The sequence below is a fragment of the Diospyros lotus genome, chromosome 3 (assembly GCF_014633365.1).
Source record: "Diospyros lotus cultivar Yz01 chromosome 3, ASM1463336v1, whole genome shotgun sequence".
Classification (NCBI taxonomy): domain Eukaryota; kingdom Viridiplantae; phylum Streptophyta; class Magnoliopsida; order Ericales; family Ebenaceae; genus Diospyros; species Diospyros lotus.
In genome coordinates, this window is record NC_068340.1 from 659,363 (window position 1) to 731,451 (window position 72,089).

A 72,089-nucleotide genomic window follows, 5' to 3' on the forward strand; every position below is an offset into this window, starting at 1 on the left:
TAATAGTAGAATACAAGCTGGAATTATAGAATACGAACAGATATGTAGAATATAAGTTGTTTTATTATATTAAAATTTATTATAATATAGACTAATATGTAGAATACAGACTGGTACTTTTTTTCTTTTTATTATAAAACGTTAACAAGTATACAATAACTTTAATTTCTATTTTTTGTTCAGTGTTTATAATTTTTTTTTACTTACTCTTATATTTTGATTTGTAATATTGGTAAACATTATAAATCGTATATGTTTGTGTTATTATTTGAGTTTTGTAGAGTCTTATTATATAGAAAATCAAGTATTGATATAGGTTTTTGTGTAGGAAGAATGGTGTTGTGGTAATTAGTACATAGTTGGATTTTAGCGTGCATATGACATGATTTGATTATGATTGTGAAATATATAAGTTTTACAGACAAGTTGATATATTTGTTGTATCATATTTTCGAAGGATACCCAACCAAATTTTTGACAGAGTATCTACATTTTGACCTTTTTTATTTCACTAAAGTCATGACATTAAAAATGATCAAACGATTTTCAGTTTAATGCATGTTTATATTCATTGTTTGATTATTTTGTATTTAAGAACAATATACATTGTCTTCAGACACATGATTTATGTCAAGTTTAGGCTTTCAATTTAGTACGTATCCGAGTTCAGTGTTTGATTATTTCGCATTCAAATTCAATGTTCGATTTTTTTTAGTTGCACCGCACCTTTAGGCATGAGTTATCCCTAGTATACATATATTATGTAACGGCACCAAAATTTTTGACAATTTAAATTCCTCCATCATAATATAAATCAACACACTGGGAATTTCAATCCTCAAAACACAATTAAATAGCTCTTATACCTTAATAAAATGTTTGACCTTTCATTCCTAATAAATTTCAGAAGTCTCCATTGCAATGCAATATCATTATTTTTTTTTCAATGGTGGAAGCAAAATATAAAATAAATACAAATGCCTACACACCTACACCACCCCTAAGGTCTTTTAGGTCGGGAGGATCTCATACATGTAGCTACCAAAAGAATTTTAGTCGAGTTCACACATTTCTAGAATGATGTTAAAGTAATGTGAGTCACAAGATTCAGCAAGTATAATAAAAAGGATATGAGTTGAATAACAATATTGAATCAACTAGAGAATTAACCACAATTAATCATATGAAGACCACCCATATACGTACCCACAACATATTTTACATTATTTTTTCTTAGTGAAAAGGTAAATATGAATAAAATGATCAAAAACTGTACATGAATACACTAAGCATACCCAGGCAAAACATGGCATGAAGTCAATTGCATGGACCCCAAAACAAGAGACTCATAATAGACTAAAACATAGGGATACATGCTAAACATTACTTCATATACATATATTTTAATTAGGGGTGTGCAATTTTTCGGTCTAACCGAACCGACCGGTTCGGTTCGGTTATTTAGGTAAGCGCTTTGCGGTTCGGTTTTTAGATTGGTTTATGGCCGGTTCGGTTTTACAGTTCGGTTTGTTCGACTGCTTAGCCGAAGAAACCGAACCGACCGATTTATAAACGACGTCGTTTTGTATTTCTTAAAACGACGTCGTTTCGCGCTTAGAACCCATATACCCAACCCGACCTTAGTCTTTCCATTCGATCGAGAAGCTTACCGAGTTCACAGAGAGAGAGAAGAGAGGCGAAATCGGAAACCCTAACCCCCCATTTCAAACCGAACCCCGACGGTCGCTGTTGCCGTCGTTCGTCGCCTCCGCCTTCTGTCGCCTTCGATTCCTTCGTTGCCTTCGCCATCCGCTGCCCCTTTCCCTTTGCTGTTAGACATCGACTAGTCACATAGGTGACAGGTGAGTCTCATGACTCTCATCGCGTCTCTCCCTCTCTCTCTTTATCTCTCTCTCTCTCTGAGTCTCTGGTATTTAACTTGTTTGTTGATTTTGCAAATTTTAGCATCGAATCATCGATCGTCACCACCATCTGTTTTCTTTCCATCTTCCGTCCACTCCTAGGTATTTTTTGATTTATTTGTTTTTGTGTTTTTGTTTTGTGGTTTTGGTTTTGATATGCTACTTGCTACATATTGCTACTCAACAGAGTCACAGATGACAGTTGGAGTTGGTTTGGTTTTGTTGTTTTGTAACTTGATTTTGTTTTGTGGTTTTGAGTCTTTAAGTCTTAACTTTGTGTACACAGTACACTGTTGCGAGTCACTTCACTTATGCTGATCGACCGATTAATTAAAATGTATAGATAGTTGTGGAATTTTTGTGTTTGGTTTGGTTGGGTAGAATTAAATATTTATTTCTTTATTTTGTGTTGTCTTGAGGTTCATTATTAATTTATTGATGAGAAAAGACTACATTCCTAATTTGTTAATCAACTGATAAATATGCATGATTTATGTTAATCTATGTAAAACTGAAAGAACTCACTAGAACTAGAATATATTTAATTAATAGAATACATTTAATTGAAAGAAAAAAACTCACTAGAATTAGAAACTAGGGTTTTCTCTTCTGCTTTATGTTTTTTTTTTTTTTGGTTCTCTCTCTCTAGGTTATAATAACATAATACATTTAATTAATAACACTATTTAATTAAGTTATTAATAGTAGAATACATTTAATTAACAATACATTTAATTAAGTTATTAATAGCAGTAATGGAATGGCTATTTTATTCTTTTGGTATCACCAGTAATAGAATGGCCTTGAAAGGATAACCCCACTAAGATTATCCTTCCAATTCCATTCAAATAATAGTAATGACAACATTACTATTATTTGAAAAAGACTAATTTTGATAATATTATTGTAATGTAACAGGGAGTATAAGTGTTATTACACTGGTATTTCATTCGAAATGGCAACCTCAACGTCCTCATCTTGCAATGTACGTAAAGTTATACTCCTATATGATATTTTTGTAATTGATCCTTGTTTTCATGTGTTAGGTTTCCTAATTTATGGACCTAGATGCCCTTTCCAACTATAATCTTTAGTCTTAAAAAATATTTAAATTAAATTAAAATTACTCTTTAGTCTTTAGTCTTTACTCTTTACTCTTTGTCTTTAGTCTTTAAATACATTTTAATTAAAATTACAATTGTCAATTGTATTAATTTAATTTTAGATGGCAAGAGAAGAAGACATGACTCACACCACAAATATCCCTAGTGTGGATGATAGTTCAAGGCCTGCACCAATAGCACCAACCCAAGATAGCCAACTAGAAAATGATAGAGGTGCAACATCACTTGGGAAGGCAAAGAGAAAACCAATAAGAGCTAGGTCAGAGGTTTGGGATCATTTTACCAAGTTTACAAATTCAGATGGTGAGATTAAAGGGAGATGTAACTATTGTTCTAAGGAGTTCCACTGTGATCCCAAAAAAAATGGGACTACAGCTTTAAGGAATCATATGGGAAATTGTAAGAAACACCCTCATGCATTAGAATCTCGTCAAATGGAATTACATTTTCAATCAACTGCAACAGGGGGTGGGAGAGAGGGTGGTGATAATGTTGCTTCAGTGTTAATTGGAAATTTGATCAAATGCTCACAAGAAAGGCTTTAGGTCGTATGTTGATGGTAGATGAGTTACCTTTCAAGTTTGTTGAGCGTGAGGGGTTTAGACACTTTGTGAATGTTATTTGTCCAAAATTTCGGTTTCCTTCACGTTTGACTATGACACGTGATTGTTTTGAGTTATTCAAAGAAGAGAGGTTGAACATGATGAATGAGTTAAAAAATTCTTGTCAAAGAGTTTGCTTAACCACTGACACTTGGACTTCAATTCAAAGGATTAATTATATGTGTTTGATAGCGCACTATATTGACAATACTTGGATTTTGAAGAAAAAAATCTTAAACTTTTGTCCAATAACAAGTCATAAGGGTGATGCCATTGCTATGGCAATTGAGAAATATCTCATGGGATGGGAACTTGATAGAGTTTTTACTTTGACAATAGATAATGCTAGTTCAAATGATGTTGTTGTGGCTAATTTCAAGAAAAAAAAGGCAAAATGGGACACTAGCATTATGAATGGGCAATATTTGCATATGAGGTGTGTGGCTCACATTATAAATCTAGTTGTACAAAATGGGTTGAAAGACTTAAATGAATCGGTAACAAGAGTTAGGGATGCAGTGAGATATGTTAGACAATCCCCAGCGAGATTGAGAAAATTCAAACAATGTGCTGAAATGGAAAAAATTGAATGTAAAGGCTTGTTATCGTTAGACGTTGCAACTAGATGGAACTCCACCTACTTGATGTTAGAGACCGCTCAAAAGTTTGAGAGGGCTTTTGAGAGATTTGATGAAGAAGATCCTTGTTTTAAACTTGATCTCAGTACAAGTAATTGGAATACTGACTTGAACCAAGTTATTACTATTGATGGGAGACCGAAGTCAGAGGATTGGAATAAGGTCAGACTTTTTGTCAAAGTGTTGAAACATTTTTATGAGCTAACTTTGCGAGTATCGGGTTCATCATATGTCACCTCAAACACATTTTTTCATGAGCTTGGTAAGATGCATTGTCTCTTACAAGGGTGGTTGGAGAGTGACGATTTTGAAATGGTGGAAATGGCAATAAAAATGAAAGAAAAGTTTGATAAATATTGGGGAAATCCATACAAAACAAATAACTTAATTTATATTGTTGTGGTGCTTGATCCGAGATACAAGTTAGAATATATGGAATATGTACTGAAAGAGATGCATCAAGGTGAGAGAGGAGTTGGTGTAGTTTTGTTGTTAAAAAATTCCCTACATACTTTATATGAGGATTATAAGAAAAAGTTGGGACCTCGAGGTGATGTTGGAGAGCCATCTGAAATGTCTACTCCAATTGTTGTGGCGGATGACGAAAATGATTCTGAAAATCTATTTTTTTTCTCGCTTTAAAAAACATAAGTGTGGCGGTGGTAGTGGACCTACAATTGTGCCTTCAGAATTGGATAAATATTTCAATGAAGTATGTGAGCCTCCAGCTAAAGAATTCAACATTTTGAAATGGTGGAAAGCAAATTGTCATAGGTTTCCTATTCTGTCTTCGATGGCTCGAGATGTATTGGCAATTCCAATTTCTACTGTTGCGTTTGAGTCTGCATTCAGCACTGGGGGTCGAGTACTTGATCCATTTAGGAGCTCTTTATCTCCTAAAGTGGTTGAAAGTTTGATTTGTACCCAAGATTGGCTTCGGTCATCTACCACCCCAATAAGTGTTGAAGAAGACTTGGAGCATGTTGAACAACTTGAAGAAGGTAAACCTCAGTGTTACTCTTTTTAAAATTTATTTAAGAGTTAGTTCAATACATGTTATTTTGATATTAACTAATTCATTTTGCTTAATGATTTTAGAATTGTCAAAGGTTATCATAAACGGCAGCAGCTCAACGTCCAATATGGAAATTTAAATTTTTGATTTTGAAGATTGGTCGCATTTGTAAGTATATATGTTTTTTATTTTCTAGTTATATATATTTTAGTTTTTGTAAATCAGTATATATGTTCGTCCATTATAGTTTCATGTGGCAACAGCAATAACAACCCATGACTACAGTAGCATGGAATTCTGTTCTGTTTTACAAACATAAATAATTGAATATCTTGCTACCTAAAATCAATTAGGCATGGCAATTGTTGAGGTCAATTACTGTTGGACATCCAATGGAGTGCTCTCTGTCTCTGATCTAATTATTTCCTCATAGAACTAATGCCTAGTGATGTATGTGCTATGGGGACTATCTAAATAAGGTATTTAAATTCAAGGATTCAGGGATTTGATTGCAAGTTTCCTGAGAATGCCAGATTCTCAGGAAAGTTATTTTTTATGATGCCATATGAGTTATCAAGGAGTGCAATTTTCAACTTACACTTTGGCATTAATATTTTCACTTCTTCTTCTTCCTCATTTGAGCTTTTCCATTCTTAGATATCTTATATTGCTATCTTCATTTGGTTAATCTTTTCATATTTCCTGTTATAATGCATGTATGTTGTTACACAACAAACTTTCTTTTCATTTTACAAAACCAATTTAAGAGTTTGAAATTGATGAAATCATAAAAATATTTCAATAGCTTTTTATTAACTTTATCTTTCCAATTCAGCGAGAGGCCAAGAAAGGAGAGCAATGCTGACTCAGCAATTTGACAAATTGTTGAGTCTTCAAGGGAGACTACAAGTATTGGAAGCAACAAATCATGGAGTCAACAAAACCTCATGCACACCACTACCGAGCAAAATAAACAAAGTCTCACTAAACTTATCCAGTAATGAGGCAAAAATTTCCAATTCAGGTGAGATGCTCATATTTGAATATTTGAAAAGAGACTTGCCATTTGTTTGCACGCCCCTAATTGATAAGGCATGTTCGCTTCATTTAGGTCAATTTTTAATTTTTTTTGTTGGTCCAACATGGAATAACTTTGGGTTCTTTCCCTTGTCATCCCAATAGATTTTCACTCTGTAGACTCAATTTTCAGAGCTTGCGACGTTTAACAAGGAACTAAGTATGATAATGCAATGTTCATGTTGTCTGAATGCAGTTTGGCCCTTTGGAGTATGATAAATTGATAATGTAGTTCGTGATTGGCTTTCTGTTGTTTTAGAGGGCGTTGCACCTAGGAATTATTATTGTCTAGTCCAACTATCACAAGGTAGGTACAAAACAAACTTGTAAATTGTACTAAAAGAACAATAGCACTGATTACTGTGCTGGCCTTATTGACAATAGCACTGATTTATATTTTTATGTTTATAATTTAACTCTTTTCTCTTTTGTTTAGTTTTGTTCGGTTTGGTTTTGGGTGGGTTTTCGGTTCGGGTATCTCAGTTTTTGTTTAATTCGGTTCAGTTAGCTCGGTTTTCGTTTTAATTCGGTTCGGTTCAATTCGGTTTTAGGTAGATTTTTTCAGTTCGATTGTCGGTTCGGTTAGCCGAAGTTTAAAATCGGTTTGGTCGGTTTCGGTTATTTCGGTTAGCTTAGGGTTCGGTTCGGTTCGGGTATATACTTAGAGCCGGTTCGGTTCGGTTTACCGAAAATCGGCCGGTTCGGTTCAGTTAAACCGATTGCACACCCCTAATTTTAATCCTTCAAATGATGACTCTTCAATGGGCCTAATGTCTTCGAAAATGAGCTCGTTACGAACATCCCAAATGAAATAAGTCATGGCTGCAAAGGCAATTCTTTTAGCCTTACTCGGCCAAGATGTACCCCGAGCTTCTTTCTTGAGCCATTTGAGGGCACTCACTTGGAATCGTAGACATGGATCTTGAAAGACCGAGCCAGTCCCTAATGCTGCCCCAAACAACAGAACTAAAGGGACACTGGAAGAAAATGTGTCAGATAGATTCTTCAACTTCATTGCAAATAGGACATGTCCAATCAATATCAATGAAAGTAATCTTATCCCTTGTCAAGTGAGAAGATTTGGCACATAGCCAAAGAATGAACGCTTGCTCAGGCACTAAACAGGAGCTCCATACCAACGAAGCCCATGGCTTTACTTATCCCCTCGGCCTGAAAAAATCATACTCTGTTGGTAAGTGCACATCCGTCCCATGAACCCAGCTAGCGAGCAAGGAAATGATAGTATCATCTGTCACTTGACGATGGCAAATCATGTCCCTAATGTCCAGCAACCTTTTAAAGAGGGTAGAGTCATTCTTTTTTGTCGGCCGCTCCCATATGTTAGATGAGGAGAGATAATGATAGCTTCTTTTTTGTCCATGTTTTGATTATGTAAATCTGAACATAAAATTTTAATAAGCGTTGCTTTAATGATATTACAAGAATTGAAATAAGTGAGTGAATTTTCAGTCAATATTCGTTATGAAACATTTCCCACAATCTTATATAACTCATCATCACTAAACATAACTTATAAACTATTCATCAATTCATAGAAATACAATTTTTTCTTCCCTTTTTATCATTATCAAACTAGAAAGGATACAAAACATGACAAGTGACAACAGGTGGATAAATCATGACTTGTGATTGCCAAATGAATGACCAAAATCAAGCATAGTCACATTAATACAACGAATAGTTAAAAAACGTATAGAGAGCTCATGGTAACACCCCATCTCTAGCCCATGGTAGTATAGAGAGCTCCAACTCTTTTACTTGGAAAAAACACCCAAATTAATAGAAGTTATCAGATTCTCCAGAGTCTTTGTTTTGACGATCCGATCTTAAATTTAAAAAAAAAAAAAAAAAGTTACCTTATATAACCAACACACCATGTAAGACTTAGACTTATGAAATCAAACATTATAATTTGGGGGCAGGCCATTGATGAAATTGTTTTCAAAATAAATAGTTATAAATCAAATTATAATGGATGGAGACTCCAATGGTTGATACAAGAGAATACTTATAATTTCTAAAGAAATTATGGCTGGCTATTTGTTTCATAATTAGTTATGATTCAAACAGATTTGTTAAACTTAAACAAATTGAAGCCATCAATTACTTCTAAAAAACTCTACCAAGAACTTTAATATACCACTGCATTAATTATTATTCATTACAAACAATTCTCAAATGGATCAAGAATTTATTTTAAAAGCGCCACAAAGCAAGCACCTTGCAATAAAATTATTAATAAATATAATCTCATTATTAACATTAGAGATATATTTTTTGTGTTTATAATGATTATTTTAAAAAATAAAAGGAATAATTAAAATTAAAAATAACAGAAAAATAAAACCAAAAAAAAATCTCATAACAGATCTGACAGTAACGAAGGTGTCTGGTTTGAGTTGGTGAGTGACGCCGGCAACAGCGACGGGTGAAAGAGACAATGGCGGCAACAAAGAGGGGAGAAGTCGGCGGTGGCAACAAATAGGGTAGGAGAAAGATAGTAGCGACAGATCTAGACTCAGGAGGCTGAGAAGTCGACGACAGTATATCCAGAAGCTGGATAAGAGGCATGACGACGACGTCAGATCTAGGAGGTGGAAGAACAATAGTGGCGATAGCAGCAAATGGGGGGAACGATGCCGGAGAGAGAGAGTGTGGGGTTGTGTAAAGACGCAGAAAATTTTAAATTTTGCAGAGAAAGAGAGATAAAGAAAGAAGGTGAGAAAGATGCCTAAATTTGAGCTAAAAATCTAGGCAGGCATCAAGGGTATTTTTGTCATTCTGTCCGTTACATCAAGTAATTCTGTCAACCCTTTATGTACGTACAGGTAGCCAGAGTTTAAAAAATAGGAAAATTCTATTCACAGCGAAGGTTTTACTCTTCACAGCTATAATTTAATATATCTAAAATACCCTATTTTGAAAACTCATTTTTACCCTTATATTTACTTTCTTCCTCAATCAATTACTCGCCAGCCATTCCTTTCAAAACCGCCATCCATCCCTTCCAAAACAAAGACAATATAACAAAAAATAATCATATCTAATGTATATAATACAACAAAAAAATATCAATACAACAAAAAATACACACATATATATACCTATATACATTAACACAGCAAACATATATATATATACGCACACAGAAGTAAGGACACAAATATATATATAGCTATATATATAGATATATATATATAGGAAGGAAGCTCGGCGACCATGGCCGTCGAGCTTCCTTTCTCTCTCCATATATATATCTATATGTATGTGTGCATATATATATATATATTTGTGTGTCTGTGTGTGCGTGTATATATATGTATGTGTGTCTTTGTATATATATATATATAGTGTGATTATTTATTTTCATCTATTTTTTGTGTCTTGTGAAACTTGTATTTGTGAATCGAAATTGTTGAGATTTGAAGATGTTAAAAAGATGAATGTTTGTGAATGGTTACCTGTCATTTGGGAACGCTAGTCTTCCCCGAATGCTGGAGTTCGGGGAATTCCAAATTCCCCGAACCTTGGAGTTCGAGAAACATAGTGTTTCCTGAATTCTGGAGTTCGGTAATATGATATTAAATAAAATTTAGGAAAAAATATGTATTTATTTTTTAAAAAAATTAAATTATTCAAGTCCAATACTTATATAAAAAAATTAAGTATAAAAAAATATGTTAATATAATGTTAATATAAAATATATTATATTAAAAAAAATATGTTAATATAATTTCATAAAATATAAAATATAAAAAAATAAAAGATGTGTTCCCCGAACCCATGAGTTCGGGGAATTATGGATTTTCTGAACCCACGTGTTCGAGAAATCATAGTTAGATAAAAAAAAAAAAATTAAACAAAAAATTATATATTTGTTTTTTTTAAAAATTAAATTATTCGAATCCAATTCTTAAATAAAAAATTAATTATAAAAAATATGTTATATAAAAAATATGTTAATACAATTATATAAAATATAAAATATTAAAAAATAAAAAATATGTTCCCGAACATTGGAGTTCGGGGAACTACGGATTTTCCGAATCCACGGGTTCGAAAAATCCATTATTAGATTAAAAATTTAAGTAAAAAATATGTATTTGTTTGTATTAAAAATTAAATTATTCTACTGCAATACTTAAATAAAAACTTAAGTATAAAAAAATATTAATTAGCACTATTTAATTAAAAATTAAGTTTTTTTAAATATTTGTATAAAAAATAAAATATAAAAAAATTAAAGCCGCCTCTGGCCACCTCTGAACTCCAGGGTTCAGAGGCAACGCATGTCTCCGAAACCCAAATTTCAGAGGCGTGGAACGCCTCCAAAACTCAGGCGACCACTACCTTCGCCCATCCAATCTCTCCCCTTCTAGCCAGTTCAAATCTTCCAACCCAAAAAATCAAAAAATGTAAGTAAAAGTAGGGAAGGCGACGGCGACAAGTGAAGGTTGCAGAGAAGTAACAAATGTTATAGAGAACGATGGCGAGTCGCAGGTGATAGAGATGTATAGATATATGAGGGTAATTTTAGAATATAGATGGCTACAATAAGTAATAATTTTAGCTGTGAAGAATAATTATTAAATTTATTTTAATTATAATTATGAAGAGTAAAAAGATTGCTCCAAATAGAGTTTCTCTCTAAAAAATAAGAGTTATGTTACTTGTACGGACAAAATTGACGCACAACAAGGAAAGGACAAAAATACACTCTGAAATACCACTTAAACATTGTTGCTTCTCCTTCACAACTCTCTCTCTCTCTATTTTCTCCCGCCCAAATTCTTATCATTCCGTCCAAGATTTCTCAAGTCATCAATTTTATTCATTCAACTGATAAGAATTTGTATTGAGGATTTGTATTTCCAGAGCTATAATTTAATTTTTTTTTTTAAATATATAATATCCATTTTGCCTTATTAAAATTTTTGTTTACTTTTCTTCTGTTTGCCTCGTTTGTGAATGATACACTGTTATAATTAAAAATAAAAATATTTAAGATTAAATTATTTATAAATATATAAAATATACCTCTTAAAAAACATAAAAACAATGCATCATCATGCCATCATCCATAAGAAACAGTGAAATAGAGCCATCCAAATTATTTCCTACCTCAAAAACCTTAATCAATCCCCTGATTTCTAAGCTGTTATGAGATCTACGAACTTCTACAAACAGTGTCTGAGTAGTGAAGGGATGAGATACAACAAGTGCGCACTACCAATTACACCTTACTGTCCAAACAAAAACAATTCAAATCGTTATCATCTTCTTAATCAAAATCCATAATTAAATTAAATTTTCTAATCCAAAGAAAGTAATTAACACCACTCTCTCTCCACTCTCCTCTCTAAAGAGCAGCTGGTTTTTACCCAACATATATAATAAAGCCACATAAAAAAAATTATTTGTGCCAGTAGAGAAGCAGCACAAGACTGAGAATGAAACATCAAAACATTGTGTGTTATAAATCCATCAAACAATTATACATCCGGCGGCGAGAGATCTCTTTCCTCTTTTTTAGATCTGGATCTTGTCCCAACCCGTTGAAGGCAACGCGGCAGCGGCAGTTGCTGGAGAGAGAAGGCGACGCAGCGGCGCGGGGGGAGAGGAAGACGGCGGTTGCTGGAGAAGGCGAGGCAGATGCGGAGGCAAGAGGGATCCGGCGGTTGCTGGAGAAGGCAACTCGGCGGCGGCGGCTGCTGGTGCGCGGTGGCGGAGGCGAGAAGGATCCGGCGGCTGGTTGCTGGAGACGGTGGAGAGAGAGCATGTGAGGGGAAAATAGTTAGGGGGAGAAATTATCATCCTTCAAATGAAAATATCACGATATTTTAATTGTCAATTTATCACGAATTCTCTGTTGCGCGTCAACTTCGTGCGTAGCATAACTCAAAAAATAAAAGTATTGTTGGAAAGCCAAGGCTTGTGGCTTTTCAGGCTGTAATGCAATAATTCTATTCCCCTTCAAAGGTTGGTAGCTTCCCCCCATTTACGTTACAACATCTGCCTCTTTTCCTCAAATTTAGGGCTTTCCCACTTTCTATAATGCAATAATTGTATTCCCCTTCAAAGGTTGGTAGCTTCCCCTACTTACGTTGCAACATCCTTCCCTTTTCCTTCTCACTTTCTATAATGCAATAATTCTATTCCCCTTCAGAGGTTGGTAGCTTCTCCCCATTCACGTTGCAACATCCGTCTCTTTTCCTCAAATTTCAACGCTTTCCCACTTTCTGAGTATTTTTCTTGATTAAAAATATTAAAGAGCATATTATTGCAGATGACATTTTAGTAGTAGAAGAATTTTAAAATATTATTTATAAGTCTTTAAATGTTATAAATTTAATTTTATCTTTAATGTGATTTTAAGTAGCTTTACGACAATAATTAGAATTGATTATCTCTAATGTGACTCAAAAAAAAAAAAAAAAGAAATCAAAGAGAAAATAATACCCTTTATCTAGAACTCATGTTTGGGTTTAGAAAAAGAGAAAGAAAGAGACAGAAATGATAAAGAAAAAGTCAAAGAGAGAGAGAAAGAGTAAGAAAGAAAGTGAGAACATGCTTTTACCTTCATTGTTGCTATTATTATCATAAAAATATATTGTCATTGTTGTTATTTGTGCTCATCATCGTTTCTATCTTAATTTTAGTTATTATCATTGTTCTTCCGCTTCAAATAGACAGACAAAGAAAATAATATAGGATATATACAAGAGAGAGTAAAGATGATATAATAATAATTTTTAATAAAATATAATAATAATTAATCAACATCATGGAAAAAATTATAACATAATATTAAATCTTAAATACATTTTTTTTACATCTTTTCAAATGCAAAAAATATTTTTTTATAACTACGCTCGACCTCATAACCGGCCACATGTAATTCTTTATTCTTGTTTTTATGGAATAGTTTATATATTTTTAAAATATTTTTTGAATTAAAAATATATATTTATTTTATATTCTAAGTTCATTACGTTTTAAATAAAAAATAAAAAGTGAGTTTTTAAATTTAAAAAATTCAACAACAATAGTTAATTTTAACTTATTGACAGTGATATATTTAATTTATATATTTTTTAAAATTGAATAAAAATTAATATAATATATATATATGCGCTTATTCACAGTGTGTTGCTGTTTGGTAAAAGGATTATGATTGTAATTTGGATTTTATAACTTTTTCTATTTACATAAATTAATATTATTTATCAATTTAAATATTTTTTAATGAATCGAAATCTCCACTATGGAAATTTTACGCGTACATTTCACGCAACGGAGAATGAACGGAAATATATCCTCGAAATTTCCGAGATACTTCGCCGTCCTCTCTCTCTCTCAAATCATTTCTATATATATGCTGCAGTTCCGTTCCTCAATATCCTGTCTTCACTTTGTATTTCGCCATCCGCCATTGAAGCTCAGCTGCTATAGCTTCCTATAACATCAAGACCCGCAACGGAGAACAATGGGTTCCACCAGCACCCAATTGCATGTCGGAGCTTCTCTCTCTTCTGGGTCTAGTTCCTGGAAATTCGACGTCTTCTTGAGTTTCGCAGGCAGAGACACCCGCGGAGGCTTCGTTGACCATCTCTTTTCTGCTCTGCTTCAGAAGGGCATTTTCATGTTCAAGGATGACGTGACGCTCGAGAGAGGCGAATACATTCGAGATACGCTTCTGAAAGCCATCGAAGAGTCGAGGTTTGCCATCGTTATTTTCTCCGAGAACTATGCTTCTTCCAAGTGGTGCTTGCTTGAACTCGTTAAGATCCTCGACTGCAAGAAGACAAGGGGACTCACCGTTTTTCCTGTGTTTTATAAATTAAATCCCTCAAACTTACGGAAACAAACAGGAAGCGTTAGAGAAGCATTCGCCAGACACGAGCGAGATTACAGCGAAGAGGAGGTGCAGACATGGAGAAACGCTGTAATGGAAGTGGCCGGTATTTCTGGGTGGGATTCAGAAAATGGCACAACCCATGGGTAACTCTTCTTCTATTTGTTTGGTTAGCAAAAAACACGAATTTGATGTGATTGTTTTTTCAAGATACTTAAGTTATTTTTGGGGCATCGTAGGTTTGGCTTCAATTCCTCGACAGGACTATGTCCTGCTTTATCATTTCTTCAGTGCTTCTTTCCTAATTGCTGATATTTGGACATTTTCCTAATTTATTTCATGTTAGCTTTGAAATGGGAAAAGAAATAAGAGCATAAATAAAGACAAAATTGATAAAATAATTGAATATCTTGTTGGGCTGGGGCGTACACATACACACATACAAAATATCCCAACCACCTCTAACACAGGAAGAAAAATAACAGTTTGTTCCCACAAGATAAATCGTAGCAACACAAGCATAAAAACAGTAAAAGAAGAGGCACAAGGTTTTACCGTGGTTCACCCTAAAATAGGGCTACATCCACGTTGAGTTCCGGTTTAAGGGAGCTCACTGCACTATAATAATGATGATAGATATACACCCTCAACTCCTCAACACTCAATACAAAGTACAGCAAGATAAATATGTAAATCAGTGACAGAAATAGCTTACAACCATAAACGAGCCAACACACAAGATCTGTAGGACTCAAACAGCACCAAAGGTAAGGTTGACAGCAGTAGATGGAAGAGATCTGAGAGCGCCAGTGTATCTCCATGAGTCGCAGCTAGGGTTTTAAATAGCCAAGAGAGAAGATCGGTTTTGAGAGAAAATCGGCAGATTTAGGGCTAAGGGCGAATGCTGTTGTAACAAACGAAGACCGAGCTTTATATATGGGAGGGCATTGGATGGGCCATCGAGTTAACGGTTCGCAGGAGGTTGCTGAATGGGCCAAGCCCAATTGCCATCCATCCTTTAAGAGGTTGCTGGAGGTTGCTAAGTGGGTCAAGCCCACTAGCCTTCCGTCCAGCAGCCTTGAGTTGGGGCTTCACTATCAACATTCTCCACCTTGAAGACTCAACACAAACCTGTCTAATAGTGCAGCATGCTTCAACCTCTTACCTTCATCACTCTAGTTGGTTTTGGGTCAACCAACATCAATATGCAGCAAATCCAAACAGTGTTTGAATTTTGCTGTTGACACCACCTTAGTCCCCATGTCGGCTGGATTTTCTTCAGTAGGAATTTTCTGGATGCTTACCTTTCTTGTTGCAACCTGATCTCTGACATAATGGTATTTTATGTCTATATGTTTTGATCGCTCATGGTACACCGGATTTTTACACAAGTGTATAGCACTCTGATTGTCACAAAATATGTCAGCATTTCTTACCAGTAAGTGGATTTCAGATAGTATACCTTGAAGCCAGATGGCTTCTTTGAATGCATCAGTCAAAGCCACGTATTCAGCCTCAGTGGAAGACAGTGCAACCAATGGCTGCAGCTGTGCTTTCCAGCTGATGCAATTACCTCCAAGAGAAAACATATAGGCTGTTGTGGATTTTCTAGTGTCACGATCACCTGCAAAATCAGAGTCTACATATCCAACAAGATCTAGATTTTCACCTCTCTTCATATAACTTAACCCTACTCCGGTTGTACCTTTAATATATCTCAGAACATATTTCAGTGCATCCCAATGTGATTTTCCCGGATTAGACATAAAACGGCTAAGTAGTGAAATAGAATATGCAAGGTCAGGTCTAGTGCTTATCATTGAATACATGATAGTCCCTATTACATTAGCATAAGGAATATCTTCCATTTTAATATGTTCAGCATCAGTTTTAGGGCATTGAGATTTTGATAAAATAAAATGTCCAGCTAGGGGGGTGTTTACAGGTTTACAGCCAGCCATACCAAACTTAATTATTGTTTTTTCCAAATAATCATGCTGATGAATTTTCATAAAATATTTGCTTCTATTCCTTTCAATTTTCATACCAAGAATTTTATTTGCAGGACCTAAGTCTTTCATATCAAAATTGTCATTTAATTGAGACTTTAGGTTTTTAATTTTAACCTTAGATTTGCTAATCAGTAGAATGTCATCAACATAAAGAAGCAAGTAAACAGGTTCATCAGATATTATAAAGTAAAAACAGGCATCATAGTTGCTCCTAATGAAACCAGCTTTCAATGCAAAATCATCAAACTTTTTATACCATTGTCGTGGGGATTGTTTTAATCCATATAGAGATTTTTTAAGTAAGCAAGCATGTTCTGGATGAGAAGGATCTACATATCCAACAGGTTGATCCATATATATAAGTTCTTCTAGGTCCCCATGTAAGAAAGCTGTTTTAACATCTAATTGCTCTAGTTCTAGGTCAAAATGAGCAACAATAGCTAGCATCAATCGAATTGTTTTAAACCTTACAACTGGTGAAAAAATTTCAGTATAATCTATCCCTTCCCTTTGGGTAAACCCCTTAGCAACTAGGCGAGCCTTATACCTAATAGGATCATATTTGTTCATTCCCTCTTTCAGTTTATATAGCCACTTACACTTTACCAACTTATGGTTTTTAGGCTTTGCAACCAGCTTCCATGTTCCATTTAATTTTAAAGATGCCATTTCCTCATCCATGGCTTGTTTCCATTTTTGGTGTTCATGTGATTTAATGGCCTCTTCATAACAAGAAGGTTCAGTAGATTTCATTTCAGCTCCTGCTATAAGAGCACAGTAGATTAAATCAGCATAGCCAAACCTAGCAGGTGGTCTTACTTCTCTACGACTTCTATCTCTAGCAAGCTGATAGTTGCTGAGATCTGATTGAGGGGTGTCTTCAGCCACCTCTTCAACTTCAATTTCACTATGGTTAGACTCAGGATTTTCTTCTAAGTGCTCAAAATTTCCTCCTAAGTTACTGTCTGATACTGGATCAGACTCCTGAGGATCAGGTACTGTCAGCTGGTCATGGGTTCCAGTTCGGTGCTCCACCTCAATATAATTTCCACCTCTATGTTCATGATGTTCTGAAGTTTCTTCTATTTTATTTGAGGATTTGCAAGGGAAGTTATCTTCATTGAATACGACATCCCTACTTATTATAATTTTTACTCCACCTGAAGTCCTATCCCATAGCCGGTATCCCTTAGTCCCTTCTTGGTATCCTAAGAATATACACTTCTTAGATCTAGGGTCCAACTTACCCTCAGACTGGTGAGCAAAGGCCTCACACCCAAAAACTTTAAGGTGATTGTAGTTTAGCTTTCTCTTGGTCCATTTTTCTTCTGGGCAAACAAGTTTTAATGCGGTTGAAGGACTCCTATTTACTATATATGCAGCTGTGTTTAGTGCTTCCCCCCATAAAGATTTAGGCAAGTTAGCAGTAAGTAATAAACATCTGACTTTTTCTAATAAAGTTCTATTCATTCTCTCAGCTACCCCATTTTGTTGGGGTGTATATCTTACTGTTCTATGCCTAAGTATGCCTTGGGAATTACAATATTCGTTAAATTCTTTGCTGCAAAACTCTAACCCATTATCTGTTCTTAAAATTTTAATTTTTCTTTCTGATTGATTTTCTACTAGAGTTTTCCATGACTTAAATTTGTCTAATGTCTGATCTTTAGATTTAAGTAAGAAAACCCAGACCTTCCTAGTATAATCATCAATAATAGAGAGAAAATACCTGTTTCCACCTTGAGTAGGTGTTTGAGATGGACCCCAAAGATCTGCATGTAAGTATTCTAGGCATGCCTTCGCAAGGTGAGTTCCTTTAGGGAAGCTCAACCTGCGTTGCTTGCCAAGGATACATGACTCACAGAAATTTATAGAGTCAGGTGTTAGAGAACCTAGGTAGCCTTGGCTCGATAAAGCCTGCATACCTTTCAAGCTCATATGACCAAGCCTCAAGTGCCATAGATCTGTTCCCTCAGATTTAACAGTGCATGCAGCAGGCAGGTATGAAGAACAACAACCATTCAAAACATATAAACCATTTTTCTTGGTACCAGAAAGAACTAACTTATCATTCTTAAATACAAACAATGAACCTCTTTCAGCTTTATAAGATAATCCTTGTTCATCTAAAGTACCAAGTGATATTAGGTTTCTTTTTAAATTTGGCACATATCTTACCCCTGTGAGAATTATTAAGTTGTTGTCATGAAGTTTAAGTGATATGTCCCCTATGCCTTCTACTTTGCATGAATGATTGTTTCCCATATAAACTGTTCCCTTTTCATTATCATCAAAGTTATGAAACCATTCTAGGTTAGGACTCATATGAAAAGAACATCCTGAATCCATAATCCATTCACTAGAGGAAGTTTCAGAAACAGTTAAGACTTCTGCTAAACAATTTGAGGTTCCTACAGGATCAGTTGGGTTTGCCTTTTGATTTTGTCTCTTTAAGTCATAGCAGTATTTTTTAATATGGCCTTCCTTACCGCAATGATAACATTTCCATTTAGGTTTTTGTTTTCCTTTGTTATCCTTTTTCTTGCCCTTAGAGTTAAATCCAGTAGATGGTTCAGAATTAAATTGCTTCTTATGAAATTTCCCTTTTGTGAATAGAGCATTACCATGTTTCTTAGAGGCATTTAATTCTAGTTCTCTAGCCTTTAGCCCTGAAATAACTAATTCAAGTGTTGGGACTATACCAGTGTATTGGAGAGCATGTTTTACCACATTATAATCATCAGGCAAAGAATTTAGTAAGATCATTGCTTCACTAGTGTCTCCTAATGCTTGATCAGTCCCCCTTAGAAGAAGAGACAACCTAGTAAACTCATCTATGTTTTCATCCATAGACTTAGACGTGTCCATTTTGAAATTAAATAACAGACCTTTGAGATAAACTAAATTAGGGGCAGCCATAACAGCGTATAAAGATTCTAGTTTATTCCAAAGGTCAAGAGGTGAGGTTATTCCATCTACTTTTCGAATAACAGTGTCACCTAGATGTAGAAAAATAAGGTTATAAGCCTCTTCCCTAATCTCAGCTGTCTGAGCTAATTGTTCCCTAGTCCATTTCCTATCATCTGGTTCTAGGGCAATTACCAGTTTATGATGTGAGAGCAGAACCCTCATCTTTTTCTTCCAACTCCCAAAATCCCCTTTACCATCGAAAACCCCAATATCAAACCTAGTGGTAGTCATCTTGCAATCGGATACCCTAACCCCTGGTCACTACTAGAGATTTTCTCAGTAAACCCTCACTGACTAAATCTCTCATAAAAAACCTTAGAGGACAGTTACCCAAACATGAACAGAAAACAAAACAGCAAGATAAACCAGGTAATCGATTTAGGGCTCTGATACCACTGTTGGGCTGGGGCGTACACATACACACATACAAAATATCCCAACCACCTCTAACACAGGAAGAAAAATAACAGTTTGTTCCCACAAGATAAATCGTAGCAACACAAGCATAAAAACAGTAAAAGAAGAGGCACAAGGTTTTACCGTGGTTCACCCTAAAATAGGGCTACATCCACGTTGAGTTCCGGTTTAAGGGAGCTCACTGCACTATAATAATGATGATAGATATACACCCTCAACTCCTCAACACTCAATACAAAGTACAGCAAGATAAATATGTAAATCAGTGACAGAAATAGCTTACAACCATAAACGAGCCAACACACAAGATCTGTAGGACTCAAACAGCACCAAAGGTAAGGTTGACAGCAGTAGATGGAAGAGATCTGAGAGCGCCAGTGTATCTCCATGAGTCGCAGCTAGGGTTTTAAATAGCCAAGAGAGAAGATCGGTTTTGAGAGAAAATCGGCAGATTTAGGGCTAAGGGCGAATGCTGTTGTAACAAACGAAGACCGAGCTTTATATATGGGAGGGCATTGGATGGGCCATCGAGTTAACGGTTCGCAGGAGGTTGCTGAATGGGCCAAGCCCAATTGCCATCCATCCTTTAAGAGGTTGCTGGAGGTTGCTAAGTGGGTCAAGCCCACTAGCCTTCCGTCCAGCAGCCTTGAGTTGGGGCTTCACTATCAACATATCTAAGTATATATAATATATTTGCTCAGTTAATATGTTTTCACTGTCACCTGCAACGCTTCTTGTATGTTTGTGATGAAAAAGTGATCTTTTATTTTCTAGTTAATGCCGTTATAAAGCTTGTTTTTCCTCGTCAAAACATCCCATGCATATGCTGCTAGAGAAGACCAAGATCACTTCTTCATCACGTAGCTATATTCTTATAAGACGTGGTTGGGTTCTTAAAACTTATCTTGAATTTTTATTTTTTTCATCTAACGGACAGGCTTGAAGCAAAACTTGTCCAAGAAATCGTCAAAGTCCTGCAAAGTAAACTGGAGGATGAGGATTCAAGCATTCTTGATTATGTTGTTGGATTAGATACTCGTGTAGAAGAAGTGAAATCACTGTTGGGTATAGGATTGAATGATTCACGTATAGTGGGGATACATGGAATAGGTGGTATAGGAAAAACTACTGTTGCCAAGGCTGTTTATAACCAAATTCGTTCTCAGTTTGATGCTAGCAGCTACGTTAAAAATGTTAGAGAAGCTCATCGTGAGGAAAACCATTGTGCTTCATTGCAAAAATTGCTCATCTCTGATATCTTCTCACATAATGTTGATATAAAAAATAATGTTGATCGAGGGCGTAGTATAATAATGAGGAGGGCACGGCATATGAGGGTTCTTGTAGTCTTTGACGATGTGGACGATGCAGAGGATCTCAAAGCACTTATTGGTAACCCTGAATATTGTTTGGGTTTAGGAAGCAGAATTATAATAATAACAAGATACCCTCGTGTACTTGATTTGCTTGAAGTGAAGCATAAGTATGATGTCAAGGAACTAGAGTACGAAGAAGCTTTAGAGCTATTTTGTCAGAAAGTATTTGGGAAAAACCAACCAACACAGGGTTATGAGGGGCTCACAAACAGTTTTCTTCATCGCGCTGGAGGAGTTCCATTAGTTCTCAAAGTTTTGGTCCCGATTCTCCGTGGTCTAAGCATAAATGAATGGCAAAGTGCATTTGATAGATTAAGGCAACAGCCCCATGAAAAAATTCATTCAGTGCTCAAATTAAGCTATGAAAGTTTGGAGCCAAAGGATAAGGAGATTTTTCTTGACATTGCGTGCTTCTTCGAATGGAATAGCAAAGATTTTGTAATAGAAATACTGAATGCTTGTGATTTCAACGCTGATTATGGAATAAGGAATCTACAAAGCAAGGCACTTGTAAAGATAAGTGACAATAGAATAGAAATGCATGATCTGATACGAGAGATGGGACGACATATTATTTATGAAGAACACCGAAAAGAGCCTGGTAAAAGAAGCAGGTTGTGGAAATACGAAGACGTCTATGATGTACTCACACAAAAAAAAGTAAGTGCAAGGGCTCTCAATTGAGAATGTGTTGAATTTGTTAATTATCTTATAATCTAAGAGCCTAGGTTTGTCTATTGAGGTGTATTTTTATTTTTTATATTTTTATTTTTACTCTCAAGAGTAACCTCTCATGCATGCTTGGCTAAATTTCATTATGTTAGTTGGATCAACAAAAATTATGAATCATGATATCATAGCAGAACTTAAAACTTATATAATATTCTTTTTTACTCCCAATAAGATAGAACATATTTAAATAGATTATTTAACAAAACATTCACTTTGTTTGTTTAAGGATAAAAGCTACGCTTCTCTTTCATTAAGATTTGATTTTTTATTTTGACTGCTTGTTTGTTAGGGGACAGAACTACCAGTGGAGGCCATAGTTATGGATTCTTGTGAAACAAAAAAGATATCCTTGCGTCGTGATGCATTTTCAAACATGAGCAACTTGCGACTGCTTAGCCTCCAAGGTGTTGTTGAGCTTCTTGATGGTGCCGTCGACAACCTCTCCAATAAATTACGCCTTCTTGAATGGCCCCAATACCCTTTAAAATTCCTACCAGCAAATTTTCAAGCGGACAGGCTTGTCAAACTAAAAATGTCACATAGTGGCTTAAAACAACCTTGGAATGGAACAATGGTATGAGTAAAATAAATCCGGTTGCTTTTTATTTTTTTTAAATTCTACATGCTCGTATTACTAAATTTCTATTTATCTTATATTAACTTTGTTTATTGATATTTATGACAGTGCCTAGACAAGTTAAAATACGTTGACCTCAATTATTCGTCAGGCATAACCAAGATCTCATGTTTTACTCCGGTAACAAATCTTAAAGAATTGATTCTTGATGGTTGTACGCGCTTGGTTAAGATTGACCCGTCCATTGAAGCCATCAAAAGTCTTACGATCTTAAATTTGGGGGGCTGCAAATATCTTGAGTTTCTTCCTACAGGCAGTTGGCTTGAATCCCTTCAAATACTTGTTCTTTCTGGTTGCTCAAAACTTAAAAATGTTTATGAAGTTTTAGAGTTTACGAAATGCTTAATTGCACTTTATTTGGATGAGACTTGTGTAAAGGAATTGCCAGTTGAACATTTGAGCAATCTTCAACTTATTTTCCTAAGTGATTGCAAAAAACTTACAAGTCTTCCAAGTGGCATTTGTGGGTTGAAACGACTTGCATATTTGATTGTTAATGGCTGCTCAAAACTTAGCGAGTTGCCCGAGGGCATTGGAGAATTGGAAAGCTTGGTGGAACTTCGCGCTGATTTTACTGCTATTGAGCAACTACCGTCCTCGATTATACACTTGAAGAAACTTCGGTTTTTATCATTACGGGGATGCGGGGGAAGAGTAACATCAACACCAAGGAATTCATTGCTCCCACCATGTCTATTTCCAAAAAAAGGTCAAGATCCCATGGGTCTTGATCTACCTCCTCTATCAGGCTTATTGTCTTTGGAGAAACTAAATCTCCTTGACTGCACCCTCTTGCAAGGAGGTCTTCCAAATGACCTAGGCTCTTTATCCTCGTTGAAGTTTTTATACCTTAGTGGTAGCAACATTATTAGTTTGCCAGATAGCATTAGAGGTCTTGAAAAGCTTACATTTCTTAATTTGAGAGATTGCAAGATGCTTAAGACGATGCTCAATCTCCCGACAAATATCGATTGCATTGTGGCAAGTGGATGCACATCATTAGAAACATTACCGGATCCCCTGCCTCGAAAGCTTACAATAGTTGATTTAACTAATTGTCCTTCACTAGAGAAGAATAGACCCAGTCTCCCCGTTGAACTTTTGAGAAATTGTCTTAAGGCCCATCTCTCTCAGGTCCATCTCTCTCTCTCTCTTTGAAAAATTTATCTAAATATTATCTGAAGGTCCATCTCTCTCTATCTCACATGTGTTTATTTGTTGTAGAATAATAATGTTGAACCGGAATTCACGGCTTTTCTTCCTGGAAGAAAGATTCAAAATATTAAGGGGCCTTGTGTTCGAATGCAGTTGATGCCAGATTGGCATAAGAACCTCAAGGGTTTTGCTGCATGTGTTGTTTTTGAAGCAAAGGCTACTTCGGAGGCTTTTTCACCTTACCTTTCACTTGACCTTCTCCGTCGTCGTGAGAATTATGTTCGTGTGGAATGTTACGGGATGCGCAATGATGTAGTCTATGCCACGGATTTCGCCTTTTCTTTTCGTCGTCGAATTCAGTCTGATCACTTACTTTTGGATTACATGGCACTTGATGATATTGTTCCAGAGGTGGGTGTGAATGATTGGAAAACTTGGACCGATATCATCTTTTATGTTAGCTATAATCCTGAAATGTTTGCCTCAGTAAAAACCACTGTTCATATGGCATATGAGAATGGTGAAGAACGGGCAAATCCAGATGAAAGTATCCAACAAAGTGATCGTGTTGAGTTTGGGTTAATTGAATGGATCCGAGGTGTTGTATTGAGAAAAAGACGGCCCTATACCTGTGGCTATGGCTATTGCTTTGAGCACAAGGCAGGCAGAGGAGAACCCCTGGACATCATCTACCGTGGTCCAAAAGACAGATTCTTTTCTGACCTATGTGCATTTCCACAGTCATTTTGTGGTGGGCATACCCACTGTCCTGACGGAAGGACGTGGGCACGCGAAGGACCTCCAAGGGGTTAACTTAAAGAAACAAATCAATAAAAATCAGAATGATGCGAAGTGGTGGGTAGGAGGAGGGAGGTGGGCATGTAGTGGATTAGTTAATTGTTGAGATTAATTAGAATGTTTGGACGTTGTGTTGTTAGTTCCTGCTTTTCTTTCTGCTGCAATTCCGTTCATCAGGTTAGTGTTTAATTAATTAGCCTGCCTTATTTAAAGGCTTTGTTAGGATTGTAAATTAAAGGATCCATATATGGATTAACAAGGAAATTACTTCCCCACTAAATTATTTAAGACTATAATATAATTATTAAAGTAAAATTAATAATTAATTAATCACTACATTTGATTTAAAGCAATTTTTGAGAAAAAGAATTCACCACTTGACAAAATATTTTGTCTGACTATCCTTTTTAATATTATACATATATAGAATAAAGATATAAAAATAAAATTTTAAATAAATGAACAATTTTTTATGATTTAATTAATAATTTAAGTTATTTATTAATATTTTTAAGAAAATTTATGCAAATTTAATATAAATTTTAAAGGCAAAAACCAGCTTAATAAATTTTTTGAGGGAAAAATAATCTACAAACTATTCTACTTAAATATAATATACATATACTATATTATATATTATTATATTATATAAATATAAAATTTTATTTAATGAGCAATTTTATGTGACTTAATTAATAGTTTAAGTACCTATTCATTTTTCTCATAAATAGTGTTTTTTTTATTTATTGATGAATTAATTAAATATTTAATATTTACTTAATAATGTATTGAAAAACTTATGATTAATATTGAAAAATTCATGTATTTAAAATTTATTATTAATTTTATAATAATTAATACTTATTATTTTAAAGAAATTAAAAATTTTAAATTATTAATACAAATTAAAAAATATAAATTATTAATGCAATAAGTACTAAAGACAAATTATTAATACAAGTTTTGAGGGAAATTTTTTTTCAGATTATCCTACTTTAATATATATAAAGATATTATATTATATATTATTATATTATATAAAGATAAAATTTTATTTAATGAATAATTTTATGTGACTTAATTAATAGTTTAAATGTTTATTCATATTTTTTATAAATAGTATTTATTTTTGATTAATTGATAGATTAATTAAATATTTAATATTCACATAATAATGTATTAAAAATTAATTATTAGTATTAAAAAATTCATGTATTTAAAATTTATTATTAATTTTATAATAATTAGTGCTTATTATTTCAAAGTAATTGAAAATTTTAAATTATTAATGAAAATTACAAAATACAAATTATTAATACAATAAATACTAAATGTAAATTATTAATATAAATTTTTTATTTACAAATTTTTATTTAAATATATAAAAAATAATCATACGTGAAGAGCATATTAAAAACTAATTAAGAATTATGTACTTTCTCTAGACATTACTTTTAAATCATATGCATCTATCTTAACTCTTAAATCAAAAGGTAAAACATTTTAGAAATGAGATTTGTAAAATGCAAAAAAATAAATAAAAAAATAAATTCAACTCCCTCCCTTCCATGATTATAGATTTGGAAAGTGCACTTTAACTTAAGTGAAATAAAGATTCAAAATATTTTGCAATTATTTTTTCTCTTATTTCTAATCGTTAACAATTTTTTAACTGACCCTTGTTTAGAATTGAGACGATTCATTCAACAACTTTATATTTAATTTAATAAAAATTTATTCATTAAGATAAATAAGTTAAAATTAAGCTTAATTTTAAAAAAAAATTGTAAATAAAATGAACTTAAATTAAAAAATTTTAACTTGTGAACTGAATCAATTAAAAACTAATAAATAGGTCTAATTAAAAGTTCAAGACTAATTTATTTATAAATATATTAATAAATTTATTCATATTTTTAAAAATATATTATTAAATATATACTTCGACCACTTTTAACCTTAATTATAATAATAATATTATTATTTTCATAATATATATAATATACATATATTATGGAACGGCAGCAAAATTTTTAAAAATTTAAAGTCCTCCATCATAATATAAATCAACACACTGGGAATTTCAATCCTCAAAACATAATTAATTAACTCTGATACCTTAATAAAATGATTGACCTTTCATTCCCAATAAATTTCACAAGTCTCCATTGCAATGCAATATCACTATTTTTTTTTCAACAGTAAAAACAAAATATAAAATAAATACAAATGCCTACACACCTACAACACCCCTAAGATCTTTTAGGTTGGGAGCATCTTGTATATGCAAGTACCAAAAGAATTTCAGCCAAGCTCACACATTTTTTAAATGATATTAAAGTAAGCTGAGCCACAAAATCTAACAAGTATAATAAAAAAAATATAAGCTGAATAACAATACTGAATCAACCAGAGAATTAACCACAATTAATCATATGAAGACCACCCATATATGCACCCACGACATATTTTACATTTTTTTTTTTGAAAAAGTAAATTTGAATAAAATGATAAAAAAAACTTGTACATGAATACATTGGGCATATTCAGGCAAAACATGATATGAAGCCAATTACATGGACCCCAAAACAATGGATTGGACCAAAACATAGGAATACATGCTAAACATTACTTTATATACATATGTTTTACTCTTTCTAATGATGACCTCTTCAATGGGCCTAATCTCTTCGAAAATGAGTCGGTTACGAGCATCCCAAATGAAATAAGTCGTGGCTGCAAAGGCAATTCTTTTAGCCTTACTCGGCCAAGATATACCTAGAGCTTCTTTCTTGAGCCACTTGAGGGCACTTGAAATCGTAGACATGGATCTTGAAAGATTGAGCATGTCCCTAATGCTACCCCAAACAATAGAACTAAAGGGACACTTGAAGAAAATGTGACAGACAAATTCTTCAACTCCATTGCAAAAAGGGCATGTCCAATCAATATCAATGAAAGTAATCTTATCCCTTGCCAAGAGAGAAGATTTAGCACATAACCAAAGAATGAACGCTTGCTTAGGCACCAAACACGAGCTCCATATGACCGAAGCCCATGGCTTTACCCGTCCCTTCGGCCTAAAAAAATCATACGCTGTTGGTAAGTGCACATTTGTCCCATGAACCCAGCTAGCGAGCAAGGAAATGACAGTATCAACTGTCTCTTGACGATGACAAATCATGTCCTTAATGTCCAGCAGCCTTTTAAAAAGGGTAGAGTCATCCTTCTTTGCTAGTCGCTCCCATATGCTAGATGAGGAGAGATAATGATGGTGCACCCATTTGACCCAAAGCGAATCCTTCTTAATATGAACATTCCCGAGCACTTTAGAAAGGAGGCCCAAGTTCCAGCTTTTAAGGTCTTTAAGACCAAGGCCCTTCTCGTTCCTCGGCATGCAGATATCCCTCCATGCGACTCAAGGAGACTTAGAACTCCATAAGAAGAGCCTGCATAATCTATCAATTTTTTCAATAATAGTTGCTGGAATGGGCACAATAGACATCCAGAAACTTTAAACTCCTTGAAGGATAGCTCTAATAAGCTCAACTCGACAGCATATGAAAGAGGGGCCACATTCCATGCCGTAGTGCAATCAAAGATTTTATCCACAGCGAAGTGGCTGACCCTCAGCTTCGAAGCAGCTATGTAACACCCTCTCCTCCTGACCACCCGAATCCTTGGGTAATCCGGACGAAAGGGGGCTACAGAGTAAGAAAAGGTCATCAACACTCTCACATAACACATAGCAAGACATCTGAATCGCAACAAGACATATAACATTTTTACATCACACTACTTCATACATGTTTAACATTTACAAAAGCTTTGAGTGCATCCTTTAAGTTACATTTGGTAAATAAATACATGAACCAGACAAAACTCCAAAGATCTTGATTTGAGGGCACCCCGATGCACACATGAAGCTACCTATCTACCCTACTCGATCCCTCTTCGGCCACTTCTTTCCCCTTACTTGGAATGGTGAGAAATACAAAGTGAACCACAAGGCTTAGTAAGCATAAGGAACAACAAAGAAAGCATGGCAGAAATTAAATTATTATGACATAAGGCAGGTGTGGTAAAAATTGGACAAGGGAGTATATTATAATAGCTCATGCACCCACCCATGATACTCTATGCCATGCAAAGCACACATGTAAGTCAATAAACATGTAAATGGCTAGTGGCCCACATAGTAATAAGAAATACATCATAATAATACATATTGACCTGTGGCTGATACCTACAACCAAAGAAATTGTAATCTCATAGGGACCATAGGTCCTAATTCATATACTGGCTATAGCCATATTCCTATATACCTATAACCTCGGCCATGGTCATCACCAATGGACGTGCCCCTTAGTCGTCACCGCAGGAGCGTAACTTTGATTGGGCATACTTAGGCCCACCGGTTGTTGGGAGATATATCTCGGCAATACACAACTGCAACGCACGTTATTTTTCTTTTTCATTTCTTTTCAATGCACATGCAACATGTTTGGTGGTCACATACCAATGCACGTGCAGCATTAACAAGTTATGCTTGTGCTCACGCATGCACATGTATTATGATATCATATAATCACGTCAAACCATGTCCATGATGCACAATTACCACACTTTCAGGCCATGCTATGCAAATGATAATTATACATAGTTCTAACGATAGAATCACTTATTTTACGGCCTTGAAGCCTCTAAAACTTCATTTGGGGCATGAAATATAAGGTATTTGAGCTTTTTGGGCAACTAGACCTTTTTGGCAATTTTTGGGAAGATAAGTCAACTTAAGATTTAGGTAAGTTGACTTGATCTACATTAAGTCAACTTAATGGAAAATAAGTCGACTCGACCGAGAGCAAGATTTTTGGCTAACTGAAAATAAGTCGACTTAACCGATATGTTATTTCTGGCGAGTCGACGTAAGCTAAGTTGACTTAAAATAAATTAAGTCGACTTATTTTGTTAAGTCGATTGGATTGGAATTAAGTCGACTCGAAAAACCTTAAGTCGACTTTTCTTGAAATAAGTCGACTCATTTCACTACAAGAGCTGGAAATAGGACAGAAAGCAGAGTAGGGAGAGAGGCCAATTCTCTCCATGCTATCCAATCCATAAAACAACCATTCCACAAAGAAATTGCAAGGAAAACAAGCCCCACATGGCACACAAGAACAACTTCAAGGGGGTTTAAATCCAAGACATCAAGATTTAACCAAAATAAAACCCCAAAAACCCTCCTTTGAAATAAACTAGATTTCTCTCACATAACAATACCCACGTCGCTTCCATGATATTCACATCTTACACAACCCTCATCTCTTCATTTTAAGACTTTAAATTTATGGATTTGAGAAAAATCCCATGAACCCCAAACTTAACCTTCCAAGAGAAATAAATGCTCAAAATGGGAGAATAGGGAGGGAACTTGCCTTAATTCTTGCTTCCCTTTGATGACTAATAGGATTGAAGCTTCTTGCAAGTTGGGATTGAGCTTGGAGTTTAAAGAAGAAGAGTGGATTTTGGAGAGAAAAGAGACGCACGAGAAGAGCTTGCAATTTCATCCCCTTATTTTCTTCTTAATTCCTTAGATTTTTACATAAGTAATTCTCCCCCACAGGTTTCACTCACACCTCACTTGCCTAATCATGATTTACACCTTAAACCTCTCTTACTTAAGCTTCTAGAGGCCATTCCCCTCTCTCTTAATTGCCAACCGAGAATACCATGCTTCCTATCTCCACCTTCAAAATTTTGACTTTTTTTCCAAGCCACATGAACACTTAACTTAGAAATTTAGCTTTAACGACTTTCACTATGCCTAATCTATCCCAAAGTTTATCCCCTCCAACTACTTGGACAATTTACGTAAATTGTTAGGTGCTAATAAATTAAGGAAATCTACATACCTGACCTTTCCGCGGTTAATTGCCCGGCCTACTGGACAGATCGTCACATACCTTCGGGTCCTGACAAATACATAATTTAGGAATACAGGCATTGACTCAAGTATATATACCCAGTTTAAAATTTCATTAAGCACCCGATACAACTAATAGTGACTAACTACTTAAGCTGACAGGGCAGGCAGGTATGAACCAATCATATATAATCAAGAGCAACCTGGGCTTATGTAAATTGGGCTTTCTTTTAATATACCAAACAAACACAAGCCTTATACAAATTAAACTCTCAAGTCCAAACATTTGTGATCATTTTTTCACCTTAATAGTACTCCCCCTCAAGTCAGACTATACTATACTGATCTAGATCAGTGAGTTTGAAGGCTAATTTGGAAAAAAAAAAGAAAAAAAAAAGATGACCATTAACAACAGTAACATTAGAAGAATGAGCATCAGTAAGTAGCATATATTAACAACAGCATTTGAGGACTGACTCCCCCTCCCTCCCTCCCTCAAACGAAACTGAGCTGGATCGATCAACAATCAATCAATTTAAAGGAAAGAAGTTGAAACCTGGGAAATGCTAATTAAAGGCTTTGGTAAATATGTCTACATCATCCATGCAGTTTGAGCAGAAGAAGAAACGACATATCGAATATCAAGTTGCTGATTTTGAATTAAATCTCTTAAAAGATGAAGAAGATCAAACTCAATTATATGCATGCTTTGTACGTACGAGATTAATGAAAAATAGGATTCCTCTTAAGTGCCAACCATATATACGTGTCTTACTCTTAATTTGATGTAATTAAATGGAGTCTTGAGTGCCACTTGTCTTCTTTAAATTCTTTGAAAATTTATTAAGTGACACGTACTGTCTTTTTTTAGGTTCTTTAAAAATTTATTTATTAAGTTGCCACATGCCTTCCTCTTAATTATAATTACATGCCATATATCTTATTTAAATTTTTTAAAAGTTTATTAGGTGCCACGTTACGTATCTTACTCTTAAATAAATGAAATGTAATTAAATGGAGTTACCTTCTTATTTGACATGGTTTGGGTCTTCCCTTTAGCGGCTCCATAATCAACGAAGATACTGTAGAATTAGTTGAAGCAAACAAAATGCCTGACTGTATTGCCAAAGTGATCTTGTGGGCACGAAAGAATACCTTTATGTTTAACTTTCATATTATCAAATTGTCAAAATCGATAATAACAAAAGCACCCAAATTGAATAGATCAGATCAAAATCTTAACACTTGTGACAAGAAGAACAAACCAAGATATGCGAGTCTACATGTATTTGTTTCTTGTAATTTTGATTAGAGAGGTTGTTACCATATCAATAATTAAATTATAATCATGCTTGTGTAGAAGAATTAAATTCAATTCGGGCGTAAACCCTAACTGGTTTTGGAGAATTTTATTAAACCGTACTTAGTTATCTCACTCCCTCAACATCTGGGTTTTGCAAAAGTGAAGATGGCCAATCTGCAGCAATAGACGGCGGCATCGATTCGGTCATGGATCCTTGAAGTGGCGCCTCTCATGGTAGTCATTCTAATCGCCGCTAGCTACTGATAAACAGCCTTAGAGAAGTAAGTAGCACTAGGGGGAAGCACTTCCATTCACATCCACACACAAGAAGGTGAACAGAAGCCCCTAGTTCCTTGATTTCTTGTTGGCACTAGTACTTTATGTAGTTTAGTTATGTTTTCTTAGCCATATTCGTGGACCTGTCTAAAAGCAAGAACTGAAATTCTGTGACCAATTTGATGTTACCGATTAACCTTAAATCTTTGAGGCGCCGCCGTACTTTAACATCTGGACCTCTAGATTTCAGGTTTGTGAATGGAATCAATTCAAGTTGATATTGCGATGCATGCTTAGTGTTCCGCGCGCCCCCCCCCCCCCCCCCCCCCCCCCCCCTAATCTTTCTTTCTAGCTATCAGTTTCTCTTTTCTGGTTAATCTGACTTTGCATGTGATGCCATTAGCTATACAATTATCCTTCGTGAGAGATAGTGCAAAAGTTGCAAAAATGGTGCTGAGAGGTTGTCATGTCAGTGTTTATTATGCACCTTTTGTGTTCAATCATGAGAACTAGAATAGGGGTCAATTATGCACCTTTTGTGTTCAATTATCACATAGTTTTTATGGGAAAGTGATATTACAATTTATATAGAGGTCATGATGAAAATTGGATGTATGGTCACAGATAGGTACGAAGCTGAAATATTTTTTGATGAATGGTGTTTTTCAACATTTTCCAATGTACAAAAAAACATTTGGTCAATTTCTCCAAATCATGATATTTCTAGAATGGAAGGCTGTTTGGAGATGTTCACTATTCTTAGGATGTCTAGTTGTAAACTAAATTTTGAGGGTTGGGATTCATGATGTGCCGAGTTAGACTCCGATTTTAGATAGTGCCTTCTCGATTAGGTTCGTTTGAGCAACGAGATCGAGTTCTATGGCATCGGTTGGTTTGGTTTGGGTATGGAGTTCCTACCCATTCGTTTATTTTATAGTTAGCAATTAGAGAGCAATTATATACTCTTGACTGTGTTTACCTATTTTTACTTTTCCCCAATAGATGATTTCTTTGCAAGGCAGATTCTGAGCAGCACAATCATCTGTTTTTTGAGTTTTCCTATTCTAAGCAAGTGTTGGCCTTCTTTCGACATTCAAAAAAATTTTCGATGGCCTTGGCGACGATGGGAGATAGGAGTTATATGGGTGGCAACTCAATGGAAGGGTAAGAGCCCGTGGCATATTTCTAACCGATTGGTTTTGCAGGCAATGGTCTACTTCTTGTGATGTGAACACAATAACCGATGCTTGCGAGGAATCGAGCAGTCTTCTAACTAGCTTGCCCGTTAGGTACAGTGTGTCGTGTGGGCACAGTTGGTCACCATCCCCTTTCTCCCTTTCGCATCAAAATCGTGTATACGTCATTTCTGGCAGCTTCCAACTAACCAGCCCTCTTGGTCTAGGTAGGCCATTATGCTTAATAACTTGGAGCGGGCAAACCCCCTATGCGTCTCCATAATCAAACTGTAGAAGGCTCCTAGAGTTATATATGAATTGACGGTGTTGGATCTATGCGATTGCATCACTAAGTACCATGGAGTTGCAAAATTCTATGACCAAAGCTAGCACTTTCCTTAGATCATAGCTCTTACTTTGTACATGATGTGATGTAGAGTGGCTTTACTTCCACTTGATCGCACCTGCTCAGGTTTGTCGCCTACTTAGTAACTTGGAGCGGGCAGATCCCTTGTGCCTCTTCATAGTCAAACGATATGTCGGCCTATATAGTAACTTGGAGCAGGCAGAGCTCCTGTGTGCCTCCATAGTAAAATGATAACTCCTAAGTGAAACTCGAATTAACAATTGAGGCCCTAAGTGTTTGTTCCAGTATGTGTCCCGTGGTTGGTTGCACAACAGCAAACTTTGGTGACTCCTATTGGTTCATCCCTCTAGTCCTAGTTTGTCACTCTGTACACATTATCAGTTTGGTGGCCTTGTATGTGGTTGCCTTTATGTTTGCTGCTTAATATTGGTCCTCGCGGAGTCTCATTATCTCGGAGGACATGTTTAGAGTGATGTTGTTTTGGAGCTGACACTTTGATCTGGAGGTGTTTCATAGCATTTATTTCATGTTGCTCATTTACTTACTCTATGGTGTTTTGATCCCGTTTGTGTGTGAATCTTAAGTGTTCTTGTTATCTTGTTTTATGTGTTATTATACACTGGGGTATGCCCGGGTTTAGTTTTGTACAGACGTTTTTCTCTATCTATACATATCTTTTTTACTTAAAAAAAACCCTAGACTCTAAAACTTTAAACCCTAAAAAAAATCTTGAACCTCGAACCGTAAATTCAAAACCCAAACCTTACACCTTAAACCCTAAACCAGATCGAGCCCCTATGCGTCTCCATAGTAAAACAGTAGTTCATGAGTGGGACTTGAATTGACTGTCGTGGCCCTGAGTGTTTGGTCTAGTATGTGTCCCAAGGTTGGTTGCTTAGCAGCGATCTTTGGTGACTCTTACTGGTCCATTCCTCTAATCCTAGTTCGTCACTTTGTACAGATTGTTAGTTTGGTGGCTTTATTTGTGGCTACCTTCACATTTTGCTCCTTTGTTTCTTCTATGTTGCTTTCATCCTGTCTGTGTGTGAATCTCAAGCGTTCTTGTGTTATTGTACACCAGGGTATGCCCTAGTTTGGGTTATGTACAAACGTTTTCACTATCTATACATATATTTTTTGCTTTAAAAAAAAAAATCCTAAACCTTAAACCCCTAAACCCAAAAAACAAAACTCTCAACCCTAAACCCCTAAAAACTCTAAACCTTGAACCCCTAAAAACCCTAAATTTTAAACTCTAAACCCCTAAAAACCCAAAACACAAAATCTCTAAAAACCCTAACTCCCAAATCCCTAAAAACCCTAAACCCTAACCCAAAACCCCAAACCCTAAAGCCAAAATCTAAAAACCCTAGACCCTAAACCCCCGACCCTTGAAACCCGAAACCCGAAACCCAACCCCCAAACCCAAACACCGCAATATAGTAAGGGCCCGCATCAAACACCTTTCCAGATAGGTGGAATAGAAAGGGTCTTTCTACTTTAGCAAGTGCGCTAAGGCGTCTTATTCATGCAGATCCTATGATAGATGATAGGTCTGGACTAAGGTTTGTTAGAATATGCATTGAGATCCATGCTTCATCAAAATTTCCTAAGGTTGTTGAGCTTTACCAAGGATTGGATGAGATCACATGTGAGCTGAAGGTACTACATATGCTTGTAGAGTACTAGTGGATGCCTTCTGTGTGTAACCATTGCGTGGTATTTGGTCATTCGGCGACTAATTGTCCTCGTAAGCCTAAGAAGGATGTTGGGAATGATGCAAGAGTTCCTAGAGGGGGAGAGGAGGTTTCTCGGGAGTCTAATAAGGGAAGGGTTTATGCTAATTACAGAGCTACTAGTGGAACTCAAAAAGGAAATGATAATTCTAGGATTGCAGAATTGGTTAGGCGTGATACAGTTCCCCTTCCTGCAATAGATATTTTAAATAGTGTCACTAAGACAGTGCATTATAATCCTATAGAGATTGACACATATATAGCTAATAGGTTATGTCCATTAGCTACGGAGGATGATGATATTCCTTCTCAGGGTGAGAGTTGTATGCTTGTTGAGGTGTTTGAAAAGGATGCTATGGATTGGGAGACAGATTAGGGGAGCGATGAGGTAAGGATGGGAAGATGGTTGATCATGATAGGACAGAGAGTTCTAGTGCTAATACGGGAAATCGAAGGTCGAAATCAAAGTCCAAAGCTAAGTAAGAGAGAAAGAGGAAACGAGACAAAGGGAAGAAGAAACAGGAACCTTCGGGGGAGGGTCCAGGGAGTGAGCAGCACATGGATGTGATATTTTGCTCTTCGTTTTGGTTTTGATGATAAAAAATAAATTAACTATATGTGGCATAAGCTGATATAAGTTTTTTAAAAAAATCAATCTAAAGCTCTATAAGAATCAAAATAATTTCTCTATACCATAAACTATCATTTGAATCAATTGAAATTCATCAAAATTGGTTTTTAATAAGTGAAAAAAATGGAGCATTTAAGCCAAAGTTATTTTGAATACTAAAACCAAAATGTCGACAATTCCAAAGAACATGTCGATTATTTCTATGGTTTGGTCCAAAATGTTGACAGATTCATCTGATCTGTTGATCGTTTTAATGGTTTTTGGCATAAACTGTCGACAGACTTTTATAATAGAAAAAATGATTGTTCTCGATTTCTAAATGTTGACAGCCCCTACATCAATAAATGTTGACAGTTCTTCAAAACTGTCGACAGCAGTTTGATTTTTCAAACTAATATGTCAATCGTTTCCTTGAAGTTGTCGATTGTTTCTGTTCCAGTATCTCCAACAGCTAGTTCGTCCACTCATCCAAAGTGTTCTTCCCACTTCCAACGATTATATTCTCACAATATCTCGTCATGCACTATAAATAGAGAGTAGATGGATGATTCAAGAGGTCCAAGTGATCTCATTACAAGCTCTCAAGTACTTATTCATTTTTGTGCTTCATTGCTTATTCATTTTTCTCTCCAAGACTTTGTATTCACTTTGTATAATTTTAATTTCAAGTCTTGCATTCCTTCTTGAAGGAAATTGTAACTAAGAGTGTATACTCTTAGATCCTCTCTTCTTGTATCAATCTCATGTTCCTAGCTCATCCAGCTAGAGGACCTATTTGTGTTTGAGCATGAGGTTTATTTTTTCTAACTTGTTTTGCTAGAGGGCCTACATTGCTTGTAGGAGGATTGTTTTTCCTAACTTGTTGCTATAAGACTTGTTTCTTTAAGCAAGAGATTTTATATTCCTAACTTGTTGCTAGAGGGCATATCCGAAGTGATAAGAGGATTATAGTGAATTGCTTAAAAAATCCTTATTAAGGAACTAAGGTAGTGGATTAAGCTTGGTATAAGATGAACCACTATATATTGTTGTGTCCCTCATTTGTTTGTTCTCTTTGTTTCATTTACTGTTCCAAACATTTCAATCATCCTCACTTGCACTAAAATCTCCTTTTTTATCAAAAAGATTTTCAAATTCAATCAATTTTTTAAACAACCCAATTCACCCCCTCTTGGGTATTGGTACCATTACTATACAATTATATCAGGATGATCCATGATGCAATCTGCATCATGGAATGTTAGGAGTCTGAATCAAGCCCCAAAGAAATGAGAGGTCTATTCTCTCATTGCTCAGTATAAGTTGTCCGTAGTGGTGCTCATGAAGACTCGAGTTCGGGAGAATCAGGCATGTGACATCTCACATCACATAATGCCATTTTAAGATTGGGTGTTTGATTATGATTGTTGTGAGAATTGGCAAATTTGGATTGGACATGATCCTACGGTTGTCAATTTCGTGTGCTTGGAAAAATTCGATCAGTTTTTCCATTTTCGTGTTTTTGGTGATAGTTTTATTTCCCCTCTTGTTGAGTGGTGTTTATGCTAGGAATGAGGAGGTAGATCAGGAGAGATCGCTTGGTTTGTAAGCTTAGGGCAGTAAAAATGGCCATGAAATCCCTTAATAGTTCTCATGGTCATATTACTAAGAGAGTAATGGATCTTTAGGCTAAGTTATCCTAGGTTCAGCAGAATCTCATTGATAGTCCTAGTGATTATGTTCTCCATCAATGGGAGCTTGATTAAATAGGGATTTGTTGGTTGCATTAGCCCAAGAGTCGGATTTCTTTCAGGTGCGAGCACAAGTGCATTAGTCAGAGGAGAGAAACCAAAGTTCTCAGTATTTCTTCTAGTTTATGATGACTCGCCGTAACCATAGGCAGATTCCTAGTCTGCAAAGGGAGGATGGTTCCACTATGGACTCTAGTGATGAGGTGGTTGGGACATTAGTCGATTATTATAAGAATCTTTTGGGTAGAAGTGTTCACGTGTCGAGTTTTCATTTGAGCGATATTGCCCCTTATGTGAACAGACAAGTGACTAGTGATAAGTGGGAGGGGCTTATGGCTCTTCTGACTCCGGAAGAAGTTAGGCAGGCTCTATGCAGATGGGAGATAATAAAGTGCCTAGGCCTCATGGTTTCACGATAAAGTTCATTAGGAGGGCCTAGAGAGTGGTGGGATCAGATATGGTGGAAGCTGTTAGGAGTTTTTTTAGTATTAGTCGTTTATTGGGAAAGGTCAATGCTACAGTGATCGATTTAATTCCCAAGGTTTCCCATCCAGATTCTCCTACCCAATTTAAGACGATTTCGTGTTGTATTGTTGTGTATAAGATCATTACAAAGATATTGACTAATAGGCTAAAGGTTGTGCTTTCAGGTTTAGTAGATGAGTCCTAAGCAACTTTTGTGCCAAGCTAATCTAGAAGAGATAATGTTTTGTTGGCTCAAGAGTTAGTGTATCAATACCATCTTTATAGGGGTCTGTCATGTTGTGCCATTAAAGTTGACCTTGCGAAGGCTTATGATTCGGTGGACTAAGATTTTCTTTTAGTGATTCTTCAGTTGATGAATTTCCCTCCATGATTTTGTGGTTAGATTAAGGAGTGTGTCACCACTCCTCGATTTTCAGTTAAGATAAATGGACAATTGCATGGGTTTTTTCCGAGAGGTAGGGGATTGAGGCAGGGAAACCTGCTATCACCCTATTTGTTTGTTCTAGTTATACAAGTGTTGCAGGGTATGGTTAACTGGTGTACTCAATCTCCTGAATTCAAGTTCCATTGGAGATGTAAGCAATAAAGGATGGTGATTCTCATGTTTGTGGATGATCTTTTATTGTTCTCTCATGGAGATGTTGCATCGATAAGAATCCTGAATGAGTGTTTGGAGAAATTTGCTCCATTGTCTGGTCTTTGTCCTAACCCCACGAAGAGTGATTGTTTTGTTTCTCGCCAGGATGAAGTCTTGAAGATGAGCTGTTTCTAGCTTCGGGGTTCGGTCAGGGTCAACTTCTTATGAGATATTTGGGTGTCCCATTGTTATCGATGAAATTAACCTATGGGGATTATAAGCCCATTTTGGATAAGGTTAGGTGTCGAGTGTCTTCATGGCGTAGTCGGTCACTATCTTTTTGGGGTAGGCTTCAACTGACACATTTAGTTCTACCTACAATCTATTTGTATTGGGCGTCTATCTTTCTATTGCCTAAGCGAGTGATTAAGGAATTAGAGGGCATTATTAGAAATTTCCTCTGGAGTAGGACGGATGGGGATAAAAGCTAAGGTAGCGTGGCAGGATGTGCGTTGTCCAAATAAGTAGGGGGGTCTTGGATTGAAGTCTCTATATGTTTGGAGGTTTAAACCCGAATACAGCTTCAAAGGGTGACATCTTTATAGATGCATGGTGGCTGGAATTGTACCACCACTGTGCTAGAGCTAACCACCTATGCCAACTCTTAGGTTGCAGCAAGCACACGCAGCGAAGGTAGGTTTCAAGACTTTGGTTCACTCTTTCTGTCTGCCCATCAAATTGAGGGTGATAGGCAGTCGATAGGTTGAGTTCTGTGCCCATGTTTTTCATCAACTCCCTCCAAAAGTGGCTAGTGAAGATCTCATCCCGGTCTGATATGATAGTCTTAGGGACCCCGTGCATTGCTACTACTCGATCAATGAATGCCCTTGCCACTTCTTGGGTTGTGTAGGGGTGCACTAGCCCCACAAAGTGTGCAAATTTGGTCAGCCTGCCGACAATCACCATCACACAATCCTTGCCCTCGGAACATGGCAGCCCCTCGATGAAATCCATGGATACACCTGTCCATGACTGTTCTGGAATGGGCAGTGGTTGCAGAAGTCCTGAGTATGCCACGTTCTCATGTTTGCACCTCTTACATGTATCACACCCCAGAACAAAGTCCTTGACCATCACCCTAAGCCTCGGCCAGTAGAATAGATGTCGCACTCTCAAGTAGGTGTTTTGGACGCCTGAATGTCCCCCTAAAGGAGACTCATGAAGTGACTGCAGAATTTTCCTCTTAAGCTCCTCCTTGTGGCTTATTACTATCCGGCCTTTATATCTCAACAACCCATCCACCATCGTATATCCTTCTGCCTCCCTACTTCCTAGAGCCAATTGTTCCAGCAGTCCTTTAATATGGTCGCCTCCCTCATAGCTGTCCACCACCTCCTTACACCATTCGGGAATTACCACAGTCAGGGCGACAGCACCTTCTTCCTCTTAGCACCTGGATATTGCATCTGCTGCTAGGTTCTCCTTTCCTTTCTTATATTGAATAGAGTAGTCCAACCCCATTAGTTTGGCCATCCCATTCTTTTGGAGTTGAGTTTGAAGTTTTTGTTGGAGCAAGAACTTCAAGAACTCGTGATCCGTCTTGATTACAAACCTTCCCGCTTCCAAATAATGGCGCCATTTTTCCACAGCCATTAGTACAGCCAGGAACTCCTTCTCATAAACGCTCAGTCCAAGGTGTTTAGGGCTAAGGGCTTGGCTCAGAAAAGCCAATGGTCTTCCATCTTGCATCAGTACTGCGCCTATTCCAACTCCACAAGCATCTGTCTCAAGCACAAAAGGCTTGTTGAAGTCCGGCAATCCTAGTGTGGGTACCCTGCTCATCGCCACCTTCAGCTCTTCAAAAGCAAAATCTGCCTCCAGCCCCCACTGGAAGTTTTCCTTCTTTAACAAGTTTGTAAGTGGTTTGCTCATGACCCCATACCCTTTAACAAACCTGCAGTAGTAACCAATAAGCCCTAAAAATCCCCTAAGAGCTCTTATTGTAGTGGGTTTTGGCCAACTGAGCATAGCCTCTACCTTTCTTGGATCGGTGCTGATTCTCTCCTCTGAAATTAAGTGTCCCAAGTATTCCACTTGGTTTCGGCCAAATGCACATTTAGATCTTTTGATGAATAGCTGGTTTCTTCTAAGGACCTCAAGAATGGTTCTTAGGTGGATGAGATGTTGGTCTAATGTGGGGTTATACACAAGGATGTCATCAAAGAACACAAGGATGAACTTCCTTAGATAGGGTTCAAATATCTAGTTCATTAAAGATTGGAAAGTGGTTGGGGCGTTGGTGAGCCCAAAGAGCGTCACCAAGAACTCAAAATGACCATGGTGTGTTCGAAAAGCCGTTTTGTGGATGTCCTCGAGCTTCATCCTATTTGGTGATAGAGCGCAGATCCAACTTGGAAAAGAACTTGGCTTGGTGTACCTCATCCATAAGGTCTTCAACAAGGGGTATGGGAAATTTATCTTTGATGGTTAGAGAGTTAAGTTGGTGATAATCTACACAAAAGCGCCAAGTGCCGTCTTTTTTCTTTACCAATAGGACGGGGGGAGCAAAGGGGCTTTGGCTTAGTCTAATGAAAGATTGGCTCATCATCTCTTTTACCATCCGTTCGATTTCAGTTTTTTGGACGAGGGCATAACTGTATGACCTGACATTGACTGGCTCTGCATTTGGTTTTAGGTTAATGGCATGGTCCAAAGTTCGGTTAGGAGGAAGGGTCTTTGGTTCCACAAAGAGATCCTTAAAGTCTGCCAACAACTCATCAATAAAGGGTTGTGTGCATACCTGGTCAGCACCTTGTTGCTGGTGGCTGACAGTGAGTTGTAGCTCCCCTCCAGCCCTTCCCCATTAGGATTCTCCTCCATTTCCACAATGGAAAATAGCTGTGTGAACTGACTCCATTTGCTCTTGAAGACCCTTTGCAGCCTCTTACCCGTAATCATCTTGTAGGTCGCAATCTCTTGCCTACTTGTAAGCATCATTCTTTTCCCTTCTTTTTCAAAGGAGACTTCCATTCGATTGAAATCAAAGCTTATGGGACTCACCCCCTTCATCCAATCCACTCCTAACACCACATCACACCCTCCTAGCTGCAACAACCTAAGGTCTACCTCAAATTTTTCTTCCTACATTTCCCATATGAAACCCAGCCAAGCAGAATTGCTCAACAACCGATTTCCATTGGCAAAGACCATACTCAAGGGCGATGTCCCAGTGAGTTGGCACTTTAGCTTCCTAGCGGTGCTATCGTCAAGGAAACTATGTGTGCTCCCATTGTCAATTAAAATTGACAAGCTACCTTGCTTCACCTTCCCTTCAATCTTAATTATCTTGTTGTTGGTGATCCCTTTGAGGGCATGGAGGGATATTTCTCCATCATTCTCCCCTCTAATTTCCCTGAAACCTTCTACTTCTTCTACTTCTTCCGCCTCCAGTTCACCATCCCTATTTCCTTCTAGTAGTAACAATTGGCGTTTGCATTGGTGCCCAGGATAACACCTATCACCGTACCTGTAACATGCGACGGGTTGCCTCCTAGGCTCCTGCAACCGTCCCCCTTGATATGGACCACCCACATTTCTTCCCCATGTATTTCCTTTCATTGAGTCTCTATAAGTCCCTTTGCTGCTCATCCCTTGCTACCAATTTCCCCCAGACATCACTTTTTGTTGTTGTCTCTGCTTTTTTATAAGGGCTTCAACCACCAGCACCTACAACTTGGCACTCTCCGCAGTTTGTTCCATTGTCCAAGGCCTTATCATTTTTACCATCGGTCGCAAATCCTCATTGAGGCCGCTAGGGAAGCTAGAAACAAAATAAGCTTCTGACAGGTAGGGGTCATTGTTACTCATCAATGACCTCAACTCCTCAAAACGTCTCAAGTAAGACCCCACATTCCCCGCTTGTCTTAATTTATTGAATTCCTCTATAGTGTCCAACATGGTCCTCTCCCCGAACCTTTCACATAGCTTTTCTAAAAATTCCCTCCAAGTATAATTCTCCCTTGTTCGGGTCCACCCTTGGAACCATGCATCTACCATATCGTCAAAGTAAGCAGCAGCCAAGGCCACCCTTCTTTTTGCTGGCACATTATACCATTCGAACATCCGTTCACACTTCCTAATCCACCACCTAGGATTAGTTCCTTCAAATGCCGGAATCTCCATTCGAGGCATGGGAAATTCTGGTTGAGGCGGAGTAAGCCTATCCTCCATTTCGCTCCGTGTTTCAGTTTCGATCTCATCGTCCTACTCAACCTCAACCTCCGAAGCACCATTTCCTCGGTTCATCCTTTCATTTTGTAAAATAGGTTATGTTCTAGTTCTAGGAGGGAAGTCGGGGCCTATTCTTACCTGGTTTTGCTGGGTGAACATCAGCATGAATCGTTGAAGCTGATTCCCCATCTTCTCCCTCATCTGGTTGATATCTTCCCTCATCTAATTCAAACCACCTTCAAGCCTACACTCCAGTCCATCGATAGCCTCGTAATTCTTCTTAGATCCCAGTTCCAAATGATCCACGCGATGTTGGAACTCCCCCACGGTCGAAGTGAGTTGCTGGAGTTGCGACTCCATATTCTTCATGGGAGTTCCTTCGGCCATTACCCTCGCGATGTTACTGTGTTGCCGGAATTGATGCTCTGATACCAAATGTCACAGTTATGAAATGTGACAATCGTTAGCCTTCTAGTTCAATGTGTATTAAACGAGGAAGCTAGAGAACGAAGGAAGGAATGGGAGAGATTGGAAGCGAATGAGAGAAAGAGAGAGACTGAGAGAAGTTGAGAGAGAATAAGGACTGTATTCCTTCTTTTCATAATCGATAACGTCTTACAGGGATAGATTGAGCTTATATAGCTGTCCTAGGGTGCTGCCACAGCAGATCACAACCCTCATAACCAACTATTTTGTCTTATCCTAGCCTCCTTTACAACTGGACATTCTCTGTAACTAACTAACAGCTTGGAAAAAGAAAATTGCAATTGAACAACAAAGAGAAATAACAAGTAAATTAAGCCGCAACAAAATTGGCCTTGGTTCCGTGACAATAAAAACACTCAAGAGACTAACATGGTGTCACATTCCTAAGGGTAGTATAGTCCACATAATTTTTGTAAGCTGTTAGGGGGTTTACCAAGGCGGTTATCAACTAGGCATCTCCTAGAGTACATTCTAGAAGATACAGCTAACGGTTATATATATGTATTGAGCCCCAAATCATGGAATGAAAGAATCTCTCTCTCTCTCTCTCTTCTTCCCCGAATTCTCTTAGAATTCTCCTATCAGAATCCTAAACCACCCTGTCAACTCTAAGGTGCTGACAATTGGTATCAGAGCCAGGCGGTCATTGGCTTGAGGAGGCCCTTCTGGTGAACCACACAGTTCGAGCGATCGAAGCCAGGCGCCACCCCGATCAGAACTATTGACCGATCAAGTCGAGCATGATTAAATAAGCGAAGGACGGTAGAGTAGGAGAGACAGTGATTGGACACCTTAGCCAGGTGGTTCCGATGAACAAGGTAGGAAACAGTTGTGGGTATCAACAAGGAGGATGGCGGAAGGCACCCGAATGAAACAACTGGAGTTGAAGCTGGATCCTCTGCAGCTAGGCATCCGACAGAACCATGAGCATGTAGACGAGAGGCTAGAGACAATAGAAGTGGGAATCCTTCACATTGAGGAGGAAGTTAGTCACATCCGCGTAGACATATCGATGATTGAGAGAAACTTGCGAGGATACTTCTCGCACCTTAGAAAAGAATTCTCAGGTTTGAGCAGCAGCTGAGTGCTACACTCACTATGTTTTCCCGACAGCCTAGTGCGAGTATGCCGATGGACTTCCCTCCACGTTCCACAGCAACACCCATCATCACAAGATCGAGAGGTATATCGGTGGTAGAAGAACAGATGGAGTATGTTGCAAAAAACTATTAGTGTTAGTTCCCTAATGCTAAATTTAGATGGCATATGAAAATTGTAATTATGGGACTAATCATATAATTCTTGCAAATATAATAAAATATAATTTCATATTTTAAGATTATATCTTCATTCATACCTCTCCAATCAATTATATGAATAAACCCTTTGATTTCCAGATGATATTCTTATTTTAAGTGTTAAAGAATATATGACAAAGACTTTCGGATTAAGGATTTCTTAAAAGTATTCTCAGTCCTTAGATTTCTCAGCAGAGAGCTATGATTAATCAATTACAGACTGGCACATGAGTTACTACATTTGATTAGTATGAGATACTAATCATAAAAGATAGTGAGTCGCATACCACAATCCATGAGATAGATACAGTAAACATGTGAGTAAGTGTTAGTTGAACATATACTGAATGTGACACAGGTGATAGATCACATAACTGAAAGGATCTATAATATGTCACTGCCTTTGATTGTGTTATTGGTCCTTAAACCGAAGGCAACACAATTGTCTTGTATGTTAGTACCAAGGATTTGCCGTTGCTAAGAACCATCCGATTACCGGGTGGGAGATGCACTGTGTGGTTCCTGTGCAATGGCGTATAGAGGCAGATGATTGCTAATGGGATCCATCGACCTCCAGCGTGAGGTGAACATCCTATGCGATTAATTGTTATTGTGGTTATATAAACCCCTTGCTAGGGTATACATGATTGAAAAGGTGTTTCTAATATCGAAATGTGTTTTAGTGTGTCATCTCGATCACACCACACTAGATCTTGGCATAACTATCGAGTTAGTGAGTTTGATCAATCCATGACTCCCACTCGATCAGGATGTTAATCGATGGAAGGATTATGATACACGAGAATCGAAAGCCCAAATAGGTTCTCAAGAAGTATGACTTCATTACTGGTAGGATCACCCTGACATAATACTAGTTGTCACTCAGAGTCTTTCGAGGTACATCGGGGAGATGGAGAGATCCTCATTGTAAACCAAAGTGTTTGGTTGACATCAAAGAGTTTGACGTGTCTTGATTGCTACTTAATGGTGAACCTAAAAGGTCACACGCATATCCGAGTGTAGTGGTTGATTAAGCGATGAAAGCTGTAATCTTCATTAAGATTTAATAATTTTTACAAAGATATTAATAATGAGAATGGTTCTCATTGGGTAATTAATTTTTGTATAATAGTTATACATGTATTATATTATATTGAGAGAATTAATTTAAATACAATATATAAAAATTAAAAGAGAATTTTCATTATCTATATAATATATAAGATATATTATATGAAAAAGAAAATAGCATTTTCATTATATATATAATATATATGATATATTATATGGAAAAAGAAAAGAGCACTTCAAATAATATATATGATATATTATTGAAAAGAAAAATACACTTCCATTCTATATAATATATTAGAAAAGAAAAGAGTACTTCAAATAATATATATGATATATTATTGAAAAGAAAAATGCACTTCCATTATATATAATATATAATATATTATATTAAAAATAAAAGAGCACTTCAAATATATATGAGATATTATTGAAAAGGAAAGAGCACTTCAAATAATATATATGATATATTATATTGAAAAAAAAATGCAATTTCATTATATATAATATGTGATATATTATATTGAAAATAAAATGGCCATCTCCTCCTATATAAATAGGTGATCATGGAGAGAATTGGAAGTGTGTGAGAAACATTTGGCCATTTGCAAGTTGTTGCTACATTTTCTCTTGGCCATAAACTCTCTTCCTTCTCATTTTAGTTGGACTTCTCTTAGCCATTACTCCCATTTTGCTCCTGATTCCATTGTTGCTAGTGTAACAAGTCCAACCTAATAGAGAGTCTATTGATTTTTGGAATCTATTTATCTTCCATCTCCTACATTTAGCTTGGCTAGCACATAAGTTAAGTTGTAGGATTCATTCCTTACACAAAGCGTGGACTAAGTAGGCCATTTGTGCTTTCAAGGGACGGTTCGGTCTAACTGGTTATCTGTTTGGGAGATGTTGGTATGCAACCGTTGCGCCTCAGAAGAGATTCCAGCCTCTACACCGGACTTCAAACCACCGTGAGGTATGTATGTTAAACCCACTATGGCATGGTTTGATTTTGTATTGCATATGATCATGGAAAACCGAGTCTTGCAAGGTGGTCTTGAACTTACTTTCGTTGTGTTCTTATTTATATTTTTGAAAAAGTGTTAAAACGGTAAAACCCTAGCATTAATACACCAAGAGTTGGTGTACCCTTTCAAAAACTCCCTTCAAGTTTCCTAGGTGAACCAAACTAATCCTCTGATGTCGAGGCTAGAAATCCCAATGTTTGAAGGGGATAAACCTCGGCGATGGACCCAACATTGTGAACGTTTCTTTTACCACTACAGAATAGAAGAAATGTCATGAAAGGGAAGGGGTATTGTCACATTCCTAAGAGTAGAATAGTCCATATAATATTTGTAAGCTATTAGGGGGTGTACCAAGGCTTTTATCAACTAGGCATCTCCTGGAGTATATTCCAAAAGATACAGCTGACAATTATATATATGTATTGAGGCATTAGCCCCAAATCATGGAATGAAAGAATCTGACTCTCTCTCTCTCTCTCTCTCCCTTTCCTTCAATTCTCTCAAAATTCTCCTATCAGAATCATAAACCACCCTTGTTAGCTCTAAGGTGCTAACACATGGTCTTTGTATGTAACAAGGTCCTGAACATACATAGCTAAAACCAAAGTTTAATGGTACATCAATAACATATGCATTTGGTCCATCCTGCTTTGAAATTTTTAAGAACATATTCCAACTAGAAATTAAAAATAACATATAACAAACCTAATCTTACTCTTTTTTAGATATAACATAAAACTATTCCTAATCTTTTTCGGATTCTTGCTATTCTTCCTTTTCTCTCAAAATATATCTTCATTCCTAGATCCCTATCACATACACTCTTCCTCTCCAACCTTAATCACAACTAAGACGTCAAATATTTTCATATCAAGAAATTGAAAATGGTTTTTGCAAATGCAACCATTAAAACCCTTTTAAAATGATTACTTCCTCAATCCCATTACAGTGTCATAGATAAACACCACATAATTTTTGAAGTGAATTTTTCATGGGTGTAATTTTTCTTATTTGGGTAAGAACTACTATTAGGAATAGGATGTTATTATCAAAATTCTAGAAAATAGTAAGCAAAAAAGTATTGATACTAACACAAATTTAATGGCACTTCTAAAAATAAATGGCAAGCTGCTTAAAATTAGACAGAAGGTGCATGAGCTGAATCTAACAGCCATAAGAGACAACACAAGGAAACATACATACTTATTAGGAAAAAAACGTGAACAAAAAAAGTAACTGTTATTGTTACTTTAAAAAGCACCATCCATAAAGGGGTATGGTAGTTTTGAGTTTCAGAATTAATAGTTATTGCCCTATAATTTATTTTTCAATATGCATGCAGAGCATGCTTCCCCCAATTTGGGGGCGGGGGGGGGGGGGGGGGGGGGGGGGGGGTTCCTACCAGAATCCAAATGGGTGCTTAGTTCAGGAAAATCAAAAAGTAATAAAACATGCTTGGACAAGCGTCACCATGTGTTTGGGAGTGAGTCCCAGCTGATGTGCAACATTGTGTGTGTGTAACAATCTTTGATACCCAGCATAGCAAAAGACGTAACACATTGAAATTTAGACAAAGCTCCATTCATGAAAAGGATTCATGACTCCAAGGTCAAATAGCAATAAATTTCTGCGCACACAATTTATTTTTTCATTTTTTGATGTGTAATCTACACATTGATTAACAAATAAAACCTCAAAGTGACACTACAATTAGAAAATATCCATATGATTGAAAGGATTAACATTGATTGTTGTGCAAAATGCAAGATCACTATTGCAAATGACAATAATAAAACATCAAATAAAAGCTTTTAAAATAAACATGCAAAACAAGAGTCGAGGTTGGCACATACAACAGAGATAGGGGAAACGCCAAACAATGGATTCTTCATTCCAATGCTTTGGCAAGAAACTTCTGATTGCAGGTAACAGTGTTTCCTTGTGGAAAGTGGATTTTTTTTTGGGGGGGGGGGGTGGGGTGGGGGGGAGGATTGAGGTAATGATGAGGACAAATCAAACCGAATGAAAGCTTGCGAAATATGTTAAGTGTAGAAGAATGGCAAGAACATACGAGAGAGCAACAATGCCGAGTACAAAGAAGTAGCATGTCAAAACGGCATTAACCAAATCCTTGGACAGAAACTTAAACAGTAAGAATAGCGACAGAAGCATCGCACTCCCAACTAAAGGGAAACGCATAGCATGTTCATTAGACATTGTTTCCTGCAGATTACAGAAGTCAATTTTAAGTGAGTTTCATTTAGATTGAAAGAAAGATAATTGTACAAATGAAGATAGGTCACAACATGGATAGCCAGTTCTACTTACTGAAGGAGGAGTTGGCTTTACTGAGCGGTAGCAACCCACGTAAACCATTAAGCATGCGGTCAAAATTACATTTAAGTTTGGATCTACCTTTATAAACAGCGGTGCCAAAGTCAAACCTGCAGTGGTTTACAATGCACAGTAAATCACAGAGACCATTGCCCCAGAAAAAGTGTGGTCCCATAACAAAATGAGAACCATAGAATTTCAGTTACACCTACCAATTCCACTTGACTTGCATAGACTCCTAAATGTATTTAACCACAAGGTGGCATATCTCCTTAGTGCAAGAGTGACAACTATTCCAGGCATTCAGGGATTAAAAACTATTTAGGATTATTCATGACTGGTTATACCTCAAACTCTTTGTACTTCTCTCATGTCAAGGAGTTTCGGCATTACCATAAGAGACTTAAAGCACTCAAGAAGGAAAGGAAGAAAACACACACACATGAGAGAGAGAGAGAGAGAGGGGGGGGGGGGCTACAAACACACTAACAAAAGAAAAATAGGAACCAAAGGAACAGTACAACACAATAGTTAGCAAACGCACAAGTTCTAAATGAATAAATACCTACTGAAAGGAGTGGCTAATGCAGTCAGATAGATCAAAGTATCTCAAGGAACACCTTTCTTTCTACATTCTCGAAATTTCTAAGTGACCCCCAATGACCAATCATCACTCAAACATGTCTGATATTTTCAGGCTCCTTCAATTCAGACCTCGGCAACAAAAGCTCCTGTAGTACTATTTGAGAAACAGCTTATTTGACAACCCACTAGACAAATCATAATCTTCAATCAAGACAGTAATACAGAACCAAAATAAAAGATCCAAATAATCCAGCATAAAACATGTCAATTTATTGGAATTCCAAAGTACTATCACAAACAAGATCCATTTTCCTCCAACAAAAAATAAAAATCTTCTAAGGGGGAATCTTAGAAACAATATCTATAAAACAGAAAATGCTTTTAACCATTTAACAACAAAGTTCAAATTGGCAACCAGACCTTGCCCCTTCATCAGAATCCCAACAGAGCCACAGTGCCACACGACTCTAACATGATTTTCTTCAATAACATGAAAAGAAAACAAAAATAAAGCACAATTTGGAATGGACCACCTTTACTGCACATCATATTTTGAGTCCAGAATTCATGCCTCCTTTCCTCTCCAGAACAAAAGAAAAAAGTTAAAACATATAATTACCAAAATTAGAAACTATAAAACAAGACCACATAGAACTACATGAAGACAGGCTCCGTAAGAAAAGCATAATATGGCTGAGGGATCACTCAAATGACAGTAAATATGTATTTGTACACATTATTTAAAGGGAACGAATCTCATGAACTCCCAGTTCATGCAGTCATGCAAATGCCTGTAACAGCATTTTTTTTTCAGCTAGAGACCTTTAAACAAGGAGCAGTTATCAAAGAAAACCAAGTATCTGCCTCCAAATTTTTCACAATTATCATCGAAATGCAAAGAAGTAGCGTACCTGCTAGGGCAATATTAGCAAAACGCTCGCTATTCCTCATTGCAACAATCCAAGAAACGTTGCTTCTGCTACAGAATCTCAACAAGAACTAAAGTCTGCCACGCATAAAGAGTCAAAGATCAAAATGGGTTCACTGCGAAGATCCAATCTTTAAAAGAATTTGATTATCCAATAGCAGTAAATATATGAGAACGTCATTTCCAGCGAAGAAACTGCAATCTCTACACGATTCCGACAATTTGATTAAAGTAAAGATGGAAACGACATATACATACACACTCCAGGAAATATTTTCCAAATCAGAATCAACATCGAATAAGCCCTAACTTCCATCGAATTAAGATTTTCCAAGAATTAAAGCCACATAATACGGAGATTTAAGACAACATTGTTCATCTTGAATATACATGGTGAGCACACATATATACAGAGAAAGAGAAGTATCGAAATGCATGCCTAAGAGCAGCTCTAATGGAGCACCAATTGCAGCGCCAATTGCAAATTGGCGCTGAAAGTGTCTCCAATGAATACACCAAAATGGTGTTGTTGGGCACAATTTTCAATAGCCAAATTTGATGTTGAGTGAATAGTGTAACGTCAAATTTGGTGTTACACTATTCACCAACACCAAATTTTCTTTTTCATTTTATTCTCAATTTTATCCCTCTTTGTATAACTTCAAAATAACTTATTCCTTTTGTATCCTTTATCACTTTTATTATATTTGTATATTTTGATTAATAATTAAAAATATAAATTAGATTATCATAAAATATATATACCGATGGAAATATTTCATTAAGATCTATAAAATGAGTATAATATTGAATATATTTTAAAATATTTAATATATTTTAAAATATTTAATATATTTTATAAATACCATGTTAATATAAAATGAAATATTTTTGTTTATGTATATGAATTTTTGTATTTTAATAATTATTTAATAGGAAGAAAATATTCTTAATGTAAAAATTCAATAATATAATGAAAAGCAATAATTTTTTCATTAACTTAAATTAAAAATACATGATGAAAATAGAAAAAAAAGCTTAAAATAAAAACAACAACAACAACATGGCTTAAAAATAAAATACTTTCTATTCTTAATTCTAAAGTACATTTAAAAATTGGGAAGATCATCTCCATTTCCTCCATAACCACTAAAATACTGGCCAAATGAATTTGATGATCCGCTTCCTCCTTGAAATTGTTGCTCACGAGCTCTTTTTTCACAAATTCTCATTTGTTCACTTCGAATAGCATCACGTACCATTGGATCTTTTATAGAATCTGCATCCCTTTGTAAAATTTTATTCTCTTCACGTCGTTCTCGCAACTCTATTTTTTTGGACTCATTTTGAGCTCGTAACAGTTGAATTTCACAATTCCTTTGCATTAGAGCTTGCGTTTCTTGCATACGTGTCTGACTTTCTTTAAACATATCCGTAATTTGTTGATTTTCTTGTTTCATTGATCTAAAAAATTGCATCATCTCATCACCTTTTTTTTTTTTTCATTTTTTCTTTTTTCCTCCCAACGGGTCGCTCAATTGAATCATTCTTGTCATTAATATCATTATTTTTCTCTTGACTTTCGAAGTCTGCATTTAAATCAAAACAAAATGACGATGTACCTTCAGACTGTGATGCTCCAGAATCTGATTGTGAGGCTTCTTTGCCTTCATTTCTTTTTCGACAGCTTGCAGTTTGTGTGCTAAACATATTGGAATATTTCTCAGTATCTTTAAGCAATGGCCACACGTGCTCAAATTTGAATCCTTTACTATAATTTGCATCATGTGCTAGTAGGGCTTTAGCTTGAATTAACTACACAATACAACCAAAATTTAAAGTTGTCAAAAATGAAATCAAAATACAAGTAAAATGAATTTCATAAAACATTTATAACTAAAAAACAGAAAATACTTACGATATCTTGTTCTGAAGCGCCACTTGGATTCAAATTTTCAATTTGTCGAATGCATCCTCTCAACTTGCTAATTGCTGCATTGATTACTTGCATTCGCGAGGTCAGAGATCTTCTAGGTCGAACTTGAGTAATATGCACTGGTAATGCCTTGTGATATTCAGTCTCTATGCGAGACCAAAATTGAAGACTAGATTGGTTTGTACCTATAATTGGATTTTGAGAAACATCAAGATATACATGGCATAAGAGCTGGTCTTCCTCATTTGAATATGAAGCACTTCATAAAGACATTTTTGTGAAAATATTTTTCTAGTCACAAGAATTGAAAAATAGATATGTTTAGAGACATTTTTTTATCAAGAATGAGCCATTATTTATAGAACAATTTCGAAAGAGAAGGGAGCAAAAAGATTCAATCCTTTTATCTCTCCACTGCGCTGGACATGTGGATCGGAGACCGGAGAGAGAAAGATATTGATGGGGAGAGAGAGAGAGAGAGCGAGATAGGGTTCTACAGAAAAGGCAGAGAGGAGGGGTAACGCACCTTAAAGTAGTACGTGAATTGGGTCGAGTGGAGCCACGTCTTGGGCGACCTGATGACCAATCAGGAATCGCCACGTCATCATGCAAAAATATCTTTCGGACCGTCCATCCGCATTCAATCAAATCGGCCGGTAAAAATATAATTCGTAAATCTAAGTTTTGATCTCTGGCCAAGCACTCAAACCGCAAGCATAAATGTATATATAATGGATCGGTATTGAAAAAATTATCGACTAAACTAAGACTTACTTATTTTTAGATTGAGGCCAATTTCACGCTAAAAATGCTAATGAATTGAAGATTGAACAGTTAAATTTTATAAAATCAATAACTTTATTTAAGGGGCGCACAGGAGAAATTTTAATATTTTTGAAAATATTAGATTGAAAATTTATATTCCTATATTTGGTATAATTTTTTCGTAAAAATAATTCTGAGAAATAGAATTTTTGAAAATAATTATTTAGCAAATTTCTTATAAAAAGATTTTCATGTGGAATTGGGAATTCAAGTTTCTCATGAACTTGGAAATGTTTTTAACAAATAAAAAAATTAAAACACCCCTTACCCTTTTATAATCCCATACAAGCATATTATATATATTATTTATTATAAAATTTTATATATATATTAAAGTAGATATTCATACAAACATATATATTATGTATATATATTATATATATACATACACGCATATATATATTGTGTAAAAAGATGATATTTTTTTGACTTATTAAAGATGTTATGGGTTCCAATATATTTTATATAGTAAAAGGAATTTATCATTTTTAAACAAATCAAATAAGGGTAATTTTGAAAAAAAAACATAAATTCTCAAAAATATAATATTTTCGTAAAAGAATACTCAATATTTCTAAGAATGTTTAAATCTAATCAAATATAGAATTACATAAATTCTGAAAATCAAATATTTCTAAGAACATTATCAGAAATCATGAATTCCAAAAATTTAAAAACTTCTCCCATACCAAACATCCCCTAAAAAATATTTAAGAGCATAATTGGTAGAGAGAGAGCATAATTGGTGAGGGAACCCTTCTGCCCACTCCCTCCCCTTCCCCACTCCCCAGTTTCCTATTATGGCCGGCTCGTTTCCAATTAGGTTGGCCTTTTTTTCTTAGTGGTCGGATCCGATCGAATCCACCTGCTTTTTTTTTCTCTTTTATTATAATATATATACATATATATATATCATTTTATATGTTTCATATTTATTATTATTTTTTTATTTTACTTTATTTTGTTGGGTCCTTACAATATAAGTATAAATATGCTTATATTTATATATTTATATTTATGATACATACTTACATATATGCAAGTGTATATATAGGTATATGTACATATATACATGTAAATACATAGATGTATAAAAATTTACTTGCATATATATATGTATACTTATATGTATACATATATATATATGTATATCAGTGTCGACTTAAGACACAGATCACTAATGCTTATATTTAGGTCCCAAATTTATTAATTTTGATACTTAATTATTTAAAATTTATTTTTTTATTTTTTGAAATAGAAAATCACTGATTTTATTTCATGACACTTTTTTTGTTTAAATTCATGTTCTATTTATTTTGTTATTCCATGTAAATGAAAAGGCCTCCCAACTTTCTAAATTTATAGATTATTTTTTAGTGTTAAGAAATAAATAGTAAGGTGTCATTAGGATGAAGAGATTCCCAAACTCTTCAAGTTTACAAATCATTTTTTAATATTAAACAATAAATATTGAGATATCATTTAGATGAAAAGGCTCCCAACTCTTTAAATTCATTTTTTTTTTCAATTTTAGGCAATAAATAGTAAGATATAAACCAATAATTTGGTTCTGTAATACCCAAAATTTTGTGTATTTAGGTGTAATTTTTATTGGGGCAAAAGTGTAATTTTTTAAAGTTATTGGGATAAAAGTATAATTTTTCAAAGTTATGAGTACTAAGTATAATTTTTTAAAAATTAAGGACTTGAGGGCAAGGGGCCAAAAGGAAAGAAGACAAAAGCTAAGGGGCCAAATAGCAAGCCGACAGCCACACTGTGGCTAACATTTAATCGACATCCAGAGATGGGATTTAGGGTCATTATGGCCTAAGGTAAGATCACCAGTGCAAGAAGGCAACCTGATTGGCTGATGGGTCAGCTAGAATTGGCTATAAATAAGGGGTTCTTAACAAAGAGTTTCACCAAGTTTTCAACCAAAAATTTGAGAATTCCAAGAAAAATTAGGAAAAAATGGATCAAGGGCTTTTATTTTCCATGCGAGAGAGAAGATTTCTGGAGAATTTGAGAGATTTTGATGATGATTTGAACTGGTTTTGAAGTGTCATTGGAAAATTGGGTATCACTAGAGTCCAAGGTTAATTGACCAAAACGAGGGTGTTTTGACAGATTTTTTGAGCCACAAGTGATTCCATTGTGTTTGAAAATAAGAATATCATAGAATATAATAGCTATAATAATACCCAAGAGGGAGGTGAATTGAGTTATTTAAAAATTGGATATAAAACTGAAAATTTTCTTACTAAATAAGAATGAAAATATTTATGCAAGTTAAGGATGCTTGAAATATTCCAAGGCACAGATTATGAATTGCAAAACAAGCGCAATAGAAAGACACAAGCGATATATGGTGGTTCGTCTTAAACAAGCATAATCCACTACCTTAGCTCTACACTAAGGATTTTTAAGTAAATCACTATAATCATCCTACCACACTGGATAGGCCTTCTAGCACCAAACTAGAAACATACAATCCTCTTGCTTTGACAAGTAAACCCTCTAGCAACGCTAAATAATACAAACCTCCCACTATGACTATAGGTCCTCTAGCTATATAAGTTAGGAAAATACAAAATGTTACAAGATAAGAGAGGGTCTGAGAAACAATATTCTCAGTTACAAGTTCTCTCAAAAATAAAACAAGGCTTGAATAAGAATTACACAAAATAAATACAATGCCTTGAAAAGAAAACGAAATTACCAATGAAGCACAATAATGATTTTAGCACTTGGGAGCTTGTAGATAGATCGCTTAGGTGCCTTGAATTCTTCTTTTGACTTGTATTTATAGCCTCTTAAATGCCCAAGTTTGAAACAAGCCGTTGTAAGTAGAGAGAGCACTTGAGTGCAAAAGATGAACTGGTCGTTATGTGTTTTTGCAAAGCAAACAGTCGACAGATGCAAGACATCGATCGACAAATTAGTAAAAATTCAAAATTTGATTGACAGATCATATGAGACTGTCGACAGTTCCTTGTGCAAGCATTCTGCCAATCGACAGATGCATAGGCATCAATCAACAAATGGCTTGCTCACCACAAAAGCATTCGGGATTGGCATTCTACCAGTTGACAGATGCAAGAGCATCGGTCGATAGATGTCTAATCATCAGTTGACAAATGAAGCCATCCTTTTTAGAAAACAAATACTAACAGTCGACAGATGCATAAGCATCAGCCAACAGCTTAAGGTCAATACAAAAGATCGATCGATGGATAGATATCTTTAAAAATACACCCATTATGCCAATCGACAGATGCATAAGCATCGATCGACAACTGGGCCAAATTTAAAAAAAAAAACGATCAATAGGTTATATTGACCAGTCAACAGATGACCTTACTGATTTTGAAAAAAATGCTTCACTTGGAACCTATTTCGACTAACAGCACTTACGACCTTTTGAGTACGATTTTTCATAAGAGTATGCTTTGAAGATATTTTGTTTTTGATAACAACAAATCATTTTTAAAAGATTTTGCAAAAGCGAGAGAAGTTTTTCATCATTAAAACTATAGTCCTTTAATTGAATCATAGATCTATCATGTGATTCATCATAATAGAGTGATATTGAAGAAGAAAACAAGATATTTGAAGCAAAAACCAGTGGTCAGAGGCGAGAGGGCAATCGAATAAGACGACAAAAGAAGGCGCGTGGGTGCAGGCCCGTATAGGCGCGTAAAGTAAAGTAAAAATAGAAAAAATAAAGAAAACATAAAAAATAGGAAAATTATGGTAAAATTCTAAAAAATTAGGGAATTTAATTTTGTTAATTTTTCTAAAATTTGGTTAGGAAAAATACTAGGGATATGTGTTTCGAGGCAGGCATGAGTTTCAAGAAAACTTAAACAATTAGATCAAGATGAGTGGTATAATACCCAAGAACGTTGGGTTATTTAAGAAATAGTATTTTATTAGAAAAATTGAATTTTGAGGAAAATAGGTATCAGAATAGTCATAGAAATTGACCGAATCGACTGTCGGGAGTACCTTGGAGCTGAGATGTCTAAAGAAAATAATATGACAGTGTCGAGTAATTTGACATATGATTTATGGCAACGAAAGAATTTGGGTCGGGAACAGTTTTCGGTACAGCGAAAATGCAGCTAGAAGTAAGGCTGAAAAATCGAATAATCGCAGGGGGTTTTCGGTAAGTCAACGAAACGCCGATAAAGGTCATATTTGGTGTATAGAACAACCATTCAATGGTTTTTGGAAGAAACAAAAAGGATTAAAGGCCAAATGAAAATTCGGGCCAAAGTGCAATTTCTTAAAGTTTACCGAATCGGCCGAAGGGAGGTCGAAACGATAATTTTTCAGAATCTTCAAAAGAGGAAGTGAGGATTTTAGAGCTTGAGGGTCTAGTGGAATTATCAAAAAGTTCAGGGGCTTGAAAAGGAGGGCCAAAATGCAATAAGTCAAAAGTTAAGGGCAAAATTGGAATTTTGAAAAAATACAAACTGCCATGGCCGACCAGCAAGGTGGCCGGCCATCGATGGGCGTTTCTGACCAAGGGTATCTCAAGGGGATGGTCGGGAGGGCTCGTGGACCAAGCCTTGGTCAACAACGAGCACGAGAATGGCCGGATTTCAAGGTTTCTTGGCCGCGAATGGGTCGGCCATGCCCAACCTGTAAATGGGGTTTTTGAGGGCTTGGTTGGTGTTTTGGGGTCTCCCAAGAGGTGCTGGAGAAGCTTGAGGCTTCGGGTTAAGCAGCCATGCCCGATTCGAGGGCCGATTGTGGCTATAAATAGCCAAACGTTTGGCCGAGGGTTTTGCATATTTGAGCTTCAAATCAAAAAGGTTTCTGAATGAATTAAAGGCTCAAAGCATAGGGATTTTGCAGCTCATGAGTTGAGGGAGGTTTCTAGAGAGTTTAAGTCATTTTCGTGTGCGTTTGAGTGGGTTTCGAAGCAAATCGGAGTTGGGAGGCGGTAGCGTCAACTGAGGCTTTGGCCGGCCAATCGGAGGGCCTCCGGTGTTCCTTTCAAGCAGCAAGAGGCACCATTAGGATCGACTGGCAAAGGGCTTCGTCGTGGTGTAGTCGGGGTCGATTTCCAGTGCCGGCCGGCGAACCACTTCGCCGGAGAAGAAAGGGCGTGTGCATTGCACGCACGGCTTCACACGCGCAAAGACGCACCTTGGCGCGTGGGGGCGCGTGTGCTTGAGATAAATTCTGATTTTTTTTTTAAATTCCTAGAAAAATATTTTAGGAATTGTTGTGCAAAAATATTTGGTGAAATAGTTGTGTAGATATTTATTTGAAGATATTAGTAAGGAAAATTGGGAGAAAAATGAAGTAAATGTGAGGAAATTAAGGATAAAATGATATCTTGATGCTTATTAAAATGAGTATGATGATTAAGGTGCCTTGAGGCTTGAGGTGAAGTGAATTGTGCGAAGTTTAAGGTTGACACGCAAATCGAGGTAGTGCACGCTTTTCGAGAAAAGTTGAGTTGCAATTTAAGGTTAGAGTTCTCGACCGAAAACTTGTTTTATGGCATGTGAATGGATTTGTGAGAGTTTCTACCTGCATAAAATTGGTTTTGTGAGTTGTTCTACCCCAAAAATTATTTATTCAAAATTGTTCTCTTAAACTTTATTTGATCTATGCAAATGTTTTGCTGCATGTGAACTGTTTTACCTGTGATGGTTGGTTTCGTAGGAATTTGTCTCGAAATGTTTTAAGCATGTGCATTAAACTTTGTGATAAATTATGTACATGAAATGTTGTTTCATATGATGCATTGAGTCATGGTATGTGGCATTGGCGTGTCGTTTTTGTGGGTTGGGATTGGGATGTCAAACTGTGATATGGCACTTAAGTGATAACACTAGGGAAGCGTGCCAAGGGAAAATACCCAGTTTGTCGACTTGGGCTGAGAGTGGACACCATCCACGTGAATCGAGGAATGGCGAGGCTGATAGTGAACACCACCCCGGATCGGTAGTATGGCGGGGCTGGGAGTAGGTAGGACCCCATGAGGCCTTTGCGCGGTAGTATTGTTTCCTATGTGAACGTGGATTCCCAGAATGGTGTTGATCATCATTTGGCCGGGACTTGTGTTGACGTGTGCTACATAAACTTCTAAGTGGGAACGTAATGATGACGGGGTGATTCCCGAACTTATGCATTGATGTTGCTCCCTCTTAAGCTAGGACTATGTTTTGCCAATGTGTCAATGTGGTTGTGATGCCTTTAGAGAGATTGCATTTTCCCTAGTTAGGGTTAAGTGCTATATGGGATTCTCTTGGGCCGGGTTTTTATCATGATATTATGTTGTTTCATATCTTGGATACATTCATGAAAACGTTTTGAACTCTCACTTAGATGATTCATCATCTTATGTTGGACTTTTGTCTCTGGACTAATTTCGAGGAAAGTTGAGTTGCGACTTAAGGTGAGAGTTCTCGACCGAAAACTTGTTTTATGGCATGTGAATGGATTTGTGAGAGTTTCTACCTGCATAAAATTGGTTTTGTGAGTTGTTCTACCTCAAAAATTATTTATTCAAAGTTGTTCTCTTAAATTTTATTTGATTCATGCAAATGTTTTGCTGCATGTGAACGGTTTTACCTGTGATGGTTGGTTTTATAGGGATTTGTCCCGAAATATTTTAAGCATGTGCATTGAACTTTGTGATAAATTATGTACATGAAATGATGTTTCATATGATGTATTGAGTCATGGTATGTGGCATGAGCGTGTCGTTTTTGTGGGTTGGGATTGGGATGTCAAACTGTGATACGGCACTTGAGTGATAGCATTAGGGAAGCGTGCTAAGGGAAAATACCCAGTTTGTCGACTTGGGCTGAGAGTGGACACCACCCACGTGAATCGACGAATGGCAGGGCTGAGAGTGGACACCACCCCGGACCGGTAGTATGGCAGGGTTGCGAGTAGGTAGGACCCCATGAGGCCTTTGCGCGGTAGTATTGTTTCCTATGTGGACGTGGATTCCCATAATGGTGTTGATCATCATTTGGCCTGGACTTGTGTTGACGTGTGCTCCGTAAACTTCTGAGTGGGAACGTAATGATGACGAGGTGATTCCCGAGCTCATGCATTGACGTTGCTATCTCTTAATCTAGGACTGTGTTTTGCTACTGTGTCAATGTGGTTGTGATGCCTTTAGAGAGATTGCATTTTTCCCGGTTAAGGTTAAGTGCTGTGTGGGATTCTCTTGGGCTGGGTTTTTGTCATGATATTATGTTGTTTTATATCTTGCATATATTCATGAAAACGTTTTGAACTCTCACTTAGATGATTCATCATCTTATGTTGGACTTTTGTTCCTGGAATATTCTAACGTTCCAGGTGATAGCAGCTGTTTTAAAGGGAAAGGAATTGTCGAGGAGTGATGGTAACTTGTAGGTGGATCGTAGCATATGTTTCGGATTATACGTATTTCATTTTGATGATGTCATATTAAACGATGATACAGTTTTGATATTATGTATAAAATGGTTTCGGTTATGTATCATATCAGGTTTCGATCTAGCTTCCGCATTTATTTATGATGATATTACCTGTCTTAGCTTGATGTTTTTAAGTTTGCTATGCTGAGAAGGTAATTGGAATTGTCGGGGAAAATTACGGATTTAAGTGATATGTAATGGATGTGCATGTCTAGGAAAATTCTGGCTAAGGAAAAACTTGATACTTAAGTGTGTCCGTTTGTGACCCACCTCTCTTTCCTGGGAACTTAGCTGGTATACTATTCACTTACAAACGTTGTGTTTGTGAAAAAAAATATATCCCCGAAATTTATGATGGTTTATTCCGCATATATTAACGCCCCTCGATCGGAGCGGGGTGTTACAAGTTGTTTATCCCAAAAATCTATATGTGAAATAATTTACCTAAATTGAGCTATAATTTCATAAGGTTTGCCAATATATATGTGATTTATGTGTATCTTGTCATATATGTATGTGTTATATTGCCTCGGTAATTGTGATATTGCATTTGATATGAAATTATTGGCATATCGATAAATTGTGTCATCCATGTTGACCATGGTGGGATGGGGTGTTGTCCTAAGTAGCGTGACCTATATTTCCCCGAGTAAGTTTTGCTGGAATGGCTATAGAAGTATCTCATGTCGTGAATGATTGCCAGGATGGCTATCGAGAATTCAGTGTCGGGGCTAGAATGCTAACAAAGGTTACCCTAGGGCATCAGTTGATTCGTGTCCATACATCATACATTCATGAAAAATTATTTTAAACCCTCATTTAGAGGATTTATCTTCTAATTTGGACTTTGTTCATGAAATATTCAACTTTCCATATGAGAGGAGCAGTAGAAAAGAAAAATAGGTTGTTGAGATGTGATTGTACTGGTAGTTATGTAAAGGTCATACACTAGTGTTATGACAAGTTGTGAGAATCTTGATAATAAGTGGCATGTTATAGTTATTTATATGTTATTTTTTCTGCTAGATATTGAAATTTGTATGGTTATTAAAAATAATATTGTACAGTTGATTTTATTTGCAATTACAATATCTCATTAGGTTTCGATTTCTGCTTCTGCAAGTATTTAATTTACCATTCCTTAGGTTATCATTTGGAATGATAAATATTTATGCTTAGGTATTTATAAATATGGTATTTTGAGAATTTCGAGATGGTATTGCGAGAAAAAAAAATCCTGGAATAGTGATACACCTTGGAAAGGGGGGTTGTTACCAATTCACTGATAATGACAAAAGCAATTGGAAAAATTATTGAACTTGGCAAAATTTTATTCGAGTAACCTAGCCAAAATAATCGAGTAACAAGCTTGGAAGAATCAAGTATGTGAATGATTTTATAGGCTTAAGCAATATTTTCATTAATCGAGTAAGCCATGAGCATACTTAAGTAATGCTCAGTGTATTTAAAAATGATCGATTATAAATAAATGAGTAATCAAGTAAAGATAAAAAGTATTCGACTATCTAAACCCTTATACTCGAGTATGTAATACATTTATCTGTTGTCTTCAAATTAATCGAGTAAGGTATTTTTGTAATCGAGTAATAATCAGTTTGTACTCGAATGAATCTTTTTTGTAATTAAGTAATCCTCATTTAAAATTTATGGGCATCTTTTTACTCGAGTGAATGAATTTTAAAATTGAGTAATGTTTTTTTTATACTCGAGTATATATATCCTTAGTAATCGAGTAAACATTGGCTGAAAATAGGGTAAGTCTTTGGACTTTAAGATTTACTTTAGTAATAATCATTTGTATTTGAGTAAGGATCATGTTTAATTGAGTAAACATTGTTTTGTAATCGAGTAGATAATGCATTTTTTTGTGGCTTAAAAATAATCGAGTAATGAGATCTTTATACTTGAGTAAGCATTAAAAGTAATCGATTACATAATACACATAGTCAAGTAAGGATTATACTTAGTCGAGTAATGCTTGTTAGATTTTGAAAAATATAGTTGTTACACTACATTTAATGAAAATTGTCTATATTTTTTAGTGCATTAAATACTCTTCATAGAACTCATATATATTTTATAAATTACTAGTCGTTTTGTTTGAGCATTGTGTGGACAAAAAAATGATAGTTGTGAGACAAAACAAACATTCAATTTGTTTAATGACATGTTAGTAGCATTCAATACATAAAATCTATAAATAGGAGATGAAGCATGATGAATAAGGTTATCAGTTTACAAGAGTTAGAACACAACTTGCAAATACACAAGAGCTTTCTGATTCTCCATTCTTTTGCTTTCAAAGTCTATCCTATGTGAGATTTTAAAAGAGATAATGCATCAAATTTCTTTTATTATGTATCTCTCTTTCATTTAAGATAAAATTATGTAATATTGTACTACCCTTTTTTTTCTCTTCAGAAATCATTTTTACATTATTTGTGAAACTTGTAAATGTTAAGCCTAAACATATAAAAAACATTGGTTGTGGCTGAATCAAGTGTTAAAAATCAATATTGTAAAGGTTAGTGCTTAAGTCTACTCAAAAGCTACATAAGTAAAATTGTGTTTACCAAAATTCTTAGTGAGGAACCGAGATAGTGGATTATGTTTTTAAAGCTGAATCACTCTAAATCATTTGTGCAGCATTTTTAAATTGTTTTTGTTTTTCAAAGTTTTTAAAGAGGTGAAAAAACTTCATTCACCCATATTCTTAAGCTAATTGTTTCAACAAGGTGCCTAGGGATGATTCTATGGATCGAGATATAGATTAGGAGAGCGTTGAGGTGAGTAAGGATGGGGAGCTGTTTGACCCTAATAGAACTAAGAGTTATAGTGTTAGTGAGGGAATTCAGAAATCAAAATCTAAGTCCAAATCGAAGAGGGAGAGAAAGAGGAAAATGGACAAAAGGAAAAAGAAGTAGGGCCTTTTGGGGGAGGGTCCAAGGAGTAAGCAGCATGTGAATGATCCATGATGCAAATATGCATCATGGAATGTGATGCTCGCGATGGAATGAAACCAAAGGAACCCACAAAAGATTGAAACAAACCCTAGAAAAGCCAAAATCGGATATAAGGCAAAGAATTATCGACCCGTTGATTCACAAACCAAGAACTTAGATTGTATTAAAATCTTGACCCATTGATTTGCAGAAACAAGAATCAAGAATTGTTGAACGCCACAAAGACTGTCCAGATCTTTGATAAGTTCGGGTTTTGAAAGCCACAAAGAAATCACTCATTTGATAAGTTCGAAACTTTGTTCATTAAAAAATAAGATAGAAAAAAGAAATCTTTCAAATTCAATTCATAATCTTCTCTCCTTTTTTTTTTCACAATGGAAAAGCCTTTAAATAGGTTAAAAATAATTAAATCGTAATTCTACTTGAAAACTAATAAAAATCCAAAATCTAGTCATAAACTAAATCCTAAATCTAATGGGTTTTAGTTAGCCCACTCCTAATAGAAGTATGAATAACAAAAGTAACCCAATCCAACTACAAGTTGGACTAATAAAACTAACATAATCCAAATCCAACTATAAGTTGGAATAATAAAACTAACTCAATCCTAATAGAGGAAATAAGTAAATAACTTGCTAAACAAGAATCCTAGTCAAAAAGGAATTACTATTCATCAAATTCCGACACGATTGACTCGATTGATTGATCCGATTGCGTTATTGTTAGTTGGCCCTCCATGATTCTCATCAAAATGTTAAGGGCTTGAATTAGGCCTCGAAGTAATGGGAGGTTCGTTATCTCATTGCTCGTTATAAGTTATTCGTAGTGGCACCCTTGGAGACTAGAGTTTAAAAGAATCAGATGCGTGATGTCTCGCATCTCATTATGCCATTATGGGATTGGGTGTTTGACTATGATTGTTGTGAGAATTGGTGTATTTGGATTACATATGACCCCTATGGTTGTCAATTTTGTGTACTTGGATAAATCCAATCAATTTTTCCATTTTCGTGTATCGGGTGATAGTTTTTCTTCCCATTTCTTATTGATTGATGTTTATGTTATGAATGAGGAAGTGGATCAGAAGAGGTTATGATGTTCCATTCGGAGAGTATGTTTGTTAGTTTTTGATGACCCTTGAGTTTTTATGGGGGATTTTAATGTTTGTAGGCATACCTCGGAGATGCAGGGGGAAATACTTCCATTTCTTTAGGTATGAGACGATTTGCAAATTTTGTTTATGTTTTTTCGCTTCTGGATTTGGCGTATTGCGACCTCTTGTTGATGTGGAACAATAAGAGATCAGGAAATGAATGTATATTTTAGAAGCTTAATAGAGCCTTGGTGAATGATGGTTAGCTTTCTAGGTTCCCGATAAGTAAGGCATTATTCTTGCAGGCGGGGATATTTGATCATATCATGGAGGTGGTTAGCTTGGTGTATTCTAGGCTATTGAATATGGGCCCTTTTCAGTTCCTTAACTATTTGACAAATCATTAATTCTATGGCATAGACTACGAGGAGACATTTGCACCTTTAGCCAAACTAAACTCAATTCAAGTTTTACTAACTCTGGCAACAAACTTGATTGGCCTATTCACCAATCCAACATCAATAATGTCTTATTTAATGGTGACTTAAAATATGATGTTTATATGTCAATCATTCTAGGATTTGAAAATTAAAGTAGTAGTGGAAAAGTTTACAAGTTTCGAAAATATCTATATAGGCTCAAACAATCTTTCGGAGCATGGCTTAATTGTCTAACCAAGGTGTTAAAAATGTATAAATTTTTGCAATGTTAATCTGACTATACCTTGCTTGTGAAGTTTTTGAGAAAAAGGAAGAAGGTTATCATCATTGTATATGTGAATGTTAACATCATCACAAGGGACTATAGTGAATAAATTAGTAATGTAAAAAAACTCCTAGCTAAAGAATTTGAAGTAAAGGACTCGGGGTTTCTCAAATACTTCATTGGGATGAAAGTAGCTTGTTCAAGAAAGATAATCTATATTTCTCAACATAAGTATGCCCTATACTTACAAAGAGAAATTAAAATGAATAAATGTAAACCGAAAAACACACCAATTGACTCAACAGACAAAGTAGGTGAAATCAAAGGAGTAGCAACTTGTGGGGAAACTCATCTATGTTTCTCACACTAGACTTGATATCGAGTTTGCACTAGGTATGGTAAGCAGTAATATGAATAATTCTACCAAATTTCACATTAAATCTATTCTTTGCATCATTTGGTATTTGAAAAAAAAAAAAAACTCAAATAAAGGCCTTTACTTCAAGAAGACCACAAATAGAGATGTAGAAAGACATTATATAAACTGGGTCGATTCATAACAAATAGAAGATTAATTAAAAGGTATTATTCCCATATTTGGGAAAATTTTGTTATATGAATAAGTAAAAAATAAACAATGATCGCTAGAAGTAGCAAGAAAGTAAAGTTTTGTACTATGTCCCATGGAACTTGTAAAAGCATTTGGCTTATGAGATTACTTGGAGAGTTGAAGGTTCAAACTATAACCTCTATGACAACAAGACTACCATAAGCATTCCCAAGAATTTTGTTCATCATCTCTCGTGATGACTCTGGAATGGGTTCGGTGGGGTGTGAGTGATAATGCGTAATCTAAAAAAAAAAAAAAAAAGAATCTTATTCATCATAATCGAATCAAACACATAGAATTAAATCTATACTTTACAAAATAAAAAAATAAAAGGTTGAAGGAAGTCTTGTCAAGCTAATTTATACACGAACTATTATTTAGAATCCTGACATTCTAACAAAGGCTTTTTCTTTAATTACATTTGAAATTTTGAAGTCTAAGATAGGTATGATTGACATTATAATCTTATTTAAAAGGGAGTGTTGAATCCCACATATTTTGCTTTTGACTATTACTTGTTCTGTTTCCCTAAATTAGGAGTGATCTGTTAAACATAATTTTTTCTTGTTATTGGCAGATTTATGTTTTTAGGAGATTTATTATTATTATTTTTTTCATCTCTTATTTTACTTCCTTTAAAATTGTATATTTCCTTTTTTTATTGTAAATTTCCTAGGAGGGTTCCCCAATCTCTTGTATATATATTTATAGAGGTTGCATTTAGTTGAATATGAGAGAAGAATTATTCCTTTATTAAAAAAAGTACATCACAACATGAAAAAAACTTTGTACACTCAAAATTTGTGAAATTTTTTCACAATTTTCTATTTTTGAGTCATAAATGAGACTTTAATTTACATTTATGCAGGAATATTTTTTCCAAGAAACTAAAACTATTGGCACAAAATCAACTAAAAATAACTTTTCTAAAATGTCTTATCGAACTCCGAGCACAAAAATCAACTACAAATTACTTTTCTAGCATTAATGATAAATTTCCTTGTGAAAGTTATTTAAGAATATTGGAATGACACATTTTTACATAATAATCCATTTTAATCATTTCTTACTATCAAGTATACAAATGTGAAAAAATTACATATGATATTATTAAAAATTTAAATTTAAAAAAAATTATTTGACTACAGTCTTAGGTTTATGAAAAAATATACTATCAATTAAGTAATATTACAAGACATAATCAATATACCAAAATATCCAATTTTCTATTTTGAGTCAAGTTATAATAAAATTACCTAAGTTTTGTACATATTGTAACCCACCAAGCAAAATTTCTAATGGTGTATGGTTCATTCAAAGATACAAAGATTTAGTTTATTAAATGTTTGTTAAATTTTTAATAGTATGTAATATATATTCTTATTTTAACTTATAATTATAATTTAAATCCACATTTATGCTTAATTTTTTTTCCCAAAAAACTTAGAACGTCTTATTAAGCTATAGTATCATTTATTTTTTTTAGAATTAATTATTAATTTACTTGTAAAAAGTGTTTAATAAATCCGAAATGATACATTATTACATAATAGTCAATTTTAATGATTTACTATTATCCATGAAAGAAGTTTGAAAATATCAAAAAATTACACATATATTCAGTCATACAGATATACTCGTATTCCGACGTCACGTAATAGAATTCAAGGAACTTTTGTCTAATAAAATCTTATCTCCAAGCATACTCTCTCTTTCCCTCTGTTCCCTATCTCTCTCTCTCTCTCTCTCTCTCTCTCTCCGCACGCGCAGAAGCATCCGCAGAAACAGAAACGTCCGGCTTCTTCTCCGGCTGCTGGTTGTGGGGGCATACCACTTTCCACAGTCCTGTTCGTCTTTTTATGCGCAAATAAATATCAATATCGGCAGTTCACTACTACTCTTTCTTTCTTGAGTAGCCATTGCAAAATGTCGCGAGCAGTGGCTTCTCCATTAGATTATCCATTAGAGTATCCTGTGAAATTGAATGTGACGAAGCAATTTTGTTGCTTCTCTTCCAGCTTGACTGTCCTCCCGTCCCGCCAAGAAAATTATGCTCATCGGAAACCCACAGCTGGTTCTTCCGGCAGAAGAGCATCCAAACCCTTTCTTCTTCCAACTTCCGGCACCCCTTTGATGCGCGGTGGTTTTTTTGGGATCGGGATCGATAATAGCAGCAGCAGCAACACAATTGTAACCCCGAGGTCACTGAGTAGAGTCAGATTCAGAGGGCGTCGTCCGATGGCAATGACATCATTGGGAGGGCTCTTGGGTGGCATATTTAGGGGTAACGACATAGGGGAGTCCACTAGGCAGCTCTACGCTCCTACTGTAACACTCATCAACAACTTTGAAGCTCAGATGTCTACTCTTTCCGATTCCCAATTGAGGGAAAAGACATCCGTCTTGATGGAACGTGTTCGCCAGGGCGATTCTTTGGAGTCTCTTTTACCTGTACGTCTTCTTCTTCTTCTTCTTCTTCTTATTTTACTCAGATTGACGGTTACCGTCTGACCCTCGGATCCTCCAGGAGAGTACTCTCGGATTATTTATTAAAGTGATTTTTTTCTTCAATTAATTTGATATGGGAGCTCCTCTTAAGTGTTTCGGTCGGTGGAGGGTCCGAGCGAATTAATTTGACTCTCGGACGAATTTTCAACTGTTTAGGTGTTGATGGCAGGCAGGCGCCAAGCCTATATTTCTTGCTTTTACCAGTACTCCTTACAAGCGTAGTTTCTATATACTATTCTCTATAAATAATCTAGTTATTACTGACTGCACAAAACCAAGACATAACCCCTTATGTTAGAAACTATAGAAAATCTTCTTTAAGATCAAACAACTCTATCGGAATTGAGTATGATTGTCGTTTGATAGCATCTACTATACCAGGAATATCAATGAACCCTTTCTTTTCAATACTTTACCCTAAATGACTTGTAACCCACCAAAAGTTTGTCTTACTTCTTTTTAAACCAGTATTAACCTGTAAAACCACGTATTAGAACCCTGGATTCGGCTAGTATTAACCTGAAAATCAATTATACTCTTGGTCATACATGTACATTATACTTCAGAGGTATAATAAGACTGGATTTGGCAGTCTACTGTCAAGTGACAGCCGGCCTCCTGGAAATTCTGGAATGCCCCAGGCAGCCTGCCAATCAATCACTTGGGGATTCTGGACATTTCTAGTCAACTGTCCACTAGCTGTTCATCTCCTGGGCATTTTAGAATTGCACAGTTGATCTAGTAGTTGACTGTTGACCTGCCAGTCAATCAGTTGGGCATTTTAGAAGTCCCCAGTTGATCCCATGGCTGACTGGTCCCTTTACTTCTGAGGCTTTGAGAGGTCCTTTTTCTCCAACTTTAAGCCCATTTCAATGTTATTTTCTCATTGCACATCTTCCACAAGTACTTGCAAATAATTTCCAAGTTTAAATATTATCATTTCGACTCACATAACCATATAACCCAAAACCCATCATTAACATTATATTCTCCAAAATGTACACGATTACAACATGATCCTTGCACTACATATAAATTCCAAAATACAATAACTTCATGCTATACTAGTTCATTGCATGGCAACTTCCGTAATAATGAACAACTATAGCGTGACCAAAAGACTATTTCAAACTTATTTCATTTAGAAACCAAAATTTCAAAAGAATTCTTTTTCAAAATGATCTAATTTTCTTCAAGCTTCTACCTTCTCCATGCCCTTGAAGGTTTGGCCTCATTGTCTAAACACTATGAATGTGTGACATGAGCTATGAAGTTGAATAAGGGTTTGAAGTCCATCAACCTCAGGGAACAAAACTCCCAAAAACCCAAATTAGATACGGCCATGGTTTCATGTAATGTAAAGATCAAACTTTAAATGTATTTCATGTAACTCAAACTTAAAAATCAAGATTAATTTTCATGTCAATACTTAGAAATTCAAATGAACTATTACCTTGGTGAAGAAATGCTTGAAGAGTGCTTAGATCTTCCCTCTTTTCCATTTCCATTCTCTTTTCTTTTTCTTTCTTCTTGGCCAACATCTCTCCCTCTCAATCTCTCTCACGTGTCTAAGTCATGCAAACTGGGAGAAGTGTGAGTTAAGTTCTCCATTTATACTAGTTCATACCTTGGGCATAATGGCTATTTGGCCAACCCTTACTCTCTCTCTCTCTCTCTCTATATATATATATATGAAGTATATATGAATATATGGGAGATATTTATCCGTCCTCTCCCTTCTCTCTCTCTCTCTCTCCTTTTCACCTTAGAAGTTACACGCCTTACCTTACCCATGCTTTCACACTTACATGGACTATCATAAACTGGTAAAACCAACTACTTGAGTCATTTCACCCTTCAAGTTTTTCAAGCCATTGCTCAAGCTATGCTTTAATCATTCATTATTCATTTACACTCATCATGGCCACTATATATAATTTCTGACTTGTTTTGCAAGTTTGTCTGTATTTTTATCTGGAATCCATTACTGTTGATGTCATTGAATTCTCAATTAAACAAAGAATCAACCATAAATATTTGTGACTAGCCATAACCTGGGGGTCAAATTCCTAGTATTCAAAATTCTCTGGCTGGCTGTTGATCTGATAGTTGACTGTGACGTCCCTTGCCACCTTGGAACTCCCACAGTCGATCGCAACCTCAACTGTTACTACCCATGCTGCCATGTTAGTGGTCGACCGTGATGGCAACCAACTTGACAGCTGACTCCTGGCCTGCTAATTGATGATGTTGTGTTTTTCTCTAACTTTTCCCTTTCCTAAAATAACAATATCACTTGGAAATTCCATAAGATAAATTCTGGAACTAATACTTCCTCAATTTACAATTAAAAAGGTACCGTGTATTACATGTCATGTGGGTTTCTTTTTCCTTTTCTACATGTTTGCTGTGAAATGAAATACTTTCTGGATAAGATCTGAATTCTGAAACTATTCTTCCACTACATGTTTGCTTTCTGGCCTTGCTTTAGGTTACTATTTTTCAACTTCCTCATTCTCAATAACATCTGAAGTTAATGCTTGATCTGTTGGCCAAACAAGTCTGAGAGCTAGTGATACTCACAAATAGTTTCAGAATTCAGATCTTGTGTCTTATGCTGTCTCCCATTATTAATGAAAAGTAATGGATATTGTTGATTAGTATTTCAAACCATTTCCTTTTTCAAACTTTTCATTAGAATTTTCACTGTCACTTTGTTACTAGAACATTATATGTTTGCAGCACTGGAATGAAATATGTGAAAAACCAATATTCTGACAAAATATTGCAGAATCAATCTCACGTAAGGCATGCCTTTTAAATTCAATAATGGCTTTGTTTATTACATTTTAGGAAGCATTTGCTGTTGTGAGAGAGGCTTCAAAAAGGGTTCTTGGCCTTCGACCATTTGATGTGCAATTGATAGGTAAATTTCTTTTAAATTATATATTGTTTTCTTTTGATAGGTTGATTATTTTGTTGAGTTGTGTTTTATTTCTTTGTAATTGTCTTCTTCCCTAAACCTGGAGAACGCTTTTGGACTTGCTCTCTTGCGTTTTAACATTTGCCAAAAGACAAGGGAAAAGATGCTAGTAGCAATTTTAAGTCATAAAACATTGCATGTTTTGAATCTATAATTGCTGGATACTCTTGACTGAAATTATTTTCCCCAATGTTTGGCAATGAATATTTCTTTATTTCATATTTAACTTTGAATGCCCTTGAACCTACTATTAATTTTTAAGGACCTTGCTATAGGTATATCATTGTGTGTACCTTGGGCTACACAATGCATCACAAATGACAAAAATACCCCCCTCGCTTCACTGTGCCTCATTGCCTTGGGTGAGGGATATTTTAGTCATGCGCCTCATCGCCTCACGCCGCCTCACCACCTTGGGTGAGGGGCATTTTAGACATTTTAGTATTATTGTGTAGCCCCAGGTGTACACAATGATGTACTAATAGCATTTTCC

The 72,089-nt window shown here is 35.8% G+C and overlaps 3 protein-coding genes across 8 annotated transcripts in view; 2 read left to right on the forward strand and 1 right to left on the reverse strand.

The window, feature by feature from the left end:
- Positions 1-13,751: 13,751 nt before the first annotated feature.
- On the forward strand, positions 13,752-24,491 carry LOC127796551 (TMV resistance protein N-like). The gene is made up of 5 exons (XM_052328731.1): positions 13,752-14,401; positions 20,592-21,690; positions 22,052-22,336; positions 22,448-23,533; positions 23,624-24,491. Exons 1-5 carry the CDS (start codon positions 13,887-13,889, stop codon positions 24,365-24,367), a joined length of 3,729 nt encoding a protein of 1,242 aa, XP_052184691.1. The 5' UTR covers positions 13,752-13,886; the 3' UTR covers positions 24,368-24,491.
- A 3,718-nt stretch (positions 24,492-28,209) lies between these two features.
- LOC127796553 (signal peptide peptidase-like) lies at positions 28,210-50,954 on the reverse strand. Of its 6 annotated transcripts, none has more exons than XM_052328734.1 (8): positions 50,775-50,954; positions 50,500-50,594; positions 48,998-49,113; positions 48,741-48,892; positions 48,523-48,607; positions 31,303-31,433; positions 30,268-30,327; positions 28,210-28,327 (listed from the first exon to the last, which is right to left on the reverse strand). In XM_052328734.1, the coding sequence occupies exons 2-8, from the start codon at positions 50,537-50,539 to the stop codon at positions 28,279-28,281; spliced, it is 633 nt and encodes a 210-aa protein (XP_052184694.1). In that variant the 5' UTR covers positions 50,540-50,594; positions 50,775-50,954; the 3' UTR covers positions 28,210-28,278. The 6 variants fall into 6 exon arrangements, 5 of the variants coding, with proteins under 5 accessions (XP_052184694.1, XP_052184693.1, XP_052184695.1 ...); XM_052328733.1 differs by having other exon boundaries at positions 31,303-31,445; XM_052328735.1 differs by having other exon boundaries at positions 28,210-28,325; positions 30,265-30,327; positions 31,303-31,445.
- Positions 50,955-67,833: 16,879 nt separating this feature from the next.
- The window catches only part of LOC127796552 (protein translocase subunit SecA, chloroplastic), a 15,398-nt gene continuing 11,142 nt past the window's right edge, over positions 67,834-72,089 (forward strand). Inside the window, exons 1-2 of the mRNA XM_052328732.1 lie at positions 67,834-68,556; positions 71,467-71,539. Of these exons, the coding sequence (XP_052184692.1) occupies positions 68,032-68,556; positions 71,467-71,539 (598 nt within the window). The 5' untranslated portion in view covers positions 67,834-68,031. The remainder of the gene's footprint in view (positions 68,557-71,466; positions 71,540-72,089) is intronic.

What these genes read in the sequence shown, in the direction of transcription:
- LOC127796551 (XM_052328731.1), top strand. Translation starts at nt 13,887, where the DNA reads ATGGGTTCCACCAGCACCCAATTGCATGTCGGAGCTTCTCTCTCTTCT. An exon ending in GAAAATGGCACAACCCATGG is followed by an intron (nt 14,402 to 20,591) that starts GTAACTCTTCTT and finishes TCTAACGGACAG; the next exon opens with GCTTGAAGCAAAACTTGTCC. An exon ending in ATGTACTCACACAAAAAAAA is followed by an intron (nt 21,691 to 22,051) that starts GTAAGTGCAAGG and finishes CTTGTTTGTTAG; the next exon opens with GGGACAGAACTACCAGTGGA.
- LOC127796553 (XM_052328733.1), bottom strand. Translation starts at nt 50,539, where the DNA reads ATGAGGAATAGCGAGCGTTTTGCTAATATTGCCCTAGCAG. An exon ending in CTCGGCATTGTTGCTCTCTC is followed by an intron (nt 48,608 to 48,740) that starts GTATGTTCTTGC and finishes ACTTTCCACAAG; the next exon opens with GAAACACTGTTACCTGCAAT. An exon ending in AAACCATGTCAAATAAGAAG is followed by an intron (nt 30,328 to 31,302) that starts GTAACTCCATTT and finishes TGTATTTGTCAG; the next exon opens with GACCCGAAGGTATGTGACGA.